Source organism: Heptranchias perlo, unplaced genomic scaffold (genome assembly GCF_035084215.1).
Source record: "Heptranchias perlo isolate sHepPer1 unplaced genomic scaffold, sHepPer1.hap1 HAP1_SCAFFOLD_47, whole genome shotgun sequence".
NCBI lineage: Eukaryota > Metazoa > Chordata > Chondrichthyes > Hexanchiformes > Hexanchidae > Heptranchias > Heptranchias perlo.
The window spans coordinates 3173204-3245292 of record NW_027139484.1 but is presented as its reverse complement, the minus strand read 5'-3'; the positions used below and the strand labels follow the sequence as shown (position 1 = coordinate 3245292).

Here is a 72089-nt window from a genome sequence, read left to right as displayed (position 1 = left end):
GTCTTGCTGCATGCAGGCTCGGACTGCTTCATTATCTGAGGGGTTGCGAATGGAACTGAACACTGTGCAATCATCAGCGAACATCCCCATTTCTGATCTTATGATGGAGGGAAGGTCATTGATGAAGCAGCTGAAGATGGTTGGGCCTAGGACACTGCCCTGAGGAACTCCTGCAGCAATGCACTGTGGCTGAGATGATTGGCCTCCAACAACCACTACCATCTTCTTTTGTGCTAGGTATGACTCTGGCCACTGGAGAGTTCGCCCCCTGATTCCCATTAACTTCAATTTTACTAAGGCTCCTTGGTGCCACACTCGGTCAAATGCTGCCTTGATGTCAAGGGCAGTCACTCTCAACTCACCTCTGGAATTCAGTTCTTTTGTTCATGTTTGAAACAAGGCTGTAATGAGGTCTGGAGCCGAGTGGTCCTGGCGGAACCCAAACTGAGCATCGGTGAGTTGGTTATTGGTGAGTAAGTGCCGCTTGATAGCACTGCCGACGAAACCTTCCATCACTTTGCTGATGATTGAGAGTAGACTGATGGGGCGGTAATTGGCCGGATTGGATTTGTCCTGCTTTTTTTGGCAGGACATACCTGGGCAATTTTCCACATTGTCGGGTAGATGCCAGTGTTGCAGCTGTTCTGGAACAGCTTGGCTAGAGGTGCAGCTCGTTCTGGAGCACAAGTCTTCAGCACTACAGCCCGGATGTTGTCGGGGCCCATAGCCTTTGCTGTATCCAGTGCACTCAGCCGTTTCTTTATATCACGTGGAGTGAATCGAATTGGCTGAAGAGTGGCTTCTGTGATGGTGGTGATATCGGGAGGAGAAAGTTAACATGCAGGTACAGCAAGCAATTCGGAAGGGAAATGGTATTTTGGTCTTTATTGCAAAGCTGTTGGCGTACAAGAGTAAGGAACTCTTGCTGTAGTTGTACAGGGCTTTATGAAACCGCATTTGGAGGACTGTGTGCAGTTTTGGTCTCCTTACCTAAGGACGGATATACTTGCCTTCGAGGCGGTGCAACAAAGGTTTTCTAGATTGATTCCTGAGATAAGACGGTTGTCCTATGAGGAGAGATTGAGTAGAATGTGGCTATCCTCTCTGGACTTTTGAAAATGAAACGTGATCTCATTGAAACATATAAGGTTCTGAGAAGGCTTGAAAGGGTAGATGCTGAGAAGATGTTTCCCATGGCTGGAGAGTCTAGAATTAGGGGCATAGTCTCCATATAAGGATTCGGCCATTTTGGACTGTGCTGATGAGGAATTTCTTCACTCACAGGGTTGTGAATCGTTGGAATTCTCTACCGCAGAGAGCTCTGGATGCTGAGACATTGAATATATTAAAGTCTGAGATCGATCGATTTTTGGAATCTCGGGGAAACAAAGGATATGAGGATCGGGCGGGAAAGTGCGCTTGAGGTCGAGATCAGCCATGACCTGATTGAATGGCGGAGCTGTCTCGAGGGGCCGGATGGCCTACTCCTGCTCTTTAGTTTGATGGGAGTGATTAGTGACATTGTGAGTACTTCAGGTTTTCGTTCAACGCGTGACGTCCACATGCACCGGGCCACCCGATGTTAAACAGCTCCGTTAGTGACACCGCTTCCAATGACGTCACTCTCACCCGTTCTCGTTGAATGAAATGCGCTCTCACTAAACCAACCTCACAGCTCACATTATGTAAAATAGTCAATGCTGTAGATTTATCAAATTCAGCCTCAGAGAAATGGTTATAGCTCCCCGCATGATCTTGCAGTGCCCGTTCATGGGGCAACATATTTGAAGGGGCCCACAAGTCAATTGCTGGGTTGGCCTGGCTTCAGAGTCAAAGCGAGGTGGGAGGCTGCTCACCATGGAGGCCTCACTCCCCCAGCAGACGGGAGTTTGTTGGGAGTTTTTACAGAACATGCTGATAACATTTGACAAGGTTCCAGAAAAGGGATTGTTAAATGAGAGCACATGAATTGGAGGCAACCAATTGGCTTGAATAGGGAATTGATTAGTAGGTAGGAGACAGAGAATATGAAAAATGGATATGTACTCAAATTGTCAGGATGTGACTAGTGGTGTCCCCCAGTGATCTGTACTGGGGCCACGGCTTTTCACTATATTTATAAATGACATGATGAAGGAATAGCTGTATATCTAAGTTTGCTGATGACACTATGTTAGATGGCACGGTAAATAGTGTAGATGGGAGCAGAAAGCTGCAAAGGGACATCGATAGATTAAGTGAGTGGGCAAAACTGTGGCAGATCGAGTTCAATGTGGGAAAGTGTGAGGTCATTCCCTTTGGACCGAAGAAAGATAGATCAGAGAATTCTCCAAATGGTGAGAAGCTCGGAACTGTGGATGAGCAGGGAGATTTAGGAGTCCAATCACTAAAAGCGAGTGGACAGTTACAAAAAATAATTTAAAATGCTAACGGAATGATGGCCCTTATCACGAGGGGGCTGGAATGCAAAGGGGTAGAGGTTATGTTACAGCTGTACAGAGCTCTGGTTAAACAGCATCTGGAGTATTGTGATCATTTCTGGGCACCGCACCTCAGGAAGGATATACTGGTCTTGGAGGGGGTGCTGCACAGATTCACCAGAATGATGCGAGGACTAAAAGGTTTAAATTATAAGGGCAGGTTGCATAAACCAGTCTTGTATTCCCTTGATCATAGGAGATTAAAGGGCGATCTAATTGAGGTGATTAAGATGATTAAAGGATTTGATTAGGGTAGATGGAGAGTCCAGAACAAGGGGCCATGGCCTTAAAACTGGAGCGAAGGCGGTCAGGGGTGATGTCAGGAAACACTTCTTCACACAAAGGGTAGTGGGAATCTGGGACTCACTCCGCCCTAAAAAGCTGTTGAGGCTGTGGGTCAATTGACAATTTCAACACTGAGACTGATAGATTTTTGTTAGGCAAGGGTATTAAAGGGTCTGGAACCAAGGCAGTTCGATAGAGTTGAGATACAGATCAACCATGATCAACACCAACAAAAGCTTGCATTTATATAGCGCCTTTAACGTAGTAAAACGTCCCAAGGTGTTTCATATGATCGATTATCAAACAATATTTGACACCGAGCCACATAAGGAGATATTAGGACAGGTGACCAAAAGCTTGTTCAAAGAGGTAGATTCTAAGGAGTGTCTCAAAGGAGGAGAGAGAGGGAGAGAGGCGGAGAAGTTTAGGGAGGGAATTCCAGACCTTGGGGCCTAGGCAGCTGAATGCACGTCTGCCAATGGTGGAGTGATTAAAACTGGGGAGGCGCAAGAGGCCAGAATTGGAGGAGCACAGAGATCTTGGGAGGTTGTAGGGCTCGAGGAGGTTACATAGATAGGGAGGGGCGAGGCCATGGAGGGATTTGAAAATAAGGATGAGAATTTTAAAATCGAGGCGTTCCCCGACCGGGAGCCAATGTAGCTCGGCGAGCACATGGATGCTGGTTGAACGGGACTTGTTACGAGTTAGGATATGGGCAGCAGGGTTTTGGAAGAGGTCAAGAATATGGAGGGTGGAAGATGGGAGACCGGCAAGGAGAGCATTGGAATAGTCATATCTAGAGGTACCAAGGGCATGAATGAATGTTTAAGGAGCTGATGAGCTGAGGCAGGAGCGGAGCCGGGCGATGTTACGGAGGTGGACGCAAGCGGTCTTGATGATGGAGCAGGAATGTGGTCAGAAACTCATCTCAGGTCGCCAAAGTTGTGAACACTCTGGTTCATCCTCAGACAGTGGCCAGGGAGAAGGATGAAGTCGGTGGCTAGGGAATGGAATTTGCAGCAGGGACCAAAGATAATGGCTTCATTCTTCCCAATATTTATTTGGAGGAAATTGTTTGCTCATCCAGTACTGGATGTCGGACAAGCAATGTAACCCATGAGAGACAGTGGAGGGGTCGAGGGAGGTGGTTGTGAGGTAGAGCTGGGTGTCGTCAGTGTATGTGTGGAATCTGACATTGTGTTTTCGGATGATGTCGCCGAGGGGCAGCACGTAGATGAGAAATAGGAGGGGGCCAAGGATAGATCCTAGGGGGACTTCAGAGGTAACACTGAGGGAGCGAGAAGAGAAGCCATTGCAGGTGATTCTCTGGCTATGGCTGGATAGATAAGAATGGAACCAGGTGAACGCAGTCCTACCCAGCTGGACGACGGAGGAGAGGTGTTGGAGGAGGATGGTGTGGTCAACCGTGTCAAAGGCTGCAGGTAGGTAGGGAAGGATGAGGAGGGATAGTTTCCCACAGTCTCAGTCACATAGGATGTCATTTGTGACTTTGAAAAGGGCCGTTTCATACTGTGGAAGGGGCGGAAAACTGACTGGAGGTAGTCAAACATCGAGTTGCGGGAAAGATAGGCATGGATTTGGGAGGCTACAACACGTTCAAGGAATTTGGAGGGGAAAAGGAGGTTGGAGATAGGGCGGTAGTTTGTAAGGACAGAGGCGTCAAGGTTGTTTTTTTGGAGGAGGTTTTGATGATGGCAGATTTGAAGGGGAGAGGGACAGTACCTGAGGAGAGGGAACCGTTAATAATATCAGCTAATATGGGGGACGGGGGGGGGGGAGTTGGGTGGGCAGCAGTTTAGTGGGAATAGGTTCGAGGGAGCAGGAAGTGGGTCTCATGGTTACGATGAGCTCAGAGAGGATATGAGGTGAGACATGCAAGAAACAAGAGAAAGATGTGAGTTCAGGGCTAGGGCAGGGGGGGAGCCGTAGGGGAAGTTTGGCTTGGTGGGCTAGGGGAAGGGAGGCAGCTGAACGGATGGTCTCAATCTTAGTGACAAAGTATTCCATGAGTTCCTTGCACTTACGGTTAGAGGTGGGGGTGGAGGGGGCAGGGGAGAGGGCTTTAGGAAGATGGTTTTAGTGGGGAAGAGAAGCCGGGGGTTATCTTTGCATTCCAGAATGATCCTGGAATAGTGAGCAGTTTTGGCAGAGGAGAGCAGGACCCGATAGTGCCCGAAAGAAGGCCCAAAAGAAGGTGGTATTAGGAAAGATGACAATAGCTTGAAGCAAGAGATGGGTTTCATGGAAGGTCTGAAAGAAGGAAAGAACTTGCCTTTTTATGGCGCCTTTCAAGGCCTCAGGACATCCCAAAACAGTCAATGAAGAACATTGTTTAGTGCAGTCACTATAGTAATGCAGGAAACGTGTCAGCCAATTTGCACACAGCAAGATCCCACACATTTCATTGAGAGTACTGTGCGGCCTCAGAATTGAACATTCGACAGCACTGCGCTCCTTCAGTAGTGACCCTCCGACAGCACTGTGCTCCCTCAATACTGACCATCCGACAGCACAGTGCTCCCGCAGTACTGACCATCCGACAGCACAGTGCCCCGTCAGTACTGAACATCCGACAGCACTGTGCTCCCGCAGTACTGACCATCCGACAGCACAGTGCCCCCTCAGTACTGACCATCCGACAGCACCCTGCTCCCTCAGAACTGACCATCCGACAGCACTGTGCTCCCTCAGTACTGACCATCCGACAGCACAGTGCTCCCTCAGTACTGACCATCCGAAAGCACAGTGCTCCGTCAGCACAGACCATCCGACAGCACTGTGCTCCCTCTGTACTGACCATGCGATAGAACTGTGCTCCCTCAGTACTGACCATTCGACAGCACAGTGCTCCTTCAGTACTGACCATGGGACAGCACAGTGCTCCCCCAGTACTGACCATCGGACAGCACAGTGCTCCCTCAGTACTGATCATCCGACAGCACAGTGCTCCCTCAGTACTGAACATCCGACAGCACAGTGCTCCCTCAGGACTGACCATCCGACAGCACAGTGCTCCCACACTACAGACCATCCGACAGCGTTGCGCTCCCTCAGTACTGACCATCCGACAACACTGTGCTCCCGCAGTACTGACCATCCGACAATACTGTGCTCCCGCAGTACTGACCATCCGACAGCACAGTGCTCCCTCAGTACTGACCATCCGACAGCACAGTGCTCCCACACTACAGACCATCCGACAGCGTTGCGCTCCCTCAGTACTGACCATCCGACAACACTGTGCTCCCGCAGTACTGACCATCCGACAGCACAGTGCCCCCTCAGTACTGACTATCCGACAGCACAGTGCTCCCTCAGTACTGACCATCCGACAGCACTGTGCTCCCTCAGTACTGACGATCCGACAGCACTGTGCTCCCTCAGTACTGACCATCCGACAGCACTGTGTTCCCTCAGCACTGTCCATCCGACAGCACTGTGCTCCCTCAGTACTGACCATCCGACAGCACTGTGCTCCCTTTGTACTGACCATCCGACAGCACTATGCTCCCTCAGTACTGACCATTCGGCAGCACAGTGCGTCCACGGTACTGACCATCCGACAGCACTGTGCTCCTTTATTACTGACCATCCGACAGCACAGTGCTCCCTCAGTACTGACCATCCGACAGCACTGTGCTCCCTCAGTACTGACGATCCGACAGCACAGTGCTCCCTCAGTACTGACTATCCGACAGCACTGTGCTCCCTCAGCACTGTCCATCCGACAGCACTATGCTCCCTCAGTACTGACCATTCGGCAGCACAGTGCGTCCACGGTACTGACCATCCGACAGCACTGTGCTCCTTTATTACTGACCATCCGACAGCACAGTGCTCCCTCAGTACTGACCATCCGACAGAACTGTGCTCCCCCAGTACTGACCATCCGACAGCACAGTGCTCCCTCAATCCTGACCATCAGACCACATTGTGCTCCCTCAGTACTGCACTGCAGTGTCAGCCTGGATTATGTGTTCACGTGTCCGGAGTGGGACTTGAACTCATGAATTTCTGACTCAGATGTGACAGTGCGAACACTGAGCAACGGCTGAAACCTGAAATGGGGAGAGGGAAATGGAGGGGCTGACGGAGGGCATACTGGAGCGTGAATATGGCTGAAGACACGGCTGTCAAAAGTCGGACAAATGAACTGTGGATGCACAAGTTGCCAAAAGTGGAGGACCGGAGTGGTGAGCGACTCACCAATCAAAAAGCTAGGGATGGGAAGGAATTCGTCACTCCGACTTCCCAATTTTTAACTGGAGGAAATTGTGTCTCATCCAAAACAGAATGTGGGTCTGACGAGCACAAAGACTTTGGAGTCATAGAATCTTAGAACGGTTACTGCATAGAAGGAGGCCATTCGGAGCATCAAATGCGTGCTGGCGCTATGCAAGAGCAATCCAGCTAGTCCCACTCCCCCGCCCGATCCCCGTTGTTCTGCATTTTTTTCCTTTCAAGTACTTATCCAGTTCTCTTTTGAAGGCCATTAATTAATCTGCCTCCACCACCCCCTCGGGCAGTGCATTCCAGATCCGAACCACTCGCTGTGTAAAAAAGTTTTTCCTCATGTCACCTTTAGTTCTTTTGCCAATCTCCTTAAATTGATGTCCTCTGATTCTTGACCCTTCCGCCAATGGGAACAGTTTTGTTCTATCTACTCTAACTGGACCCTTCATGATTTTGACTACCTCTATCAAATCTCCTCTCAACCTTCCCTGTTCCAAGGAGAACAACCTCAGCTACTCCAGTCGATCAACGTCACTAAAGTGCCTCATCCTGGGAATCATTCTAGTAAATCTCTTTTGCACATTCTCTAAGGCCTTCACATTTTTCCTAAAGTGCGGGGCCCAGAACTGGACACAATACTACAATTGTGGTCGAACCAGTGTTTTATTAAGGTTCATCGCGACATCCTTGCTTTTGTGCTCTTTGCCTCTATTTATAAAGTCCAGGATCCTGTATGCTTTTTGACCTGCTTTCTCAATCTGCACTGCCATCTTCAACGATTTGTGCACATATAACCCCAGATCTCTCTGTTCCTGCACGAAGGGTCAAGAGAGGCGGTGGTTTTGTCATCGTCCATATGAAAGCTGGTCCAGTTCTGTGGACTGTGTCACCAAAGGGCAGCATGTAGATGAGGAAGAGGAGGGAGCCAAGGATTGAACCTTTAGAAACATCAGAGATAACGGTGATAGGGTGGGAAGAGAAGCTTCTCCTGGCTCTGATCAGATAGGTGAGTGGAACCAAGTGAGGGGAGTCCCAGCAAAAGAGGCCAGTTTCCGATGAATGAGGAGGTCATTGGTGGGTTTCCTGTAGGTGTACAGATGGGGAGGGGTGGGCCATGGAGAGATTTAAGCCCAATGATGAGAATTTTAAATATAAGTGATATGGAACTGGGAGCCAGTGAGGGTCAGTGAGGCCGAGCAGGACCTGTATGCTGGTTGGACACGGACAAAAGAGTTTTGGACGAGTTCACATTTATTGAAGGTAGAGATTGGGTGGCCGGCCAGGAGTGCATTGGAGGAATGGAGTCTGGAGGGGACAGAGGCATTAATGAGGGTTTCAATGGCAATGGGCTGAGAAAGGAAAGGAGGCGGGTGAGGGAATCACTGGGCCTTTATGATGGAGGTCAAATCGGGTCATGAGCTCAGCTCGGTGTGACACGGGACCAATTTACTGGAGCCGTTAACCAATGTAGAATAAACGGGTAAACATCTGCAGTAAAATAGCGGAGAGAGGAATGTCAATGGGACACCTTCAGTGTCCGTCCCCTAATATCACCCACAGTCATTTCTCGGCTGCAATCCTCAACCTGCCCTTTACCTGTCCCAGTGTCAGAGACTCACAATTCATATGTTAACTGGGAAACTGCAGGAACAGAGTGAAACGGGTCTGCTTGTGCCCCTGGATTCAGTCCACACTGCGGAGAAATCGGTAACATTTATAAATGAATCACCAGGAGTGAACATGGTCAATACAATTATCTAAAAACTGTAAATGGACCCGCTCATTATTATTGGATCAGTCCTGCATGAGAACAGATTTAAACTTTATTCCTGAGAGAGGTCTGATTAAGTAATATCGTGGGCTTTGAGATGTTTGTGTTTTATTCACCACATTATTTACATCGGAGTCAAAGCTGCTGATGTAATATGTTTGTTAAACTGACTGTAATTAACAGCAATGGTCAGGAGTATAACCGTGTCAGTGGAGACTTATCCCCTGTATAAATCAGGACTTGTTGGAATGGATCAGCTCAGAGTGTCTGACGGAGTTGTGGTTTCCAGGCCAACAGAAATCAGTGCTTCTCACAGAAATGGGATATTCAGTAATAATTCATGTACAACGCATGTATTATCCTGTTCTTGCAGCCGTTGGAGTTCCAGGTAAGCCATTATCCCAGCAATTATTTGTAGAAATCAGTGTTAAGTCCAATGCTGCACTTGGCAAATTACTTTTTCTCCCTACACATATTACACAGTGACCTGTTCTGTTCCATTGGTTGAATGATGGAATGTGTTAAGTCTCTGCTCTTTCGGTCTTGTAGGAGGTGCATTATATCCGTAATGAACTTTGTATATCCAACACTGGCATTGTTACTGGATTAATCCCTGTATTAATATATTGTTGACTCATGCTATCTCCTTAACTTGTAAACTCTCGAACTTGTAGGAGTTATATTATGTCTGTAGTGACCTTTGTATATACAACCCTGGCATTATTACTGGATTATTCCCGTACTGAATGTATTGGAATCAGACGCTGTCAGGACTAAGAGCTGGTATCAGACCACCAGGAGCTGTTAATATTTCCATCGTGTGGAACTAACCTGTCCTGGAATATGTTTTCATCAATGTGTTTTCAGTGATTGATAATGAGACAGCTCACGGTCTCAGTGTTACAAGGAGGCAGTGCAGTGTCCTCCCTCCCCAATAACATGCTTCAGTTTAACTGGGATTTCAATGTATGTATTGGTGATCACTGTTATGAAATATTATTTCATTATGTGTGTATCTGACGCCGCTCCAGATGTCTGGTTAATGAACTGAGTTTGCTGCTGACTCTTTCACATCTCCTTCTCCGCTTCACTGTGGATGAATTCATTGACTGTTACTGGACTACATTGTAAAATGAAATGTTTCGATGTTATCTTGTATCAGTTAACACTCTATCTGTTGCAAACAGGAGCCCTTCTATGTATCTGTAGATTATAAGTGTGATTTTGGCGTTTTGTTAATTGAACAATCCCGCCATCTATCACTTTACTTTATAATTACTGCAGCAGGAATCTTAATTATTGTGAGATCTATTTGGGAGAGGAAATTGATTCTGTTTATTCCATGATTTGTAGATGAAGTGAACAGTGTAGGTGAACAAGTGGAGAATCGGATGATCTGTAGAAACATTAAACTATTCCACAGAGGCTTCACTATTTAACAAACTGACACTGAGAATAGGATCGGTTGAACACAGGGCTGGTGAACAGAATGCAGGCACAGGATGATAGGATTTAATCGGATATAAAAATGGACTTGAGAAAGAGAGTAGATTGAGTGATAGAGAGGGCCACTGAGAGGGAAAGCGAGAGGCTGTGGTGTGAATAATTCATCAGAATGAACTGCTGAAACTTCCAGTACAATTAAATATAGAACATGTGACTTATGATATGGTCAGATTGGGTGAGTTTATATTGTGGGACTCGCTCCTTGTGTTTATATCCCTGTCAGGCACTCAGTCTGTTTTTGTGAATGTTCCTTGTTTTCCAACGTGTCACTAAACATGATTAAAAGTTACTTCAAGAAGAGAATCAATAATTTATTGATCGTAATGAATTATCCGGATACTGTACGTTAAAGTTGGGGTGAATTCAATGAACAACGAGGTTGATTTAATTAATACATATCAATTTAATTTGAATTGAATGCACAAAGTGAATTTATTGAACATATTTTATACCCAACACAGGTTCGCTGACAGCTATAACCACAGAAATGAACTGTTGAATGTATTAGTTGGATTGTGTTAGTGGGACCCATAGATTAGATTTCCTCTAACACTCTGCTGCAGTCTCTCCCTGTGAATCCCAGCCTCTCCTCACTGCATTGAATCCTCATCCGTTCCTTCAGTTTATCCACTTTCCCAAATCTTCTGCTCCTGATTCCCCTCCAGCTCCGACATGTTCTTTTCCTTGTCTCCCTCCCAATCTCACTCAATGGCTCGGACTCCAGCTGCCTTTCCCGTTCAGTGCCAGCCCCTGTCGGCTCTCTTAACCAGAGCAACAAAGTGGCTGCACGTCCCCCTATCCCCTCACCTTCCCGACACTTCCCTCTCTTTCCCATCAGTCTGGAACCCAAATCCAGCTTTAATCCGCTGGATTCCCATTGTGTAAAACGTCTTCTCCTTTCCGCACCGGCACTGCGCCCTCACTCACCCCTCCCAGTGGATCCGGTGCTCACTGTATTCGCTTTCTGTATCCATCTCCCAATTCATTATTGATCGTTGTGTTTAAAAACATCTCTCTGCCCGAAAGTGCTGTCCAGGTCAATCAATCACTTCCCACCCATCGATGCTGCAACAAAGCTGGAAATTTCACCCCAGATCCTCTCAAACTGCTGCTTTGGCTCCAGGTCTGATCAGTAATTTCTCTGATTCCTTTTCTCTCTCTTACAGTTAACTTGGTGGCGATTGTGATCCTGTCCCGTGGAAAGTGCGGTCTCTCCAAATGTATCAGTCGCTACCTGGTGGGAATGGCAATGGCCGATCTCATGGTCGTTATAGCGGATCCGATATTGAGAGAGATTCCTTGGATGTATCGCCCATTTTCATTCCTGGACATCACTCCCGTGTGTAGTTTTATTATATTCTTGGGTTCTGCAGCCACGGGGGTTTCTGTCTGGCTCACAGTCACTTTCACCTTTGATCGATTTGTGGCCATTTGTTGTGAGAAGCTGAAAACTAAATATTGCACCGAGAGAACGGCGGCTGTGGTTCTGGGAACAGTGAGTGTGCTGGGCTGTTTGGTGAATGTCCCCTGGTACTTTACAAATGAACCTGGCTTTATAATTGACAATGTTCCCTGGTTTTGTGAGACTAAATTGATCTTCCGTACTTCCCCCGCATGGGCCGCATTTGAGATGTTTCACCTCATTTTAACCCCATGTGTCCCGTTCTGTCTGATTTTCCTGTTCAATGTTCTGACGGTCAGGCGTATTTTGGTGTCCAGTCGAGTCCGCAGGGGACTCCGGGGCCGCAGCAATGGAGAGAATCAGAGTGATCCAGAGATGGAGAACCGAAAGAAATCCATCATTTTACTCTTCAGTATATCGGGCAGTTTTATACTGTTGTGGCTGACACAGGTTGAATTTTACATTCATGTGCGAATTGCAGACATTCAGTCTTATTACTCCTATACTGACCCTGTTTATCTCACAGAACACGCAGCAAAGATGCTGCAGCTTCTCAGTTCCTGCACAAACACGTGTATTTATGTCCTGACCCAGACTAAATTCAGAGAGGAGCTTAAGAACGCAGCGAAATATCCATTCAATCTAATTGTTAAATTAGTGAAATCATAGAAAGAGCTGAAGGGTTTCAAGCACTAGAATTAAATCGCATTTCATTCTCCATCCCGTACACTTCCCAGGGCATGGAAAGTACATTTTATATTAGCAGCACAGAGTCCTGAAATGATCTGAAATCTGATTCTGATATATTTTATTGACAATCTTTCCTATTGAGGCAGGATTTACTCTGCAGACGACACATGAATTGTTGCTCGAAATGGCGGCTCTAAAGAGCTCAGCTGGACTTCAACCAATTGGCCACCGGGCAAAATTTGAAAAGCTGGTCATAAAAGTAGCTGCTGTGGGCCTGATCAGAATGGATACAGTCCACATAAATGGAAAAGGAGAGAGCGAGGGAGAGAAAGGGAGAGAGGGAGAAAAAAAATGACAGAGAGTTAGAGAAAGAGGGAGTAAGAGACAGAGGTGTGGGAGAGAAATAGAGGGAGAGGGAGAGCGAGACAGGGGAGGGAGAGAGAGACACACAAACAGCGGGAGAGTGAAACAGAGAGAAGGGGAAAAAAGAGAGAGATTTAGACAGATGGGGAGAGAATACAGGGAAAAAGAAATATAATGATTAAAAAAGCGCAGAAAAATTTCAGACAGATTCACATAAAAGCGAGGGGGTGTGTGTGTGAAAGAGAGAGAGTGAGACACAGAGAGAGAGAGAAACGAAGAGGGAGAAAGACAGAGCTACTCGGAAAAGGAGAGATATAAATACAGTTTGTTAGAAAGGAGAGAAAAATAAAGAGAGAAAGAAAGAGTGAAAGAAATCATCGATATAATGAAAGAGAGCAAACAGGCATGGATGGAACGACAGAGAGAGACTGACAAAAAGTTACAAAGTGATGGAAGTAGAAGTTGAAATAATAAGATAGAAAAACAGGCAGAAAATAAAAAGAGACAAACGATATAAACAGAGAACAGACACAATGAAAGACGGACAAACATATATAGTGACAGGAGGGTAGAGACAGGAGTGAGAATAGAACACAGAAAGCATTAAATAACCAAACAAACTGTGTAATCAGCCTGGAGTGTGTGAGAATGCTGACCAGCAGAACAACAGCAGATGAAGCAGGACAGACAGTTCATGTTTGTTCTGGGGTAACACTCTTGTGGATTAAATTTTTACATTTCTAAAGGTGATGCCTGTAGGCTGCACAATAAAGTCACTCAGTCTCGTGTACCTGACCCTGACCATCACTTACTGCAGGAGTTTCCCAGCTGCTCTGTGCAGTGAAAGATCATCGGATAAACGAAAGCCTGAGAATAAATCAGCTTCAGCATGTCTGAAGGAAAAGGATTGTTAAAAGGTGGAAGGGTTGTTAAAATGATTGATAATAACACATTATGAAAGATCACACAGCAGAGGATAGATCACTATAGCAACAAGAACGATTCCAGGAGGGCTAGAGGTGGTTTGAAAATCTACGGAATTAACTTGGTTACGTTGTGGACACTGAGAGAAAACAAGTGAAGTGTCAATCAATCATGGGTTTTATTTGTAGGAACCTTTTGTTGATAAGCCATCGTCCCAGAGATGTGATTCTCTGTTAAAATGGGTCTTTAAAAGCTGGGCAGAAGTTGAGTGGGGAGAGACACAGATCCACCACTCGGGCTCCAACCTCACCTTTCGCTTCCTGTCAGCACCACCTCACCTCGAATTTTCCTGACTGCTCGCTACCTCCCAGCTTGATGCCTCGATGCTGGTTTACCGATTGCCTGTGAAGCAAATGACCTGGATACAAGAGAAAGCCACGCTACACTGCAACATTATCCATCAAAATACCTGGAGACTTGCTCCAAGTTTGAGCCAACCACAAGGAAATAAATTTCGTTACGGACTTAGCCTAAGATCGACATTGGATTTCCAAACGGTTACGTATTTTTGGAATTCAGAATGTGTTGTTTTATTGGTGTTAAAGCAATTTTAATTCGGGCATAAACCCAAGGTGTTGTTTAAATTCTAATCTCAATTTTTCTGGTATATTAACATTAATAAATTATTGTTTTCTTCATAAAACCATAGTTTGTGCCTGAAGTTTCTTCAGGATAAAGAGCCCGTTATTTAAATATGAAACTAAACCTTGTGGAGATAAACAGTCATTGCCGCAAATTAAAGTGTGAAATCACTTTGCACCTTTTTGCTCCTCCATCTGTACCATGTGTAACTTTCCCAGTGAGCTGCTGGATTCTGTAATAAATCACAATGTACTCTTACCCCTTCTGCTGTGTCACTAAAGTGCTCTGTTACTGTTACAAATACTGTTATTGTTTCAGATTAAAGAAAAATATGAATAATGGAGAAATTAACCAAATCCCAGATCAGAACGACATTCAGATTGAGTCCAATTTTACTCTGATTTATTTAGTAGAAGCTACAATTGCAAACTCTATTCAAAATGGCTCATTGGACCTTTCCTCTGAATGTCTGGTCTCTCCTTCTCTGTAAGAATTAAGTCCAAATAACCAAATGTTAATCCTTTTTTGCAGAAGTTCACATTTTGGTCTTTATTTCCCTCACTGCACCGCTGTCTTTGTGTTAAACACCAGCTCGTGCCAGTCTCACACAGTTTGTATCTTTAACTATAGTGCAACAATGATTTAACAGGAACACCAAATGAACCCTCTCCGTGTGTCTCACCGTGACAAGCTGCTCCTCAGTGAGATGGATGCCTTATTAACGGCAATTATGTTTCAGGATCAGGACGGCCATTTTGTTTAAGCTTCATTGCGGTCAATTTGTTCCTGATCACCATATTGCCCCCATTAAGTTCGCCACCTTGCGCCTCAGTTAAATGGCAGCCTTGCCCCTCAGTAAGATGTCCAGCTTGCCCCTCAGTACGATGGCTGCCTCACTGGTGTCCATTTTGTTTCAGTTTCATGGCATTGAATTTGTTGTTCACAGATTCATGGTTTCATGGTGACTATGGCAGAAGAGGAGGCCATTCGGCCCACTGTGCGTGTGCCGACTCTTCAAAAGGGCTGTCGAATTTGTCCAATTTCCCCCTCTGCTCTTTCCCCACATGCTTTGTGGAGGCTTTATAATAGTAGTTGTATAATCGAAATACATGTGTATGTATAGATGCAAATTGATGTTGTAATAGTTGCTGTAATATATAAATAAAAGTTGTTGTTGTCGATAAAGATTGTCTCTCAATCTTTTACTCTTTGGATTCTTCTCCTTTATAAACTGGGCTTTGTTTCTGTGTCAATGAATGTTGCTGAGAGATTGTCCCTGTAACTGAGTGAGGGATCATGCTGTTTATTAGGTTTCTAAAAAAACTATTTTGCTTTCGCTGTTTTAAACGTCATGAATTTGTTGGAACTATTTGGCTAATTGGAAAAATCAACAAACTGTAAGTTGCCCACAAACTGCAGGCTTTATGTCCACTGCTAATTAAAGTAAGAGAAAAGAGCAAAGGCAAAGTTCGTTCACCTTTGCAAACTACAACAAAACGGGTGAAGCAGCAAAAAATGCCCAGGCTTTTTTCGGCTGCTCCAGGAACAGAAGATCAAATGAGCACAGGGGTAATTTGGACCCTGCAGCAAACACTAACCAGGACAGACAGACAGACCAGCACCTTTCAGGGGACGGTTGGGGGATGGTGCTTGAGGGAGTGAGGGAATGAGTGCCAAAGCAGGAGAGAACACGCAGCAAACTTGTATTAGAGAGAGAGAAGCAACTTGTGCTCTTCAGTCTGCCCTGAGTGTCTTTCTCTCTCTGTCTCTCTCTCTCTCTCCCAGCATTTCTCTCTTTTCTTCAGATTCTCTGCTTTTTAACTGGGGAGTTTGTTTGTCAGTGGTGTTTGCTGAGAGATTGCCTGCCTGTGTAATGGAATGAGTGAATGACTGTGTGTGAATATGTGTGAGTGAGTGAGTGTGGGGGAGCTCTGGGCTCTTGCTGTGCCTTTTTAATCACTTGCTTTGTTTACAATCAATTCCTTTTCACAATCTCTCTCTCCAGAGGAATTTGTTTGTGGAAATGCTGTAACATAAAGATGTGGAATGAGAATGTTTTGGAGGAGGAGTATTCCTTGTACAAGAAGCTTTCTCTCCACAGGGGACTGACCGAGGCCTTCACCAGAGGCTGCACGCAATGGGGCTCACGTGAATTTTGTCTGGATCACTATGGGATCAATGGGTCACGGTGGGATCACTCGGAACACCGTGGGATCACGGGCTGCTGGTGGATCACTGGGACACTGTAGGCTCACTGGGACATTGTGGGATCACTGGGACACTGTGGGATTATTGGGACAATGTGTGATCATTGGGTTGCAGTGGGATCACTGGGACACTGCAGGTTCACTGGGACATTGTGGGATCACTGGGGACACTGTGGGACCAGTGGGACAATGTGTGATAATTGGGTGACTGTGAGATCACTGGGACACTGGCGGCCATTTTGCTTAAGATGGCCGCCTTGCTGGCCGCCATTAAGTTTCAGCTTCGTGGTATTAAAGGAGAGATGTCTTTACTCATTCTATGTAATATATAAATAATATAACACACGTTATTTTATATACACAAGTTGTTGAATACAAAGAAAGTCTCTCAAACTTTTACACAAATGCAGTTTGGATACTGGGACCTCTGGGTGTACCGTGAAATCACTGGGTGCGCTTTGGGATCATTGGGATCATTTTGAGAGCACTGGGACACTCTGGGATTACTGGGGCACTTTGGATCACTGGGTCACTTTGGATCACTGGGAGCACTGCAGGATCAGTGGGTCCCTCTGCGATCACTGTGGGATCACTGGGACACTGTGCATGACTGGGGAACTATCACTGGGTGCAATGTGGGATCACTCGGTGCACTGTGGATCACTGGGACACTGTGGATCAATGGGGCACTATCACTGGGTGCACTGTGGGAATTTATTTCATAGTTGGGCCGAAAGGCACTGTTTACCTGCTGTACATTCGATGTAATTCTATGTAGCACACGAGTCGTTGTTGTTGTTGTTGTCGTTGTTGTTGTTGTTGTTGTTGCTGCTGCTGCTGCTGCTGCTGTTGCACAAGAGACTGTTGACAAAAATGAAAGCGCATGGAACTTGAGGCAACATATCGACATGGGTAGAGAATTGGTTGGGAGATAGGAGACAGAGAGTAGGGATAATGGGTCCATACTCCAATTGGCAGCATGTGACTAGTGGTGTCCCCCAGGGATCTGTAACTGGGGTCTCAGCTTGTCGCCATATTTATCAATGACTTCGATGAAGGAACAGGGAGTAGTATATCCAAGTTTGCTGATGACACTAAGTTAAGTGGTAGAGTCAGTAGTGTGGAATGCGCATGGAAAATTGGAAAGGGACATTAATAGATTCAGTTAGTGGGCAGAACGATGGCAGATGGAGTGCAATGTGGGGTAATCCACTTTGGACCGATGGTCAGGGTATTTTCCAAATGGGAAGAAGCTCGGAACTGTGGAGAAGCAGAGAGAATTAACGGTTCATTTACATAAATCAGTAAAAGCTAACGGACAGGTCCAAAAATAATTTAAAAGGCTAACGGAATGATAGCCTTTATCTCAGGGGGCTGGAATATAAAGAAGTGGAAGTTATGTTCCAGTTATATAAAGCTCTGGATAGACTGCGTCTGGAGTAACTGCGTTCAGTTTTGGACACTGCACCTCAGGAAGGATAGATTGGCCTTGGAGGGGGTGCAGAGCAGATTCACCAGAATGTTACCGGGGCTGAAATGGTCAAATTATGAGGACAGGCTGCATGGACTCGGCTCGGATTCCCTCGAGAAGAAAACATTGAGGGGCGGTCTGAGCGAGGTGTTTAACATGTTTAAATGATTCGATAGAATAGAGAGAGAGAACGAATTTCCTCTGGGGAATCAAGAACGAGGGGGACATAATCTTAAAATTAGAACCATGCCATTCAGGTTCGAAATCAGGAAGCACTTTTTTACACAAAGCGCAGTAGAAGTCTGGAACTCTGTCCCCCAAAAGACTGTGGATTCTGGGGGTCAATTGAAGCTTTCAGGACTGAGATCGATAGATTATTGTTGGTTTAGGGTATCGAGGGATGGGGAGCAAAGGCGGGTAAATCGATTTGAGGTACAGATCATCTCTGATCTAATTGAAGGGCGGAACAGGTTCAAGGGTCTGAATGGCCTCCTCCTGTTCCCAATGGAAATGTTGAGAATATGCTTTGTTGAGGCTGTGACGTCTGGGTCAACCCCTGTCCAAACAAGGCAGGCCACATTTGGGAGTTTAATAACTTTGAAATGAACATTTTTCTTTTGTGACTTGTGCAACTTCGATCAATTGAATAGTTATGAAAGAGAATCAATGCAGTCATTCTAACTTCTGGCTGATGATCAGAACAGAGGTTTCTGCAGTGTTGTGGTTATCATGTTCGCCTCACACGCGAAAGTTTCCCGGGTGGAAACATTATGTTGGGGCAATTTTTTTTTCACTGTGAAATACCAGGTCCTGTTAAATTGAACACAAATTCGTGGTCTCACGAGCACTGAACATTTTAAACCGAGCCCTTAAAAATACAGTGTGTAAAATGAGAAGGGATAAAAAGTTCATCGCACAAAAGAAATTATTAAAGTTTTCCAACTTCCCTCAGCAGCCTTTCATTCTGCAAAATAACGATATCGGTTAATTCATGGTGATTAAAACAATGATTGTTTTAATGAGTAAGTTCGTGCGATTAATGTGTTCAAAAGTTGCTTTCCTAATCGGGAATCGAACCCGGGCTGCGGCGATAAAGGCGCCAAATTCTAACCACTAGACCACCAGGGAGCACTATTTCCAGTATTATCAGATGTAACATGGATTTTCCTTTCTCTGTGATTGAGCTTTTAATTCTGTTTAGCTCCTTATTGCGAATATTCCCGTGATTAAATAAGAATAATGCACAATAGGCTCATGAAAACCCAGGGAGGTAGCATCCCGCTCACCGAGCCTTTATGGCAGCATTTATCTTACCAAGCACTGGAGTGAGTGAAACTGTCTCCGGGGCGGTCTCAGTGTGGAAAGGAATGCGAGTGAGCGAGTTATTTGTCGGTCAGGATGGCCGAGCGGAGTAAGGCGTTGCGTGCAGGTTGCGGTCTCCGCTGGAGGCGTGGGTTCAAATCCCACTTATGACAGTGGTTATTTTGACTCCTATTTCATTTGTTGCTTGAGCTGCAGTTGAATTATCGGCCCAGTTGATTTGCTCTTCCCGCAACAACCAATCCGGTCTCCATCCACGGCACGTTTTGACGCCCACCGTCTCATCCCCAAACCGAGCTTTAAACGAAAATATGCTAGAAACACAAGGCGATAATTCAACAACTATGGAGAGAACAGACACTTGGGGAAATGTACCATCGGTGGAGGAGTAGGCCATTAAGCCCCTCCAGCCCGCTCCGCCATTTGATAAGATCATGGCTAATCTGTGGTCTAACTCCATATACCTGCCTTTGGTCCACATCCCTTCATACCTTCGGTTGGCAAAAAGCTATCTATCTCAGATTTAAAATTCGCAATTAAGCTAGCATCCATCCCCGTTTGGGGAAGAGAGTTCCAAACTTCTATCACCTTTGGTGTGCAGAAGTGTTTTCTAATCTCACTCCTGAAAGATCTGGCTCTAATTTTTAGACTGTGCCCCCTGGACCGAGAATCCCCAACCAGCGGAAATGGTTTCTCTCTATCCGGAAAATGTCAATGACACAGTCAATGAAAGGTGCAGTTCACGAAGGCGGCTCACCAGCACCTTCTCAAGAACAGTTAGGGATGTGCAATAAATGCTGACCTTGCCATTGACACCCACATCCCATGAATGAAGACAAAAAAAGTCGCCTGCATGGCCGAGTAATTTCGTGCTGCTAAGCGACGGGAAGAATGAAACCATCGGCTTCAGTCCTTTGAACGAACTGTATACACTTGCCGTCGAGCTCAATCCACACTTGGTCCTCTGCCCTGAATATCCACTGCATCAGGAAATACTCCGTAACATAGAATCACAGCATAGAAACATCATAGAAGAAGGCCATTCGGCCCATTGTGCCTGTGCGAACTTTTTGAAAGAGCTACCCAATGAGACCCACTCCCCTTCCCTTTCCCCAAAGCCCTGCAAAATTTTCCCCTTCAAGGATTTACCCAGTTCCCCTTTGAATGTTATTATTCAATCTGTTTCCACCACCCTTTCAGGCAGTGCATTCCAGATCATGACAACTCGCTGCGTAAAAACATTCTCCTCATCTCACCTCTGTTGCCAATTACCTTAAACCTGTGTCCTCCGGTTACCATCATTTCTGGCACTGGAAACAGTTTCTCCTTATTTATTCCATCAAAACCATTCATGATTTTGAACACCTCTGTTAAATCTCCCGTTAACCGTCTCTGTTCAAAGTAGAACAACCCCAGCTTCTCCAGTCTCTCCACCTCACTGAAGTCCCTCATCACTGGCACCATTCTAGTAAATCAACTCTGCTCCCTCTCCAAGGCCTTGACATCCTTCCTAAAGTGTGGTGGGCAGAATTGTGTGGTGGCCAGCTGGGGCGTAACCAGTGATTTATAAATGTTTAGCATAAGTTCCTTGCTTTAGTACTCTAGGCCTCTATTAATAAAGTCAACGATTCCGGGTATTTTTTTTTACAATCTATTCAACTTGTCCTGCCACCTTCAAAGATTTGTGTGCTTATGCCCCCAGGTCTCTCTGTTCCTGCACCTCCTTTAAAATTGCACCATTTAGTTTAAAGAGCTGGCACAGGCACGATGGGCCGAATGGCCTCCTGTGTTTCAATTATTCTATGTTTTTGATTACACCTCTATGAAGCGCTTTGGGATATCCCCCAGAAGTGGGAGTCAGCAGTTCACTTTCTCCCTTAACACTTCCATCTGACCTGGGCTGGACTAAATAGATATTTTCGTGGTGTAATGTTTATCATGTTGGCGTCACACACTAAAAACTCCCGGTTTAATCCCGGGTCAGAAACAATTTGATGGAACTTGCTCCTCACAAACTTCCAGGCGCGAGCTTTCTCTCGTGTAAACTGGGCTGCAATCCTTTCACATTCAACAACGGCTGCTCCAGATTCCTGGTCTCATTACCACTGAACACTTTTAAGCAGTGCGTAAAATGAGAAGGGATGAAAGTTACAAAAGTTAGCGTAGTTTCGACAGTCACTCGACAAACTTGTTCGCATTTCATTCAGTGCGAAACAGAAAGTTGTGCGTTTATTAATGGTGATTAAAAGATTCACCTTTTTTAAAATTCGTTCACGGGATGTGGGCGTCGCTGGCGAGGCCAGCATTTATTGCCGATCCCTAATTGCCCTTGAGAAGGTGGTGGTGAGCCGCCTTCTTGAACCGCTGCAGTCCGTGTGGTGACGGTTCTCCCACAGTGTTGTTAGGAAGGGAGTTCCAGGATTTTGACCCAGCGACAATGAAGGAACGGCGATATATTTCCAAGTCGGGATGGTGTGTGACTTGGAGGGTAACGTGCATGTGGTGTTGTTCCCATGTACCTGCTGCTCTTGTCCTTCTTGGTGGTAGAGGTCGCGGGTTTGGGAGGTGCTGTCGAAGAAGCCTTGGCGAGTTGCTGCAGTGCATCCTGTGGATGGTGCACACTGCAGCCACAGTGCGCCGGTGGTGAAGGGAGTGAATGTTTAGGGTGGTGGATGGGGTGCCAATCAAGCTGGCTGCTTTATCTTGGATGGTATTATTTGTTGCTTGAGCTGCAGTTGATTTTTCGGCCCAGTTGATTTGCTCTTCCCGCAATCAGCAACCCGGTCTCTGTCCACGGCAGGTTTTGACGCCCACCGGCTCATCCCTAAGCCATTGGAAGTAAATGCCTTCCATGACTGCTGCTTACAAATGTATTTACATGTATCTGTATTATTTATTCACTTATTGGGGTGTATATAATGTCAATGTATTTTCTGGATATTTATTTCTCTATGTCTTATTTCTTATTACACACAAATACATAACACAGATACACAGAGATATAATGATAACCACCACACAGTTACACCCAAATGTATTTATAAGTGTCACAGATGCAATCATATATATTTATAACAAGATATATCATATTGTAAAAATAATTAAAATAAATTTATAAATGGCACCCATAACATAAACACTCACTTTGTAAAGAAGCATGACATCCATTTGTACACATCCATTGTTTAAATTTTCACACCGTCCTGTTCGCAGTCCTGAACAAATTCCACACACAGAAACTCTCAGAGTTTTTTCAGATGCTGCCCGCCCGATTGTGCATTTTGAGCAGTTCCTTTCCTGTGATGTGATGATTCTGGGTGCCGGGTGTGTGTAATTGGATTTGCTGCAGTCGTGCTGCCGCGGACAGGTGAAGGCAGCTTCTGAGGCTGCCTGACACCCGGTGGGAGTGGGAGGGGATTTAGTAATCTGAAATAAATGAAACGGTGTGTGAGAAACTTTCATAAAGGTAAACATCCAAATCTTTGCTGTCAGACCTTGTAGCGCAACGATAGCGCGTCTGACTCCAGATTAGAAAGTTGTGTGTTTAAATCACGTCGGGGTCACAGTTGTCCTTAGTGTTGTTAGGAGGCTGGATAATTCCCGCTTCCTTATTACAATCCCGTTTTCACAACAAACAGAATCCTGCTCTGAATTCCGCCTCACGAATTCCCCACTGTCAGGGAGAGAAGCGTCTGATTCCCTCATTTATTTATTGCAAGAAACATACACAAACACACTTATTAATTCAAAATCAGCCTGCAGCTCCACACGCACAGAGATAAACACAGCCAGAGAGACAGGCAAACACCGGGAAATAGACAATCCGGTTTCTCAGAGAATTGCCTGTACCTCCACGGTCGAATGTAAGGTATTTTGTTGTTCGCTTTCGTTCCACACCTTGGAATTCAGGAGAATCTGGTACATGGTTTGTCGGACAAGGCACGGGCGCGATGGCCCGAATGGCCTGCTTCTGAGCTGTCTCCTTCTCCGATTCTGAACTCAGCCCCTCACGGGGAGCCAACAGCTGCCTCGCTGCAATAACAGACCAAATTGATCCATTTCAGCAGGCCCGGCTTGTTCAGTCGGTAGACCATGAGACTTTTAATCTCAGGGTCGTGGGTTCGAGCCCCATGTTGGGCGAATTCTGTTTTAAACTTTCACGCTGCTTTCCCGAGTGAACCCTCCGCTTGCTTCACTGTCAGTGCAAGAGACGATTCTGTCAGTGCCGCCTCGTGTGCAATGGTCAAAACTTTAAAAGGAGCAGAAGGTTATTCGGGGTTCAGATACACAAACCTCTCTGATGACCCTGAGGTTTTGTCAGAGGTTGCTGCCTCACCTACATCTCTTGCCCTCTGACGAGGCACTTGCTCCGGTTTCAATTTACAAACTGGGTGAGTTGGTGATCGGGTGTAGGAGAGCTGGTTTGTGATCTGAGTTGGAGACTCAGCGGCCCCGGGTGAGACAGAGAAAAGAAAATCAGTCCAGGCCCGACCCCAATCTGCGGATGTGGAACAAAACACGGGAGGAGGGTGCGGTGTGAGGTCCCTGTCAAACCAACTGCCCGAACAAAGCTGGCCACAGTCACAGAATCAGAATGGCTACTTCCTGAGGGGGGAGGCCGATTCATGTGGAAAAGGATCCGGACGAGAATGATCTGATTCATAAGGTTAGGGAAGGGAAATTAAGGAGCTCCTTCGGAACGTTAATTACTTGAAAATGAAGACTTTTTCCTGTGTTGCTTGTGTGGTTTTGATGAATGAAATGTTTGCAAAAAAGGCATCCGTGGAGAAGGATTGAGAGCTTTTAGGACTAGAGGGGAAATGAGGAGATTTTTTTTTCACACAGAGGGTTGTTCCGATCTGGTAGCCACTCCCTGAAAGGGTGGTGGAAGAAGCTTTCATAGGAACTTTCAAAAGGCAATTGGACAGGCACTTGAAGAGAACTGATTTGCAAGTTTACGGGGAAAAGGCTGGGTTTTTTGGACTAAATTGGACAGATCTTTCAAAGAGTAGGCAGGGCAACACGGCCGAATGGCCTCCTTCTGTGCTGTAATATTCTATGATTCTATTCCATGATTTTAGTGTGGGACAGGAGAGATGTTGTTTAAAGAGAAGTAAAACTGTCCCAATCAGAGCAGAGAGAGATGACTGGTCAGTTCCCCTCTGTCCGGTATAAGTCACCAGCGGTTTTTTTGTGGTGTAGTGGTTAACAGTTCGCTTTACACGCGAACGGCCCTGCTTTCGATCCTGGGCGGACAATTTATATTGCAGTTGCTGTTCAAATTCTATATTAATGACTTAGATGAGGGGACCGAGTTTAATGGATCCAAGTTTGCTGATGATAAAGAGATAGATGGGAAAGTAAGCCGTGAGGAGGACGCAAAGGGAGGTGGACAGGTTAAGTGATTGGGTAAGAAAGTGGCAGTTGGAGTATAAGGTGGGAAAATGTGAAATTGTCCACTTTGGTAGGAAGAATAGAAAAGCAGAATATTTTTCAAAAGGTGAGAGTCCAATAAATGTTGGTATTCAGAGGGAGTTGGGTTTACTTGTAAATAAATCACATAAATTTAACATGCAGGTACAGCAAGCTATTAGGAAGAAAAATGGTATGTTGGCCTTATTGCAAGGAGGTTGGAGTATAAGGAAGTCTTGCTGCAATTAAATAGGGCTTTGGTGAGAACACACCTGGAGTACTTTGATGTAGTCCGCATAGATTTTAGCAAGGCTTTTGACAAGGTCCCAATTGGCAGACTGGTCAAAAAAGATGGAAATGCACGAGAGAGGGGACAAAGGAGATTTACGAGGAGGTTGCCATGGCTGGAGAATGTTGGCTGTGAGGAAAGATTGGATAGGCTGGGGTTGATTTCTTTGCAACGGAGGAGGCTGAGGGGTGATTTAATTGAGGTGTACAAAATTATGAAGGGCCTTGATAGAGGCGATTGGAAGGACCTATTTACCTTTGCAGGGAGGTCAATAACCAGGGAGCATAGATTTAAAGTGATTGGTGGAAGGATTAGAGGGGAGCTGAGGGGAATTTTTTTCACCCAGAGGGTGGTGGGTGTATGGAACGCACTGCCTGAAAGGGTGGGAGAGGCAGAATTCCTCGTTACATTTAAATAATACTTGGATATGCACCTGAAGTGGCGTAACGTAAAATGCTACGGACCGAGTGCTGGAAAGTGGGATTAGACTGGGTGGCTTATTTTCGGCCGGCGCGGACGCGATGGGCAGAATGGCCTCCTTCTGTGCGGTAAATTTGCCATGATTCGACAAAATTTGCGTTTGTTTTTTGTAAAAGCAAAATTCCCGAACCGAGAATCGAACCCAGGCCACAGCTGTGAAAGTCCCGAATTCTAACTACAAGACCACCAGGGAAGCCATGGCAGATTTTCAAATACATCTGGGAGTGTTTACATTAGGTACCAATAACATTTCTGGTTTCGTGACTCTGTTATTTACAAATGTATTATTGTATTATTTGTATAATTTATTTATTTATTTATTGGGGGGTATATATTGTGAAGCTACTTTTGGCGCTGATATGAGTCTGTATAATTCCGCAATTAATGCTTCATTTGCGTTTTCACAATAACAAGTCTGTCTCACTTGTTCCCCAGTGTCAGGGAGGGAAGTGTCTGATGCCCTCTTTTATTTAATGTTAAAAACAGAAGACAAACACTCGGATTCGTTCAATATCAACCTGCAGGTCGACAGAGACACAGAGATAATCACAGCCAATGATATGGACAGCCAGGGTCGAGTTCACTGAGACGACAGACAAGAGTGATTGCAACTTCCAGGCCCGGCCAACTCATTCGGCAGCACATGAGCCTCTTAAACTCAGGGTCGTGGGTTCGAGCCCCACGTTGGGCGAATGCTCTTTTAAACTGTTTCTGTTGCTTTCAGAGGCAAACCCCAGCTCTGACTTCCCCCTGACCTCCCGTGCAGTGTCACCGCGCACATTGTGGCCGCGCCCGGGCTGATTTCTCTCTCTCTCACCCGGGACCGCTGAGTCTGCTATACCGTGATCACCAACTCATCCAGTTTGTAAATTTAAACCGGAACAGGTGCCTCACAAAGGGCAAGAGAAGTAGGGAAGGCTGCAACCTCTGACAAAATCTCATTCCCATTCGAGGTTTGTGTATCTGAACCCCGAACACTTACTGCAACTTTTAAAAGTTTTGACATTCACTGTACAGGACGCGGCACCTTGAGACTCGTCTCTGACACTCACAGTGATGCGTATGGCCGTTTTCACTCGTTAAACAGAGATTGTGACATTGTGATATTGTCTTAGACACCCTCACCAGCGGAAAGGTTTTGTCCATCTACCTTTCAAAATCCTAAAAAGCCTTCTATATTCCAGGGAATACAAGTGTGTAACCGCTGCTCATAATTTAACCCTTCGAGCCCTGCTAACGTTCTGGTAAATCTGGGTTGCGCTCCTTCCAAGACCAATATACCCTTTTGGAATAAAAGGGAATAAAACTTGAAATGAGCATCACTGAGGATCAGTTTTCTCTCACTCAAAGTTTCGTGAAGTAAAAGATACAGCTTTTCAATAATAAGGGAGCAGCCACTGTCGCCTTTTTTGGCAGGAGAAAAAAACTCCTCCCTGGATTTTTATGGAGAGCAAGTTTCAACATAATATTTATGCTCTGGAACCTTTCGTGTGTTAAAGCAAACGCGATAACCGCTGCACTACGGAAACTGCTACTATTTCATTAACAACAATGGTGAACTGATTTACTCTCCTGTCTCTGTTCTGATTTGGAATGTGTTGCTTCTCCGTCCAACAACACTTAACATGTTACAAAACAGAAGGAGATCATTCGGCCCATCGTGCCTGTGCTAGCTCTTTGAAAGTGCTATCCAATGGTCTCACCACCCATAAGCTCTTTCCTCAGAAGCCCTGCAATTTATTTTCCTTTTCAAGTATTTATCCAATCCACTTTTGAAAGTTACTATTGAATCTGCTTCCACCGTCCTTTCAGGCAGCGCATTCCAGATCATAACAACTCGCTGTGTAAATTATGTTCCCTCATGTCGCCTCTGGCTCTTTTGCCAATTACCTGAAATCTGTGTCCTCTGGTTACCGACCCGTCTGCCACTGAAAACAGTTTCTCCTTATTTGCTCTATCAAAACCTTTCATTATTTTGAACACTTCTGTCAAATCTCCCCTTAACCTTCTCTGCTCCAAGGGGATAATCCCAGCTTCTCCATTCTCGCCATATAACTGAAGTCCCTCATCCCTGTTACCATTCTAGTAAATCTCCTCTGCACCCTCTCCAAGGCCTTGACATCTTTCCTAAAGTGCGGTGCCCAGAATTGAACACAATACTCCAGCTGCAGCTTAATCAGTGTTTTGTAAACGTTTGTCATAACTTTGTTGCTTTTTTACTCTATGCCCCTATTAATAAAGTCCATTTCACAAGGCTGTCTATGTCCTCCTGAAGTCTGATAGTATCCATCACATTGTTTGATCGATTTCCGAGTTTCATGCCATCTGCAAACTTTGAAATTATACCCTGTACACCCAAGTGCAGGTCATTAATGTATGTAAGAAAAATGAAAACTTTTTGCAGTGTGACTTGTGTGACTTTAAGCCGAGTTTATAGAACATCTTCTCATAATTTAAGGCATCGCACCCTGGTAACAATCTGGTGAATCTGTGCTGCACTCCTTCCAAGGCCAATATATCCTTTCAGATTCAAAGGGTATAAACTTGAAATAAGCGTCACTGTGGATCAGTTTTCGCTCACTCAAAGTTATCTGTTGAGTGAAATAAAAGAAAGCGCTTTTAAAGAATAAGGAAGCAGCCACTATCGCCCCTTTTGACAAGCCTATTTTGTGGCACTTTATCAAACGCCTTTTGAAAGGCCATATACAAAACATCAACCACATTGCCCTCATCAGCCGTCTCTGTTAACTAATCAGAAAACTCAATCACGATTTGCCTTTAACAAATCCACAGTGGCTTTCTTGTCCAAATGACAATTGATTTTGTCCCGGATTATCATTTCTAAAAGCTTCCCACTACCGTGGTTAAACTGACTGGCCTGTAATTGCTGCGTTTATCCTTTCACTCTTTTTTGAGCAAGGGTGTAAAATCTGCAATTCTCCAGTTCTCTGGCACCAAACCCTGTATCGAAGGAGGATTGAAAGGTTATGGCCAGGACCTCTATAATTTACACCCTTACTTCCCTCAGCAACCAAGGATGCATTCTATTCGGACCAGGTGACTTATCTACTTTAAGTACAGCCAGCCTTTCTAGTATCTCCTCTTTATCAATTTTCACCCCATCCAGTATCCCAACGACCTCCCCTTTTACTGTCATTTAGGCAGCATTTTCTTCCTCGGTAAAGACAGATGCAGAATACTCATTTAGTACCTAAGCAATGCCCTATGCCTTCATGTGTAGATCTCCTTTTTGGTCCCTAATCGGTCTTACCCCTCCTCTTACTACCCGTTTACTATGTATATGCCTATAGAAGACTTTTAATGACTTGATGAAGGGATCGAGTTTAACGTATCCAAGTTTGCTGATGATACAAAGCTAGGTGGGAAAGTAAGCTGTGAGGAGGACACAAAGAGTCTGCAAAGGGATATGGACAGTTTTAGTGTGTGGGCAAGAAGGTGGCAGATGGAGTATAATGTGGGGAAATGTGAGGTTATTCACTTTGGTAGGAAGAACAGAAAAACAGTATATTTTTGAAATGGTGAGAAACTATTAAATGTTGATGTCCACAGAAACTTGGGTGTCCTGGACACCTGATCTCCAGGTTGTACTAACCTAGTATAAGCATATAAAACGTGATGACGGAGAAAGGCTAAATAAACACGAAGACATGAAACAATCCTTGGTGGTTTCTGAGAGTCAGCAAAGTCGGATGGTTTACGATCATGAGTTAAGATCAGTGGTGTTAACGTACAGAACAATGTAGCCGAATCGTATAAAGATAGGGCATGCTCCCTTCTCAAATGTTAGAGCTCTCAATAGGGGTCAGTCAGAAGTCCATTGCCACAGGCAGTCCGCAAAGGTCAGGTCTGATATATCTGGATTCGCAGACAGGTCAAGTTGTGTTGATTGCTTGACATTAATGTAATCTGTAGACAGTTATATTATAATAATAATCCTGTTTAATGTAATGTTGAAGACAGCTGTGGTACAACTCTGTTGTAAGTCAATCTACTAAACTTGCTATTTTGTAACCACTCGGGCTAAAATCTAGCGGAAGTTATTGTTGATGAATTAACAACCCATAGTTGCGACAGTAACGGGAGAAATCCGCTAACATTCACTTTATATATAAACATCACACCCATAGTTTATATTTTCACACGTTCTCTTTTGCAGTTCTAACCAAAGTCCAAACATCGAATGTCCACGTGTTTTTCAGAAGTTTCCCGTCCTGTTATGTATTTTGAGCAGTTTCCGACAGACAGAAACATCACACCCACAGTTTATATTTTCACACGTTCTTTTTTGCAGTTCTAATCGAAGTCTAAACACCGAAAGTCTAAGTGTTTTTTAGAAGTTTCCCCTCCTGTTCTGTAACTTGAGCAGTTCCCCACATCCTTTTCCTGTGATGTGATAATTCTGGGTGCAGGATGAATGTAATTGGATTTGCTGCAGTCCGCTGACAGCAGGCGATGGAAGCGAGCGCCATGCTGCCCCTGACAGGTGAAGGATGCTTCTGATGCTGCCTGACATCCGGTGGGAGTGGGCGGGGATTTGAAAGCCAACCCATTCGACCAATCTCGGAGCTCAAAAGCGGTGCTTGACAAACATTGATAGAAACAATCACCTTTGAAACACCCAAGCATCGTAGAGCAACGGTAGCGTGTCTGACTCCAGATCAGAAGGTTGCGTGTTCAAATCACGTCGGGGTCACAGTTTTTTCCCTGAGAGCCGGTTTGAACAATTCTGCAATTCAATTTTTCTTTGCATCTTCACAATTAACAGAACCCTGCTCGAAAGTCTGCCTCGAGCCGGGAGGGAAGCACCTGATGACCTCATTTATTTAATGCAAATAACAGAAGACAAACACACATCTTCGTTCAAAAACCACCCTGCAGGTGGACACATAGTGAGAGAAACACAGGGCAGAGATGCAGACAGTATCCGGAAACATAGGGAAATAGACAAGAGAAATAGATTGAGCGCTTTGTTATCAGAAAATTGTCTGAACCTCCACGGTCAATGAAAGGGCTTTTGTTGGCCGGTTTCCCATTGAACCGGAGAATTCGGGAGAACTTGGTGGATGGTTGGTTCGTATTCCCTTGTCCCCCACCATTGGAAAAGGTTTGTCCATCCCACCGGACGAACTCCTTTCAAAAGCCACTCTGTCCAAAGCCAATATATCCTTCCAGATGAGAAGGGAATAAAACTTGAAAAGAGCGTCACTGTGGATCAGTTTTCTCTCACTCAAAATTTTCTGTTTAATGAAGTAAAATATGCAGGTGACAAAGAATACGGCAACAGCCACTGTCTCCCTTTTTGGCAGGAGAAGAAAATCGATCTGTCTGTTTGTGGAGACCAAGTTCAAACATAATGTTTCCGCCCGGGATCGAACTGGGGACCTTTCGCGTGTAAAGCGAACGTGATAACCGCTACACTACGGAAACCGATGGCATGGCATGTAACACAATGGGTAGCTGAATGGTGTGCTCTCTCTGCTCGGACTTGGAATGTGTTCTTTCCATTGCAGCTGGAGACACAGACAGTGGCTGCTCCCCCTTAACTTTAAAAACTCTCAGGGTAGTGGGTTTGAGCCCCACGTTGGGAGAGTACCGTTTTAAACTTTTATGCTGCTTCCACCCGCCCTCCTCCGTCTCACCGCACACGACGGGGCCGCGCCCGGGCTGAATCGCTCCAATCAGGTTTCCGCCCCTGTCGCAGCATGAAATGGTCCTGATCAAAGTCACAAATGATACCCGATGTGACTCCAACCATGATAAACTATCCCTCCTCATCCTTCTCAAATACAATATCTCACCGTGCTGTTATCCTGTTAGACTAGTTTCCTCTCTCTGCCCTTATTTGGAATGTGTTGCTTTTCCATCTGACAACACTTAGTATCATGGTATTATGTTAGTCCACAAGAGGAGATCATTCGGCCCATCGTGCCTGTGCCGGGTCAAACACACGTATTCGTTCAAAATAAGTTCAGAGACAGATTGAGTGTTTTTTTTATCAGAAAATTGCCTGAACCCCCACAGTCCACAGCTTTCCTCCTCGCTATCAACCACACGGCCTACTTTTATGTCAACCGCAAATTTCTCAATCATGCCCCCTACGCTTAAGTCCAAATCGTTAATGTATACCACAAAAAGCAAAGGACCAAGTACCGAGCCCTGCGACACCCCACTGGAAACAGCCTTCCAGCCGCAAAAACACCCGTTGACCATTACACATTGCTTTCTACCACTCAGCTAATTTTGGATCCAATAAGCCACATTCCCTTGGAGCCCATGGGCCTTAACTTTTTCGACCAATCTGCCATGTGGGAATTTTTCAAAAGCCTTGCTACAATCCATGTAGACTACATCAATTGCGCTACTCTCATCGATCCTCCTTGTCACCTCCTCGAAAAATTCAATCAGGTTCGTTGGACACGACCTCCCCTCAACAAATCCATGCTGACTGCCCTTGATTGGTCCGTGCCTTTCGAAGTGACAGTGGATCCTGTCCCTCATTTGAAATGGAGTCTTTCTCCTGCTTGCTGCAATAACAGATAAGGCGGTTGTTAGTACTCAGGCCTGGCTAGCTCAGTTGGTAGAACATGAGACTATTAATCTCAGGATCGTGGGTTCGAGCCCCACATTAGGCGAGGACCATTTTTAAGTTTCATGCTGCTATCACTGGCCAACAGTGCAGAAATAATGCAGAATAAAACATGGTATTGGTAGTCAGAATGGCCGAGCGGTCTAAGGCGCTGCGTTCAGGTCGCAGTCTCTGCTGGAGGCGTGGGTTCGAATCCCACTTCTGACATTGTTCATTTTTACCAAGACGTGGAAATATTTTATTTGTGGATTGGGCTGCAGCTGATGATTCTGCCAAGTTGATTTGCTCCTCCCACAAAAGCAACTGGCTTTGTCATGCATATGTGACTTGAGAAGTTTTGAATGGTGAAATGTTTGACATATTAATGACCGGGACAAAGAAATAGAACAGCAGTGGGAAACATTTAAAACGATGATCGATAGAGTCCAGGAGAAATATATCCCACGAAAAAGCAAGAAAAAACTAGCCAGAAATGATACAACAGGGATGAATAAAGAAATAAGGACAAAATTGAAACTAAAGAAAAAGGCACACACGAGACAATAAAGGAGAGAGGGGAATGTGAAAAGACTGGGAAAGAAGTCTAAAGAACTATTGGAAAGGCAAAAAGGAATATCAAAAAAGCGAAGTATTCTGGACACATCAACAGCCAAAGAAAATTTAGGATTGGAATAGGGCCACTAAGGGATACACACGACAAACTCACAGGCAATGACAGCGAAATGGCAGAAATATTAAATAATCACTTTGCTTCAGTATTTAACAGGGAGACTAATATTGTGGACATGACAGGAGAAGAAGAGATAAAAAAATATATAAAGACATTTAAGATCGAAAGGGGGGAGATAATTCATAAACTAATCAAAGCTCGATAGGAAATTTCCTGTTAGGAGCCGAACCAAAGTTTCAAACCGCTCAGCCACGCTAATTTCCGTATTACTGTTCAGGAGCACAGTTCACAGGGACACGATTACTGCGCTCCATTTAGGGAGGCTTAGTGACAGGTGGAAATTGACCTATTAATAGAATCATAGAATAGGACAGCGCCATTCGGATGCCATTCGGCCCATCGTGCCTGTGCCAGCTCTCTGAAAGAGCTTTCCAGTTAGTCCCACTCGCCTGCTGTTTCCCCATACCCCAGAAAATGTTTCCATCCAAGCGTTTATCCAATTCCCTTTTGAAAACTGTGAGTTAAGAAAAACAATATTGAAAGGGGTGCTGGGGCCTCTGCAGCGTCGATGTAGAGTGTGTGATGATTGAAGTTATCAAGATGGTTGCTTTACACATGGTATGTTGTGCAATCATCCTGAAATATCTTCAATATCCAACACAAATTGAATTGCAAACCTGGCGGACAAACACTGGAAAACAAGTCACGAGTGAACGCAAATCATCTGGGACCCGTTTTCAGCCTCACCGCACTTTAAATAAAGTGAAATAACTTTGCATTGAAAAGATTTGGAACTTGCATCTGTGCCTTTATCTGTTCCATTTCTTAAAGTTGCTGGCGTCTGATGATGAACACGCCTCTACTCCCTCCATTGAACAATAAAGGAGGTGTTTGACGTTGACGGGACCTGTTGGTTCTGAGCTCATTCTTTACATTGAGTGGGTTCGCGTCCTTCAACTTTAGCCCAGCGGTGAACTTCGCAGCAAACAAGTTCGACACCGTCTCACCGCGGACGCTGACTGCCATGTTTATTGTAAACAATTTTACAACACCAAGTTATAGTCCAGCAAATTTATTTTAAATTCACAAGCTTTCGGAGGCTTCCTCCTTCCTCAGGTGAACGTTTGTTGGAAATGACAAACGTTTCCAACAAACGTTCACCTGAGGAAGGAGGAAGCCTCCGAAAGCTTGTGAATTTAAAATAAAATTGCTGGACTATAACTTGGTGTTGTAAAATTGTTTACAATTGTCAACCCCAGTCCATCACCGGCATCTCCACATCATGCCTTGTTTATTGTTATTTCTTTCAGACCTAAATAAATAGTGACCGTGATTTTAAATTTGCACTCAGTGATTTTTAGGTAGTCTCCTTTCAGTGTTTCAAAGGCGACCCCTAATTTATGATAGTCCGGCCATTTCACCAGCCGTGTTGAAAACAAAACATGTCTCTGCTTTTCGCGTCTTTTTTCGAAAGGCAAAAAATATATTTCCCGTGACCTCTGAAGGATGGACAAGTACAGTTCAGAAACCAGAAGCAAGTTCACCGAGCTTAAATCGTCTGACCACGTTAAAGGCGATATATACATATATATATATATATAATATATATATATATGTACAAGTAGTTGCTGCCTGTTTCTGTGGTTGTCTTTTTTCTGTGTGTGTCCATCTGCAGGTCGATTTTGAATCAATACCAGTGTTCGTGTCAGTTTGTTGCATGAAATAAATGAGGGTATCAGGCGCTCCCCTCCCTGCCACTGGGTAGGTACTGAGTCAGGGTTCAGACCAAACTTCTGTTTTGTTTTGTGTGAAAAAGCAATTGAAACCTTCATTCGGGAATTATCCAGTCTCATGTGAGCGGTGAAAGAAACAGTGACCCCGATGTGATGTGAACACGCAGCCTTTTGATCTGGAGTCAGACCTTTGCGCCACGCACTCTGAAGACAGGATCCTGGATGTTATTATAAACATGAATGTTTCTCAAACACCGTTTCATATATTGGTTAAATGGATCGGGCTTATCAAATCTCCGCCAGATCCCACCGGGTGTGAGACAGTCTTGGAAGCAGCCTTCACCCCCAATATCACGCTGGCATTCATCGCCTGCTCCCAGCGGACTGCATGAACAGGGCTGGGAGATATGGACTTTGTTCACATCATTCAGCAATGTGAATCGTTAAATATTTAATCATTTTTAATGGGGACAAGGTTTACAAAATGCTCCCGCCTGTTTCCGAACCGGGGACCTTTCGCCTGCTCGGCAAACGTGATAACCACTATACTACGGAAAACTGATGCTTTAAGCTCTGTGATATGGATATAACCCCTCAGCGAAACTAATTTCCGTATTACTGTCCAGGAGCTCATTTCACAGGGATACATTTACTGCGCTGTATTTCGGAAGGCTGCAGAGAAGGACAGGTAGCGATGGTCAGGGAGGGAATCCTAGAGCATCGCGCCCACACAAACATTTCACTGTTTTTTTCATGTACCTGTTATCCGACCGCAGTTTAAACTATTGCGAATGGCATGCTCAGATGATATTGTTCATTGAGTGTTTTCTTGCTCGAAACATCAGCCTTTACGGTTAACAGCCGAACGCGCTAACCGATTGCGCCACAGAGACCAATCGGTGTGGGTTCTTGCAAGATACACGAAAGCAGCGTGTCACCTGGCCAAAGTTTCATGTTGCAGCCACAGAAATGCAGTTGTCCACTATCAGTGTTACTTTTCCAGAAATAAAGGAAGGAACATTGTTTGTGGAAACATGGAAACGGTCTGATCTCGCTCACAGCATCGATATCACCGCCAACCAGCTCTCCTGCAACCGGCGCGATCATCGCTGCTTTGTCTGTTACTTATTCGCACTGCGGGAGAGCCTTCGTCACACGGATTGCAGCGGTTCAACAAGGCGGCTCACCACCACCTTCTCCAGGGTAATTAGGGATGGGCAATAAATACCGGCATCGCCAGCGACACCCACATCCCATTAACGAATAAAAAAAAATATTAATTTCAGATTCTGCATCAGTTTGAGGTGCTGTATTGGATTAAGCTGTTGTATTTGTTTGAGGTACTTTATTGCTTTGAGATACTGTATTAGATTGAGATGCTGTATTAGGTTGAGGTAGTAATTTATGTTTCAGGTTCTCTATCGGTTTGAGGTACTGTATTAGTTTAAGGTGTTGTATTTGATTGAGGTACTGTATTAGTTTGAGGTACTTTATTAGTCTGAGATGATGTATTAGCTTGAGGTATTATATTAGTTTTAGATTCTCTATCCGTTTCAGGTATTGTATTAGCTTGAGGTACCGTATTAGTTTGAGACACTGTTTTAATTTGAGAAGCTCTATCAGTTTGAGGTGTTATATTAGTTTGGGGTATCTGTATTGTAAGGAAAGAGTTAGTCTTTATATTGAATTAATATTAACCTTTACCATTTGCCTCTTAAGTAAGGAAGTATAAATCTCTGTTGGGAGAATGAAACTACAATCATAAGTCAGATTTGCTTCATTTTATATGCATGCATATGTTTAATATAGAGACGAGTAGATTCTGAAGTCCAGAAACTCTTGGATCGGAGCTGATATCATAATACTCATAAGTTTAATTATCCTTTTGATATAAACAATTCTCTGACAATCATAACAAGGCCTTTAAATCATTCAGAGCTGGTGTGTATGTGTGTCAGACAGCATTGTGTGCTATTCGTCTTACCAGCTTCACAGGGAAGCAGGAGAGGTGTGAGATATGTATGAATGCTCCGTATCATTCCAAGCTGACGAAGCGGGAAAGGGCTGTACTGGTGAGAGATAAACACCATTCTGCTCTCTGGTCAATGGGCAAGGCCATATGTTTTAACTGTCAAGTTCAAAAGTTATAGTTATAATTAATGCCTAAAGCAGAACACCTGGCTGTGTGGAAGGAGCCTGTTTGCACCACAAGGCGACATCCAGTGGAGGAGTGTCGTTAGGTGATGAGGGAAGTGATACTCTGATGACATAGAAAATTCTGGAAACCCTCAGCAGGTCAGGCAGAATCTGTGGAGAGAGTAACAGAGTTAATGTTTCAGGTCAATGACCTTTCATCAGAACCACGTTGGGCAGTTGTGTTTGGTAATAGTATGAAACATCGGAATTGTTTCACTCATGTGGGGTGATTTGGGGACTTTTCTGTCTTTGGAAGTTGAAGAGTAAAATAAGGGCTCGTCCGGGATTTGAACCCGGGACCTCTCACATATTTGGATCGACAACCCCGAAGCGAGAATCATACCCCTAGACCAACGAGCCCGTTGACAAAAACCAATGCATTCAAGAGCCAGCCGTCGTAAAACCCTTTTTGTTGGCTATCCTTGATAAGCAATTATGAGGACAGGTTGCAAAGACCAGACTTGCATTCCCTTGAGTTTAGAATATTAAGGGGTGATCTAATTGAGGTGTTTGGATTATTAAAGGATTTGACAGGGCAGATAGAGACTATTTCCTCTGGTGGGGAGAGTCCAGAACAAGGGGGCATAACCTTAAAATTAGAGCTGGGCCGTTCAGGGTTGATGTCAGGAAGCACTTCTTCACACAAAGGGGAGTGGAATTCTGGAACTCTCTCCCTCAAAAAGCAGTTGAGGCTGGGGGTCAATTGAAAATTTAAAAACTGAGATTGATAGATTTTGGGGCTAATTCGGGAGTTTAATGACTTTGACATTTTTTCCCTGTGACTTAGACAGTTTCGATCGATGAAATATTCGTGAAAAGAGTCAGTGCAAAGAGAGTCAACAGTTCATGTTTTCCCGAGACACTTCCTTCAGAGCTAAGAACGAAAAGTTTCTCATTTCCATAGTGCAGCTGTTATCATGTTCACCAGTTACACTCAGAAAGTCCCCGATTTAACCTCGGAGGGAAGCATGTTGTTGGGACTTGCTCCCCATAAACCTCCAGGGTCGAGTTTGTTCATGCATGAAAGGGGCTACAAACCTTTTTAAATTTAACAACGGCTACACCAGATTCCTGGTATAATAAGCACTAAACACTTTTAAGCAGACTCCTAAAATACAGTATGTAAAACGGGAAGGGATAAAAGTTCATGACATACAAAACACAAAGATTTATTGACGTTTTAATTGTCACTTGGCAAACAAGTTAGCATTTCCTTCAGTGTGCAACAGAACGTATTAATGGCGATTAAAAAAACATTAAATGTCTCACAGACTTGAATTATTTTGTGCAATGAACCACAAGGGAACACTGCATCAAACATATATATTTAAGTATATATAATATATATATATATATATATATATATATATATATATATATCTATATATATATATATAATCTATGCCATCAGTAGACCTCGTGGTGAAACGGTAGCGCGTCTGACTCTGGATTCTGAAGGCTGCGTATTTAAATCATGTCGAAATCACTACTTCTTATAGCATTCATATCAGCCTGGATAATTTCGGAATCACTGCTTTTTAATAATAAACGAAACTTTGCTCACTAGTTCATTGTTCATTGCTCTCTGTCATTGATAATTGAAATGAAATATTAATCTAGCTAAGCCGGAGAACAAAATATTAAACAAGCGAAACAAATACTGAGCAAAATTATTTGCAATGTTTGGGGGGAAGTGCAGCTGAAAAGCAGAAGATCTGAATGGAATGATCAATGATTGAGCGGAATACATTGCTCGACTTGTTACTCGATTGCCTTCTTGCACAGCACCTCACAAACCCGTGACCTCAACCACCTAGAAGGACAAAGGCAGCAAGTACATAGGAATAACACCACCTGCACGTTCCCCTCCAAGTCACACACCATCCCGACTTGGAAATATATCGGCCGTTCCTTCATCGCCGTTGGATCCTGGAACTCCCTACCTAACAACACTGAGGGAGAACCTTCACCACACGGACTGCAGCGGTTCAAGAAGACGGCTCAACACCACCTTCTCAAGGGCAATTAGGTTTGGGCAATAAATTCTGGCCTTGCCAGCGACACCCACATCCCATGAACGAATGTAAAAAATCTCTGTGCTCCTCCAATTCTGGCCTCTTGCGCATCCCCGATTTAAATCGCTCCACCATTGGCGGCTGTGCCTTCAGCTACCTACGCTCCGGAAATGCCTCCTTAAACCTCTCCGCCTCTCTCTCCTTTAACACATACCTTAAAACCTACCTCTTCGACTAAGCTTTTGGTCACCTGTCCCAATATCTCCTAATGTGGCTTAGTGTCAAATTTTGTTTAATAACGCTCCCGTGAAGCACCTTGTGACGTTTTACTACGTTAAAGGCGCTCGACAAATGCAGGCTGTGTCCTCTGGTTATCGACCCTCCTGCCAATGGAAACAGCTTCTCCCCATCCATTCTATCAAAATCCCCTCATAATTTTGAATACCTCTATTAAATCTCCCCTTAACCTTTTTTTGCTCTCAGGAGAACAAACCCAGATTGTCCAGTCTCTCCACAAAACCCATCCCTGGACACGATGCAAGGCGGAGGTTTGCAACCAGGTTTGCAAATTATTGCCAGTTGGGAGCTGGACAAATCGAAAGGAACCGAAATGACAAACAGCTTTGTGAATCTGTCGATACGCTTTGGGAAACGGAATTGGAGGCGAATAAAAGACTGACCAGACAGGCGGCCAAGACGCAGCTGAGTCGGCATGTCCCCCTGGAACAGTTACTCTGATGAAATTAAGAGGTCGGAGCCATTTAAAGCGCTCCCAGTTACTGCAGATCAGGGATCAAAACCTGACATCAGCATCAGGACGCTTAGAATACTTTTTCTTTATTTGTTCATGGGATGTGGGCGTCGCTGGCGAGGCCGGCATTTATTGCCCATCCCGAATTGCCCTTGAGAAGGTGGTGGTGAGCCGCCTCCTTGAACCGCTGCAGTCAGTGTGGCGAAGGTTTTCCCACAGTGCTACTGAGTGACAGACAAAACACCGGTGGGCGCGCCGGTTGCAGGAGAGCTGGTTGGCGGTGATATCGATGCTGTGAGTGAGACCAGACCGTTTCCATGTTTCCACAAACAATGTCCCATCCTTTGTTTCTGGAAAAGTAACACTGATAGTGGACAATTGCATTTCTGTGGCTGCAACTTGTAACTTTGGCTAGGTGACACGCTGCTTTAGTGTATCTTGCAAACACATGCATTGGGTGGTCTCTGTGTCGCAATCGGTTAGCGCATTCGGTTGTTAATCAAAAGCTTTGGTGGTTTGAGCCCACCCATGGACGAAAGTTGCACCTTTCTCTTCCCACTTTCGGATTCATTGCCTCATTCTGATCGTCCTGAAGCCGGTGCCAGGTTTTAATTCCTGATCTGTAGTAACTGGGAGCACTTTGAATGACTCCGATCTCGTAATCTCATTTCAAGTTTTCGAATGTGTGATTTGGCTACAAGAAAACACTCTGTGAACAATGTCATCTGAGCATGCCTGATTCGCTATAGTTCAAACTGCGGTCGGATATCAGGCACATGAAAAACAGTGAAATGTTTGTGTCCGCGCGATGCTCTGGGATTCCCTGCCTGACCATCACCACCGATCCTTCTCTGCATCCTTCCGAAATACAGCGCAGTAAATGTATCCCTGTGAAATCAGCTTGGCTGAGGCGTTATGTCCCGAACACGGGACTGCAAGCTTCAGGTTTCCGTAGTGTCGTGGTTATCACGTTCGCCGAACACGCGAAAAGTCCCCAGTTCGAAACCGGGCGGAAACCTTGTTCCCATTAAAAATTAGTAAATATTTAACGATTCACACTGCTGATTAAATGTGAACAAAGTCCACAACTTGCAGCCCGCTGAGAGGAGGCGATGAAAGACCCGTGATATTGGGGGTGAAGGCTGCTTCCAATACTGTCCCAAACCCGGTGGGACCTGGTGGAAATTTGGTAAGTCCTGTCTATTCAACCAAGGTGGGATAAATGAAACGGTGTTTGAGAAACATTCAAAAATATATATATATAATAACATCCAGGATCCTGTCGTCAGAGTGCGTGGCGCAAAGGTCTGACTCCAGATCAAAAGTCTGCGTGTTCACATCACATCGGGGTCACTGTTTCTTTCACCGCTCACATGAGACTGGATAATTCTCGAATGAAGGTTTTAATTGCTTTTTCACAGAAAAGAAACAGGTGTTTGGCCTAAAACCTGACTCAGTACCGACCCAGTGGCAGGGAGGGGAGCGCCTGATACCCTCATTTATTTCATGCAACAAACTGACACGAACACTGGTATTGATTCAAAATCGACCTGCAGATGGACACACAGAAGAAAGAGAACCACAGAAACAGGCAGCAACTACTTGCATATATATCTGTATACATTGCCTTTAACGTGGTCAGACGATTTAAGCTCGGTGAACTTGCTTCAGCTTTCTGAAATGTACTTGTCCATCCTTCAGAGGCCAGGGGAAATATATGTTTTGCCTTTCGAAAAAAGACGCGAAAAGCAGAGACATGTTTTGTTTTCAACACGGCTGGTGAAATGGCCGGACTATCATAAATTAGGAGTCGCCTTTGAAACATTTAAAGGCGACTATCTAAAAATCACTTAGTGCAAATTTAAAATCACGGTCACTATTCATTTTGGTCTGAAAGAAATAACAATAAACATGTCAGTCAGTGCCCGCGGTGAGACGGTGATGAACTTGTTTGTTGTGAAGTTCACCGCTGGGCTAAAGCTGACGCCGTTTAAAAAACGCGAACCCACTCAATGTAAAGGATGAGCTCATAACCAACAGGTCCCGTCATCGTCAAACACCTCCTTTCTTGTTCAATGGAGGGAGCAGAGGCGTGTTCATCATCAGACACCAGCAACTTTTACAAATGGAACAGATAAAGGCACAGATGCAAGTTCCAAATATTTTCAATGCAAAGTTATTTCACTTTATTTAAAGTGCCGTGAGGCTAAAAACGGGTCCCAGATGATTTGCGTTCACTCGTGACTTGTTTTCCAGTGTTTGTCCATCAGGTTTGCAATTCAATTTGTATTGGATGTTGAAGATATTTCAGGATGATTGCACAACATACCATGTGTAAAGCAACCATCTTGATAACTTCAATCATCACACACTCTACATCGACGGTGCAGAGACCCCATCACCCCTTTCAATATTGTTTTTCATAACTCACAGTTTTCAAAAGGGAATTGGATAAACGCTTGGACGGAAACATTTTCAGGGCAATGGAGAAACAGCAGGCGAGTGGTACTAACTGGACAGCTCGTTCAGAGAGCAGGCACAGGCACGATGGGCCGAATGGTATCCGAATAGCGCTGTCTTATTCTATGATTCGATTAATAGATCAATTTCCGCCTTTCACTGAGCCTCCCTAAATGGAGCGCAGTAATCGTGTCCCTGTGAAATGAGCTCCTGAACAGTAATACGGAAATTAGCGTGGCTGAGCGGTTTGAAACTCTGGTTAGCCTCCGAACAGGAAATTTCCTCTCTGAGTTTGATTAGTTTATCAATTATCTCCCCGCTTTCCATCTTAAATGTCTTTACATATTTTTTGATCTCTTCTTCTACTGCCATGCCCACAATACCAGTCTCCCTGGTAAATACTGAAGCAAAGTGATTATTTAATATTTCTGCCATTTCGCTGTCATTGCCTGTGAGTTTGTCGTGTGTATCGCTAAGTGACCCTATTCCTGTCCTAAATTTTCTTTGGCTGTTGTTGTGTCTCGAATACTTTGCTTTTTTTTATATTCCTTTTTGCCTTTCCAATAGTTCTTTAGACTTCTTTCCCAGTCTTTTCACATTCCCCTCTCTCTTTTATTGTCCAGTGTGTGCCTTTTTCTTCAGTTTCAATTTTACCCTTATTTCTTTATTCATCCCTGGTGTGTCATTTCTGGCTAGTTTGTTCTTGCTTTTCAGTGGGATATATTTCTCCTGGACTCTATTGATCACCGTTTTAAATGTTTCCCACTGCTGTTCTATTTCTTTGTCCAGGTCATTAATATGTCAAACATTTCACCGTTTGAAACTTCTCAAGTCACATTTCCATCACAAAGCCAGTTGCTTTTGTGGGAGGAGCAACTCAACTTGGTAGAAAATTCAGCTGCAGCCCAATCCACCAATAAAATATTTTCACGTCTTAGTAAAAGTAAGGAATGTCAGAAGTGGGATTCGAACCCACGCCTCCAGAAGAGACTGCGACCTGAACGCAGCGCCTTAGACCGCTCGGCCATCCTGACTACCGAATGCATATTCCATTCTGCATTATTTCTGCACTGTTGGTCAGTGAACTGAGCATAAAATTTGAAAATCGCACTCGCCCAAAGTGGGGTTCGAACCCACGACCCTGAGATTAAGAATCTCATGCTCTACCGACTGAGCTAGCCGGGCATGGTTACTTTAATCGCCTTGTCTGTTATTGCAGCAACCAGGAGAAAGACTCCATTTCAAATTATTGGAATCATTTCTGAGGGCTCGGATAAACTGTCACTTCGAAAGGCACGGACTCATCAAGGACAGTCAGCATGGATTTGTTCAGGGGAGGTCGTGTCTGACTAACCTGATTGAATTTTTCGAGGAGGTGACAAGGAGGATCGATGAGGGTAGCGCAATTGATGTAGTCGACATGGATTTTAGCAAGGCTTTTGAAAAATTCCCAAATGGCAGATTGGTCGAAAAATTAAAGGCCCATGGGATCCAAGGGAATGTGGCTTGTTGGATCCAAAATTAGCTCAGTGGCAGGAAGCAAAGGGTAATGGTCGATGGGTGTTTTTGCGGCTGGAAGGCTGTTTCCAGTGGGGTGCCGCAGGGCTCGGTACTTGGTCCTTTGCTTTTTGTGGTACACATTAACGATTCGGACTTAAACGGAGGGGGCATGATGAAGAAATTTGCGGGTGACACAAAAATAGGCCGTGTGGTTGATATTGAGGTGGAAAGCTGTAGACTGTCGGGGTTCAGGCAATTTTCTGATAACAAAGCACTCAATCTATTCCTGAACGAATTTTGAACGAAAATGTGCGTTTGACCCGGCACAGGCACGACGGGCCGAATGATCTCCTCTTGTGGACTAACATCATACGATGATACTAAGTGTTATCAGACGGAAAAGCAACACATTCCAAATAAGAGCAGAGAGAGGAAACTAGTCTAACAGGATAACAGCACGGTGAGATATTGTATTTGGGAAGGATGAGGAGGGATAGTTTATCATGGTGGTAGTCACATACGGTATCATTTGTGACTTTGATAAGGACCATTTCATGCTGCGACAGGGGCGGAAACCGAATTGGAGAGATTCAGCCCGGGCGCGGCCCCATCGTGAGCGGTGAGATGGAGGGGGGGTGGGGGAAGTGTCAGAGCTGGGGCTCACCGGTGGAAGCAGCATATAAGTTTAAAACGGTACTCGCCCAACGTGGGCTGAAACCCACCACCCTGAGAGTTTTTAAAGCAAAGGGGGAACAGCCACTGTCTGTATCTCTTGCTGCACTTGAAACAACACATTCCAACTGCGAGCAGAGAGAGAACACCATTCAGTTGCCCATTGTTTAGTGAAATATTATCCATTTCCGTAGTGCAGCGGTTATCATGTCTGCTTTGTATGCAAAAAGTCCCCAGTTCGATTCCGGGCAGGAACATTATGTTGGAACTTGGTCTCCAGAAACATCCACATCGATTTTCTTCTCCTGCCAAAAAGGGAGACAGTGGCTGTTCCCTGATTCTTTGGAAGGTGCATCTTTTACTTCATTGAACAGTTTACTTTGAGTGAGAGAAAACTGATCCACAGTGACACTCTTTTCAAGTTTTATTCCCTTTTAATCTGGAAGGATACATTTGCTTTGGACAGAGTGGCTTTTGAAACGAGTTGTCGGGTGGAATCGACAAACCTTTTCCGCTGGTGGGGTCAAGGGAACCGAACCAAACATCTGCCAAGTTCTCCCGAATTATCCGGTTCAATGGGAAACCGACCAACAAAAGCCCTTTCATTGACCGTGGAGGTTCAGACATTTTTCTGATAAAAAAGCGCTCAATCTATTTCTCTTGTCTACTTCCCGATGTTTCCGGATACTGTCTGCATCTCTGCCCTGTGTTTATCTCACTCCGTGTCCACCTGCAGGGTGGTTTTTGAACGAAGACGTGTGTTTGTCTTCTGTTCGTAATAAAGTCAGTGCGGTTTGACGTGTTGTTACTCAAAGGTGCACTTGCCCTGCTGGTGAGCAGAGGCAAGTGCTCGAGCAAAACAGACGTTTCCGGGCAGACACACAAAGCTTTCAGGTTGAAGAAAGGAACGGAGGTCTCCTGTGCCTCAGCTGTAGGCTGTCTGTAAAGTAAAGAAAACGGCTTTGAGCTCATTTCTGCTTACTCCAAAAGCACGTTCGCTGGTTCCAACCAGAATCCTAAGAATGACTTTTATCTGTTAATTGTATTGCAGTCCTCCGCTGTACCAGCTGAACGATCGAAGGGAAGCAGCAAAGATTGCTCTCTTTGGTAAATGTTCACTGTGCGCCTTTTGACACTTCCGGACTCGTGGAGTCACATGTGCATGACCGAGACTGACTCGGTTCCTGCTCATAGCGCATCGTTGTGGCAGTGTGAGCTGTTACTTTCTCTGCACACCCGAGAGGCGAATGCAGCAGTGGATACCGTGTCTTATGACAAATCAGAAGATTGTCTGGTCAACTCCAACCTGACTGGATTGTTTTTGCAAACTGTCCATTAATTTATGACTTTTAATAGCTTGCAAATTGACCTAATTGGTAGTGCTGCCTGGAAGTCTCCACCGTTCGTGCACTCTTAACAGAGCAGGAAATGCATTAGTTTTATTCACTTTGTAAATCCTGAGTTCAATCCAAAGAAAAGATACCAGGACCCGTGAAGCTTTTTTCCATGTCTCACTTTATCTTTCCATCTTTGCGAAACACCAAAATCAAAAACTTTTGCTGACTGCAGCACACCAAAAGATTTACTGCCCCTTGACCTCGATTTATCGAAGCTCAGGATTCACGTGGGTTATGGATTTGCTGAAAACTGGAACCATTTTTGTTTCGGGACAATTCCCCAAGGTAAAAAAGTGAGTGGAAAATGCGGACATCGATCCCAGTACTTCTCGCATGCTAAGCGAGCACTCCACCATTTGAGCTAATTCCCCAGTTGCGGTGGTGAATTTGCCCTTCACAATAATCGCTTAACATTCGTCTCCAGGCAGTGCCACGAATTGCCACCTCCCTGAATTTTTTCAATACTTTGCTCCAATCCGCGGTATCGAGTGTTCGCAATTGAGCAACAGCAGAACGGGAAGGCACAGTAATCGTGAATGATGCCGAGAAGAGCCCGAGCCTGCGGAACGCAGACGAGGTCATCGGAAAAGAACAGCAGCCCGAGCTTGAGGAAACAGCGAGAGCTCTGTCTGTCTGTCGGTCTGAATGATGGAAGGCTTATTTGCCTGAAAGTCAGTGCGGTTTGACGTGTTGTTACTCAAAGGTACGTCCTGCTGGTGAGCAGAGGAAAGTGCTGGAGCAAAACAGCCGTTTTCGGACAGACACAAAAAGCTTTTGGTTTCAGAAAGGAAAGGAGGTCTCATGTGCCTCAGCGCCAACATGTTAAGCTTTTGGCTGTCTGTAAAGTAAAGAAAACGGCCTTGAGCTAATTTCTGCTTACTCCAAAAGCACGTTCGCTAGTTCCAACCAGAAACCTAAGGATGACTTTTCTCTGTTAATTGTATTGCAGTCCTCTGCTGTACTTGCTGAACGATCGAAGGGTAGCAGCCAAGATTGCTCTCTTTGGTCAATATTCACTGTGCGCCTTTTGACACTCCCGGACTCGTGGAGTCACGTGTGCATGACCGAGACTGACTCATTTCCTGCTCAAACCGCAGCGCTGTGGCAGTGTGAGCTGGTACTTTCTCTGCACACCCGAGACCAGTGGAGCAGTGGATTTCGTGTCTAATGACAAATCAGAAGATTGTCTGGACAACTCCTACCTGACTGGATTGTTTTTGCCAACTGTCCATTACTTTATGACTACAGATAGCTTGCAAACTTACATTATTGGTAATGCTGCCTGGCAGTCTCCACCGTTCGTGCGCTTTTCGCACAGCAGGGAGTGCATTAGTTTTATTAACTTTGTAAATCCTGAGTTCAATCCACAGAAAAGATATCAGGACTTGTGAAGCTTTTTTCCATGTCTCACTTCATCTTTCCATCTTTGCTAAACACCAAAATCAAAAACATTTGCTGACTGCAGCACACCGAAAGATTTGCTGCTCATTGATCTCGATTTATCGAAGCTGAGGATTGACGTGGGTTCTGGATTTGCTGAAAACTGACACCATTTTTGTTTCGGGACAATTCCCCAAGGTAAAAAAGTGAGTGGAAAATGCGGGCATCGATCCCGCTACTTCTCGCATGCAAAGCGAGCGCTCTACCATTTGAGCTAATTCCCCTACTTGGCAAGCCCACTTGCCCTTCACAATAGTCGCTTAACACTCGCCTCCAAACAGCGCCACGGATTGCCACCTCCCTGAATTTTTTCAATACTTTGTTCCAATCCGCGGTATCGAGTATTCGCAAGTGAGCAACCGCAGAACGGGAAGGCACAGTAATCGTGAATGATGCCGAGAAGAGCCCGAGCCTGCGGAAGGCAGACGAGGTCATCGGAAAACAACAGCAGCCCGAGCTTGAGGAAACAGCGAGAGCTCTGTCTGTCTGTCTGTCTGACTGACCGGTCGAAGGCTGATTTGCCTGAAAGTGAGTGCGGTTTGACGTGTTGTTACTCAAAGGCACTCCCTGCTGGTGAGCAGAGGCAAATGCTAGAGCAAAACAGCCGTTTTCGGGCAGACACAAAAAGCTTTCAGGTTTAAGAAAGGAAAGGAGGTCTCCTGTGCCTCAGCGCCAACATGTTAAGCTGTAGGCTGTCTGTAAAGTAAAGAAAACGGCCTTGAGCTAATTTCTGCTTACTCCAAAAGCACGTTCGCTAGTTCCAACCAAAAACCTAAGGATGACTTTTATCTGATAATTGTATTGCAGTCCTCCGCTGTACGAAGGGAAGCAGCCAGGTTTGCTCTCTTTGGTAAATATTCACTGTGCGCCTTTTGACACTCCCGGACTCGTGGAGTCACGTGTGCATGACCGAGACTGACTCATTTCCTGCTCAGACCGCAGCGCTGTGGCAGTGTTAGCTGTTACTTTCTCTGCACACCGTGCAGCAGTGGATATCGTGTCTAATGACAAATCAGAAGATTGTCTGGACAACTCCTGGCTGACTGGATTGTTTTTTGCCAACTGTCCATCACTTTATGACTTTAGATAGCTTGCAAACTAACCTAATTGGCAGTGCTGCCTGGCAGTTTCCACCGTTCGTGCGTTTTTCACACAGCAGGGAGTATATTAGTTTTATTAACTTTGTAAATCCTGAGTTCAATCCACAGAAAAGATATCAGGGCCTGTGAAGCTTTTTTCCATGTCTCACTTCATCTTTCCATCTTTGCTAAACACTAAAATCAAAAACTTTTGCTTACTGCAGCACACCAAAAGATTTACTACTCCTTGACCTCTATTCATCGAAGCTGAGGATTGACGTGGGTTCTGGATTTGCTGAAAACTGACACCATTTTTGTTGCGGGACAATTCCCCAAGGTAAAAAAGTGAGTGGAGAATGCGGGCATCGATCCCGATACTTCTCGCATGCTAAGCGAGCGCTCTACCATTTGAGCTAATTCCCCTGCTTAGCGAGACCAATTGCCCTTCACAATAGTCGCTTCACAGTCGCCTCCAAACAGCGCCACGAATTGCCACCTCTCTGAATTTTTTCAATACTTTGTTCCAATCCGCGGTATCGAGTATTCGCAAGTGAGCAACCGCAGAACGGGAAGGCACAGTAATCGTGAATGATGCCGAGAAGAGCCCGAGCCTGCGGAAGGCAGACGAGGTCATCGGAAAACAACAGCAGCCCGAGCTTGAGGAAACAGCGAGAGCTCTGTCTGTCTGTCGGTCTGTCTGACTGATGGAAGGCTGATTTGCCTGAAAGTGAGTGCGGTTTGACGTGTTGTTATTCAAAGGTACGCCCTGCTGGTGAGCAGAGGCGAGTGCTCGAGCAAAACAGCCGTTTTCGGGCAGACACAAAAAGCTTTCAGGTTTCAGAAAGGAAAGGAGGTCTCCTGTGCCTCAGCGCCAACATGTTAAGCTTTTGGCTGTCTGTAAAGTAAAGAAAACGGCCTTGAGCTAATTTCTGCTTACTCCAAAAGCACGTTCGCTAGTTCCAACCAGAAACCTAAGGATGACTTTTCTCTGTTAATTGTATTGCAGTCCTCCGCTGTACTAGCTGAACGATCGAAGGGAAGCAGCCAAGATTGCTCTCTTTGGTCAATATTCACTGTGCGCCTTTTGACACTCCCGGACTCGTGGAGTCACGTGTGCATGACCGAGACTGACTCATTTCCTGCTCATACCGCAGCGCTGTGGCAGTATGAGCTGCTACTTTCTCTGCACACCCGAACCAGTGGAGCAGTGGATTTCGTGTCTAATGACAAATCAGAAGATTGTCTGGACAACTCCTACCTGACTGGATTGTTTTTGCCAACTGTCCATTACTTTATGACTATAGATGGCTTGCAAACTTACCTTGTTGGTAATGCTGCCTGGCAGTCTCCACCGTTCGTGCGCTTTTCACACAGCAGGGAGTGCATTAGTTTTATTAACTTTGTAAATCCTGAGTTCAATCCACAGAAAAGATATCAGGACCTGTGAAGCTTTTTTCCATGTCTCACTTCATCTTTCCATCTTTGCTAAACACCAAAATCAAAAACTTTTGCTGACTGCAGCAAACCTAAAGATTTGCTGCTCATTGATCTCGATTTATCGAAGCTGAGGATTGACGTGGGTTCTGGATTTGCTGAAAACTGACACCATTTTTGTTTCGGGACAATTCCCCAAGGTAAAAAAGTGAGTGGAGAATGCGGGCATCGATCCCGCTACTTCTCGCATGCTAAGCGAGCGCTCTACCATTTGAGCTAATTCCCCTGCTTAGCGAGACCAATTGTCCTTCACAATAGTCGCTTCACACTCGCCTCCAAACAGCGCCACGAATTGCCACCTCCCTGAATTTTTTCAATACTTTGTTCCAATCCGCGGTATCGAGTATTCGCAAGTGAGCAACCGCAGAACGGGAAGGCACAGTAATCGTGAATGATGCCGAGAAGAGCCCGAGCCTGCGGAAGGCAGACGAGGTCATCGGAAAACAACAGCAGCCCGAGCTTGAGGAAACAGCGAGAGCTCTGTCTGTCTGTCTGACTGACCGATCGAAGGCTGATTTGCCTGAAAGTGAGTGCGGTTTGACGTGTTGTTACTCAAAGGCACTCCCTGCTGGTGAGCAGAGGCAAATGCTAGAGCAAAACAGCCGTTTTCGGGCAGACACAAAAAGCTTTCAGGTTTAAGAAAGGAAAGGAGGTCTCCTGTGCCTCAGCGCCAACATGTTAAGCTGTAGGCTGTCTGTAAAGTAAAGAAAACGGCCTTGAGCTAATTTCTGCTTACTCCAAAAGCACGTTCGCTAGTTCCAACCAAAAACCTAAGGATGACTTTTATCTGATAATTGTATTGCAGTCCTCCGCTGTACGAAGGGAAGCAGCCAGGATTGCTCTCTTTGGTAAATATTCACTGTGCGCCTTTTGACACTCCCGGACTCGTGGAGTCACGTGTGCATGACCGAGACTGACTCATTTCCTGCTCAGACCGCAGCGCTGTGGCAGTGTGAGCTGCTACTTTCTCTGCACACCGTGGAGCAGTGGATATCGTGTCGAATGACAAATCAGAAGATTGTCTGGACAACTCCTGGCTGACTGGATTGTTTTTTGCCAACTGTCCATCACTTTATGACTTTAGATAGCTTGCAAACTAACCTAATTGGCAGTGCTGCCTGGCAGTTTCCACCGTTCGTGCGTTTTTCACACAGCAGGGAGTATATTAGTTTTATTAACTTTGTAAATCCTGAGTTCAATCCACAGAAAAGATATCAGGGCCTGTGAAGCTTTTTTCCATGTCTCACTTCATCTTTCCATCTTTGCTAAACACCAAAATCAAAAACTTTTGCTGACTGCAGCAAACCTAAAGATTTGCTGCTCATTGATCTCGATTTATCGAAGCTGGGGATTGACGTGGGTTCTGGATTTGCTGAAAACTGACACCATTTTTGTTTCGGGACAATTCCCCAAGGTAAAAAAGTGAGTGGAGAATGCGGGCATCGATCCCGATACTTCTCGCATGCTAAGGGAGCGCTCTACCATTTGAGCTAATTCCCCTACTTAGCGAGACCAATTGTCCTTCACAATAGTCGCTTCACACTCGCCTCCAAACAGCGCCACGAATTGCCACCTCCCTGAATTTTTTCAATACTTTGTTCCAATCCGCGGTATCGAGTATTCGCAAGTGAGCAACCGCAGAACGGGAAGGCACAGTAATCGTGAATGATGCCGAGAAGAGCCCGAGCCTGCGGAAGGCAGACGAGGTCATCGGAAAAGAACAGCAGCCCGAGCTTGAGGAAACAGCGAGAGCTCTGTCTGTCTGTCTGACTGACCGATCGAAGGCTGATTTGCCTGAAAGTGAGTGCGGTTTGACGTGTTGTTACTCAAAGGCACTCCCTGCTGGTGAGCAGAGGCAAATGCTAGAGCAAAACAGCCGTTTTCGGGCAGACACAAAAAGCTTTCAGGTTTCAGAAAGGAAAGGAGGTCTCCTGTGCCTCAGCGCCAACATGTTAAGCTGTAGGCTGTCTGTAAAGTAAAGAAAACGGCCTTGAGCTAATTTCTGCTTACTCCAAAAGCACGTTCGCTAGTTCCAACCAAAAACCTCAGGATGACTTTTATCTGATAATTGTATTGCAGTCCTCCGCTGTACGAAGGGAAGCAGCCAGGATTGCTCTCTTTGGTAAATATTCACTGTGCGCCTTTTGACACTCCCGGACTCGTGGAGTCACATGTGCATGACCGAGACTGACTCATTTCCTGCTCAGACCGCAGCGCTGTGGCAGTGTGAGCTGCTACTTTCTCTGCACACCGTGGAGCAGTGGATATCGTGTCTAATGACAAATCAGAAGATTGTCTGGACAACTCCTGGCTGACTGGATTGTTTTTTGCCAACTGTCCATCACTTTATGACTTTAGATAGCTTGCAAACTAACCTAATTGGCAGTGCTGCCTGGCAGTTTCCACCGTTCGTGCGTTTTTCACACAGCAGGGAGTATATTAGTTTTATTAACTTTGTAAATCCTGAGTTCAATCCACAGAAAAGATATCAGGGCCTGTGAAGCTTTTTTCCATGTCTCACTTCATCTTTCCATCTTTGCTAAACACTAAAATCAAAAACTTTTGCTTACTGCAGCACACCAAAAGATTGACTGCTCCTTGACCTCTATTCATCGAAGCTGAGGATTGACGTGGGTTCTTGATTTGCTGAAAACTGACACCATTTTTGTTTCGGGACAATTCCCCAAGGTAAAAAAGTGAGTGCAGAATGCGGGCATCGATCCCGCTACTTCTCGCATGCTAAGCGAGCGCTCTACCATTTCAGCTAATTCCCCTGCTTAGCGAGACCAATTGCCCTTCACAATAGTCGCTTCACACTCGCCTCCAAACAGCGCCACGAATTGCCACCTCCCTGAATTTTTTCAATACTTTGTTCCAATCCCCGGTATCGAGTATTCGCAAGTGAGCAACCGCAGAACGGGAAGGCACAGTAATCGTGAATGATGCCGAGAAGAGCCCGAGCCTGCGGAAGGCAGACGAGGTCATCGGAAAACAACAGCAGCCCGAGCTTGAGGAAACAGCGAGAGCTCTGTCTGTCTGTCGGTCTGTCTGACTGATGGAAGGCTGATTTGCCTGAAAGTGAGTGCGGTTTGACGTGTTGTTATTCAAAGGTACGCCCTGCTGGTGAGCAGAGGCGAGTGCTCGAGCAAAACAGCCGTTTTCGGGCAGACACAAAAAGCTTTCAGGTTTCAGAAAGGAAAGGAGGTCTCCTGTGCCTCAGCGCCAACATGTTAAGCTTTTGGCTGTCTGTAAAGTAAAGAAAACGGCCTTGAGCTAATTTCTGCTTACTCCAAAAGCACGTTCGCTAGTTCCAACCAGAAACCTAAGGATGACTTTTCTCTGTTAATTGTATTGCAGTCCTCCGCTGTACTAGCTGAACGATCGAAGGGAAGCAGCCAAGATTGCTCTCTTTGGTCAATATTCACTGTGCGCCTTTTGACACTCCCGGACTCGTGGAGTCACGTGTGCATGACCGAGACTGACTCATTTCCTGCTCATACCGCAGCGCTGTGGCAGTATGAGCTGCTACTTTCTCTGCACACCCGAACCAGTGGAGCAGTGGATTTCGTGTCTAATGACAAATCAGAAGATTGTCTGGACAACTCCTACCTGACTGGATTGTTTTTGCCAACTGTCCATTACTTTATGACTATAGATAGCTTGCAAACTTACCTTATTGGTAATGCTGCCTGGCAGTCTCCACCGTTCGTGCGCTTTTCACACAGCAGGGAGTGCATTAGTTTCATTAACTTTGTAAATCCTGAGTTCAATCCACAGAAAAGATATCAGGACCTGTGAAGCTTTTTTCCATGTCTCACATCATATTTCCATCTTTGCTAAACACCAAAATCAAAAACTTTTGCTGACTGCAGCAAACCTAAAGATTTGCTGCTCATTGATCTCGATTTATCGAAGCTGAGGATTGACGTGGGTTGTGGATTTGCTGAAAACTGACACCATTTTTGTTTCGGGACAATTCCCCAAGGTAAAAAAGTGAGTGGAGAATGCGGGCATCGATCCCGCTACTTCTCGCATGCAAAGCGAGCGCTCTACCATTTGAGCTAATTCCCCTGCTTAGCGAGACCAATTGTCCTTCACAATAGTCGCTTCACACTCGCCTCCAAACAGCGCCACGAATTGCCACCTCCCTGAATTTTTTCAATACTTTGTTCCAATCCGCGGTATCGAGTATTCGCAAGTGAGCAACCGCAGAACGGGAAGGCACAGTAATCGTGAATGATGCCGAGAAGAGCCCGAGCCTGCGGAAGGCAGACGAGGTCATCGGAAAAGAACAGCAGCCCGAGCTTGAGGAAACAGCGAGAGCTCTGTCTGTCTGTCTGACTGACCGATCGAAGGCTGATTTGCCTGAAAGTGAGTGCGGTTTGACGTGTTGTTACTCAAAGGCACTCCCTGCTGGTGAGCAGAGGCAAATGCTAGAGCAAAACAGCCGTTTTCGGGCAGACACAAAAAGCTTTCAGGTTTAAGAAAGGAAAGGAGGTCTCCTGTGCCTCAGCGCCAACATGTTAAGCTGTAGGCTGTCTGTAAAGTAAAGAAAACGGCCTTGAGCTAATTTCTGCTTACTCCAAAAGCACGTTCGCTCGTTCCAACCAAAAACCTCAGGATGACTTTTATCTGATAATTGTATTGCAGTCCTCCGCTGTACGAAGGGAAGCAGCCAGGATTGCTCTCTTTGGTAAATATTCACTGTGCGCCTTTTGACACTCCCGGACTCGTGGAGTCACGTGTGCATGACCGAGACTGACTCATTTCCTGCTCAGACCGCAGCGCTGTGGCAGTGTGAGCTGCTACTTTCTCTGCACACCGTGGAGCAGTGGATATCGTGTCTAATGACAAATCAGAAGATTGTCTGGACAACTCCTGGCTGACTGGATTGTTTTTTGCCAACTGTCCATCACTTTATGACTTTAGATAGCTTGCAAACTAACCTAATTGGCAGTGCTGCCTGGCAGTTTCCACCGTTCGTGCGTTTTTCACACAGCAGGGAGTATATTAGTTTTATTAACTTTGTAAATCCTGAGTTCAATCCACAGAAAAGATATCAGGGCCTGTGAAGCTTTTTTCCATGTCTCACTTCATCTTTCCATCTTTGCTAAACACTAAAATCAAAAACTTTTGCTTACTGCAGCACACCAAAAGATTGACTGCTCCTTGACCTCTATTCATCGAAGCTGAGGATTGACGTGGGTTCTTGATTTGCTGAAAACTGACACCATTTTTGTTTCGGGACAATTCCCCAAGGTAAAAAAGTGAGTGAAGAATGCGGGCATCGATCCCGCTACTTCTCGCATGCTAAGCGAGCGCTCTACCATTTGAGCTAATTCCCCTACTTAGCGAGACCAATTGTCCTTCACAATAGTCGCTTCACACTCGCCTCCAAACAGCGCCACGAATTGCCACCTCCCTGAATTTTTTCAATACTTTGTTCCAATCCGCGGTATCGAGTATTCGCAAGTGAGCAACCGCAGAACGGGAAGGCACAGTAATCGTGAATGATGCCGAGAAGAGCCCGAGCCTGCGGAAGGCAGACGAGGTCATCGGAAAAGAACAGCAGCCCGAGCTTGAGGAAACAGCGAGAGCTCTGTCTGTCTGTCTGACTGACCGATCGAAGGCTGATTTGCCTGAAAGTGAGTGCGGTTTGACGTGTTGTTACTCAAAGGCACTCCCTGCTGGTGAGCAGAGGCAAATGCTAGAGCAAAACAGCCGTTTTCGGGCAGACACAAAAAGCTTTCAGGTTTCAGAAAGGAAATGAGGTCTCCTGTGCCTCAGCGCCAACATGTTAAGCTGTAGGCTGTCTGTAAAGTAAAGAAAACGGCCTTGAGCTAATTTCTGCTTACTCCAAAAGCACGTTCGCTCGTTCCAACCAAAAACCTCAGGATGACTTTTATCTGATAATTGTATTGCAGTCCTCCGCTGTACGAAGGGAAGCAGCCAGGATTGCTCTCTTTGGTAAATATTCACTGTGCGCCTTTTGACACTCCCGGACTCGTGGAGTCACGTGTGCATGACCGAGACTGACTCATTTCCTGCTCAGACCGCAGCGCTGTGGCAGTGTGAGCTGCTACTTTCTCTGCACACCGTGCAGCAGTGGATATCGTGTCTAATGACAAATCAGAAGATTGTCTGGACAACTCCTGGCTGACTGGATTGTTTTTTGCCAACTGTCCATCACTTTATGACTTTAGATAGCTTGCAAACTAACCTAATTGGCAGTGCTGCCTGGCAGTTTCCACCGTTCGTGCGTTTTTCACACAGCAGGGAGTATATTAGTTTTATTAACTTTGTAAATCCTGAGTTCAATCCACAGAAAAGATATCAGGGCCTGTGAAGCTTTTTTCCATGTCTCACTTCATCTTTCCATCTTTGCTAAACACTAAAATCAAAAACTTTTGCTTACTGCAGCACACCAAAAGATTGACTGCTCCTTGACCTCTATTCATCGAAGCTGAGGATTGACGTGGGTTCTTGATTTGCTGAAAACTGACACCATTTTTGTTTCGGGACAATTCCCCAAGGTAAAAAAGTGAGTGGAGAATGCGGGCATCGATCCCTCTACTTCTCGCATGCTAAGCGAGCGCTCTACCATTTCAGCTAATTCCCCTGCTTAGCGAGACCAATTGCCCTTCACAATAGTCGCTTCACACTCGCCTCCAAACAGCGCCACGAATTGCCACCTCCCTGAATTTTTTCAATACTTTGTTCCAATCCGCGGTATCGAGTATTCGCAAGTGAGCAACCGCAGAACGGGAAGGCACAGTAATCGTGAATGATGCCGAGAAGAGCCCGAGCCTGCGGAAGGCAGACGAGGTCATCGGAAAACAACAGCAGCCCGAGCTTGAGGAAACAGCGAGAGCTCTGTCTGTCTGTCGGTCTGTCTGACTGATGGAAGGCTGATTTGCCTGAAAGTGAGTGCGGTTTGACGTGTTGTTATTCAAAGGTACGCCCTGCTGGTGAGCAGAGGCGAGTGCTCGAGCAAAACAGCCGTTTTCGGGCAGACACAAAAAGCTTTCAGGTTTCAGAAAGGAAAGGAGGTCTCCTGTGCCTCAGCGCCAACATGTTAAGCTTTTGGCTGTCTGTAAAGTAAAGAAAACGGCCTTGAGCTAATTTCTGCTTACTCCAAAAGCACGTTCGCTAGTTCCAACCAGAAACCTAAGGATGACTTTTCTCTGTTAATTGTATTGCAGTCCTCCGCTGTACTAGCTGAACGATCGAAGGGAAGCAGCCAAGATTGCTCTCTTTGGTCAATATTCACTGTGCGCCTTTTGACACTCCCGGACTCGTGGAGTCACGTGTGCATGACCGAGACTGACTCATTTCCTGCTCATACCGCAGCGCTGTGGCAGTATGAGCTGCTACTTTCTCTGCACACCCGAACCAGTGGAGCAGTGGATTTCGTGTCTAATGACAAATCAGAAGATTGTCTGGACAACTCCTACCTGACTGGATTGTTTTTGCCAACTGTCCATTACTTTATGACTATAGATAGCTTGCAAACTTACCTTATTGGTAATGCTGCCTGGCAGTCTCCACCGTTCGTGCGCTTTTCACACAGCAGGGAGTGCATTAGTTTTATTAACTTTGTAAATCCTGAGTTCAATCCACAGAAAAGATATCAGGACCTGTGAAGCTTTTTTCCATGTCTCACTTCATCTTTCCATCTTTGCTAAACACCAAAATCAAAAACTTTTGCTGACTGCAGCAAACCTAAAGATTTGCTGCTCATTGATCTCGATTTATCGAAGCTGAGGATTGACGTGGGTTCTGGATTTGCTGAAAACTGACACCATTTTTGTTTCGGGACAATTCCCCAAGGTAAAAAAGTGAGTGGAGAATGCGGGCATCGATCCCGCTACTTCTCGCATGCTAAGCGAGCGCTCTACCATTTGAGCTAATTCCCCTACTGAACGAGTCCACTTGCCCTTCACAATAGTCGCTTAACACTCGCCTCCAAACAGCGCCACGAATTGCCACCTCGCTGAATTTTTTCAATACTTTGTTCCAATCCGCGGTATCGAGTATTCGCAAGTGAGCAACCGCAGAACGGGAAGGCACAGTAATCGTGAATGATGCCGAGAAGAGCCCGAGCCTGCGATACGCAGACGAGGTCATCGGAAAACAACAGCAGCCCGAGCTTGAGGAAACAGCGAGAGCTCTGTCTGTCTGTCTGACTGACCGATCGAAGGCTGATTTGCCTGAAAGTGAGTGCGGTTTGACGTGTTGTTACTCAAAGGCACTCCCTGCTGGTGAGCAGAGGCAAATGCTAGAGCAAAACAGCCGTTTTCGGGCAGACACAAAAAGCTTTCAGGTTTCAGAAAGGAAAGGAGGTCTCCTGTGCCTCAGCGCCAACATGTTAAGCTGTAGGCTGTCTGTAAAGTAAAGAAAACGGCCTTGAGCTAATTTCTGCTTACTCCAAAAGCACGTTCGCTAGTTCCAACCAAAAACCTAAGGATGACTTTTATCTGATAATTGTATTGCAGTCCTCCGCTGTACGAAGGGAAGCAGCCAGGATTGCTCTCTTTGGTAAATATTCACTGTGCGCCTTTTGACACTCCCGGACTCGTGGAGTCACGTGTGCATGACCGAGACTGACTCATTTCCTGCTCAGACCACAGCGCTGTGGCAGTGTGAGCTGCTACTTTCTCTGCACACCGTGCAGCAGTGGATATCGTGTCTAATGACAAATCAGAAGATTGTCTGGACAACTCCTGGCTGACTGGATTGTTTTTTGCCAACTGTCCATCACTTTATGACTTTAGATAGCTTGCAAACTAACCTAATTGGCAGTGCTGCCTGGCAGTTTCCACCGTTCGTGCGTTTTTCACACAGCAGGGAGTATATTAGTTTTATTAACTTTGTAAATCCTGAGTTCAATCCACAGAAAAGATATCAGGGCCTGTGAAGCTTTTTTCCATGTCTCACTTCATCTTTCCATCTTTGCTAAACACCAAAATCAAAAACTTTTGCTTACTGCAGCACACCAAAAGATTGACTGCTCCTTGACCTCTATTCATCGAAGCTGAGGATTGACGTGGGTTCTTGATTTGCTGAAAACTGACACCATTTTTGTTTCGGGACAATTCCCCAAGGTAAAGAAGTGAGTGCAGAATGCGGGCATCGATACCGCTACTTCTCGCATGCTAAGCGAGCGCTCTACCATTTCAGCTAATTCCGCTGCTTAGCGAGACCAATTGCCCTTCACAATAGTCGCTTCACACTCGCCTCCAAACAGCGCCACGAATTGCCACCTCCCTGAATTTTTTCAATACTTTGTTCCAATCCGCGGTATCGAGTATTCGCAAGTGAGCAACCGCAGAACGGGAAGGCACAGTAATCGTGAATGATGCCGAGAAGAGCCCGAGCCTGCGGAACGCAGACGAGGTCATCGGAAAACAACAGCAGCCCGAGCTTGAGGAAACAGCGAGAGCTCTGTCTGTCTGTCGGTCTGTCTGACTGATGGAAGGCTGATTTGCCTGAAAGTGAGTGCGGTTTGACGTGTTGTTATTCAAAGGTACGCCCTGCTGGTGAGCAGAGGCGAGTGCTCGAGCAAAACAGCCGTTTTCGGGCAGACACAAAAAGCTTTCAGGTTTCAGAAAGGAAAGGAGGTCTCCTGTGCCTCAGCGCCAACATGTTAAGCTTTTGGCTGTCTGTGAAGTAAAGAAAACGGCCTTGAGCTAATTTCTGCTTACTCCAAAAGCACGTTCGCTAGTTCCAACCAGAAACCTAAGGATGACTTTTCTCTGTTAATTGTATTGCAGTCCTCCGCTGTACTAGCTGAACGATCGAAGGGAAGCAGCCAAGATTGCTCTCTTTGGTCAATATTCACTGTGCGCCTTTTGACACTCCCGGACTCGTGGAGTCACGTGTGCATGACCGAGACTGACTCATTTCCTGCTCATACCGCAGCGCTGTGGCAGTATGAGCTGCTACTTGCTCTGCACACCCGAACCAGTGGAGCAGTGGATTTCGTGTCTAATGACAAATCAGAAGATTGTCTGGACAACTCCTACCTGACTGGATTGTTTTTGCCAACTGTCCATTACTTTATGACTATAGATAGCTTGCAAAGTTACCTTATTGGTAATGCTGCCTGGCAGTCTCCACCGTTCGTGCGCTTTTCACACAGCAGGGAGTGCATTAGTTTTATTAACTTTGTAAATCCTGAGTTCAATCCACAGAAAAGATATCAGGACCTGTGAAGCTTTTTTCCATGTCTCACTTCATCTTTCCATCTTTGCTAAACACCAAAATCAAAAACTTTTGCTGACTGCAGCAAACCTAAAGATTTGCTGCTCATTGATCTCGATTTATCGAAGCTGAGGATTGACGTGGGTTCTGGATTTGCTGAAAACTGACACCATTTTTGTTTCGGGACAATTCCCCAAGGTAAAAAAGTGAGTGGAGAATGCGGCCATCGATCCCGCTACTTCTCGCATGCTAAGCGAGCGCTCTACCATTTGAGCTAATTCCCCTACTTAATGAGTCCACTTGCCCTTCACAATAGTCGCTTAACACTCGCCTCCAAACAGCGCCACGAATTGCCACCTCGCTGAATTTTTTCAATACTTTGTTCCAATCCGCGGTATCGAGTATTCGCAAGTGAGCAACCGCAGAACGGGAAGGCACAGTAATCGTGAATGATGCCGAGAAGAGCCCGAGCCTGCGATACGCAGACGAGGTCATCGGAAAACAACAGCAGCCCGAGCTTGAGGAAACAGCGAGAGCTCTGTCTGTCTGTCTGACTGACCGATCGAAGGCTGATTTGCCTGAAAGTGAGTGCGGTTTGACGTGTTGTTACTCAAAGGCACTCCCTGCTGGTGAGCAGAGGCAAATGCTAGAGCAAAACAGCCGTTTTCGGGCAGACACAAAAAGTTTTCAGGTTTAAGAAAGGAAAGGAGGTCTCCTGTGCCTCAGCGCCAACATGTTAAGCTGTCGGCTGTCTGTAAAGTGAAGAAAACGGCCTTGAGCTAATTTCTGCTTACTCCAAAAGCACGTTCGCTAGTTCCAACCAAAAAACTAAGGATGACTTTTATCTGATAATTGTATTGCAGTCCTCCGCTGTACGAAGGGAAGCAGCCAGGATTGCTCTCTTTGGTAAATATTCACTGTGCGCCTTTTGACACTCCCGGACTCGTGGAGTCACGTGTGCATGACCGAGACTGACTCATTTCCTGCTCAGACCGCAGCGCTGTGGCAGTGTGAGCTGCTACTTTCTCTGCACACCGTGCAGCAGTGGATATCGTGTCTAATGACAAATCAGAAGATTGTCTGGACAACTCCTGGCTGACTGGATTGTTTTTTGCCAACTGTCCATCACTTTATGACTTTAGATAGCTTGCAAACTAACCTAATTGGCAGTGCTGCCTGGCAGTTTCCACCGTTCGTGCGTTTTTCACACAGCAGGGAGTATATTAGTTTTATTAACTTTGTAAATCCTGAGTTCAATCCACAGAAAAGATATCAGGGCCTGTGAAGCTTTTTTCCATGTCTCACTTCATCTTTCCATCTTTGCTAAACACTAAAATCAAAAACTTTTGCTTACTGCAGCACACCAAAAGATTGACTGCTCCTTGACCTCTATTCATCGAAGCTGAGGATTGACGTGGGTTCTTGATTTGCTGAAAACTGACACCATTTTTGTTTCGGGACAATTCCCCAAGGTAAAAAAGTGAGTGCAGAATGCGGGCATCGATCCCGCTACTTCTCGAATGCTAAGCGAGCGCTCTACCATTTCAGCTAATTCCGCTGCTTAGCGAGACCAATTGCCCTTCACAATAGTCGCTTCACACTCGCCTCCAAACAGCGCCACGAATTGCCACCTCCCTGAATTTTTTTAATACTTTGTTCTAATCCGCGGTATCGAGTATTCGCAAGTGAGCAACCGCAGAATGGGAAGGCACAGTAATCGTGAATGATGCCGAGAAGAGCCCGAGCCTGCGATACGCAGACGAGGTCATCGGAAAACAACAGCAGCCCGAGCTTGAGGAAACAGCGAGAGCTCTGTCTGTCTGTCGGTCTGTCTGACTGATGGAAGGCTGATTTGCCTGAAAGTGAGTGCGGTTTGACGTGTTGTTATTCAAAGGTGCGCCCTGCTGGTGAGCAGAGGCAAGTGCTCGAGCAAAACAGCCGTTTTCGGGCAGACACAAAAAGCTTTCAGGTTTCAGAAAGGAAAGGAGGTCTCCTGTGCCTCAGCGCCAACATGTTAAGCTTTTGGCTGTCTGTAAAGTAAAGAAAACGGCCTTGAGCTAATTTCTGCTCACTCCAAAAGCACGTTCGCTAGTTCCAACCAGAAACCTAAGGATGACTTTTCTCTGTTAATTGTATTGCAGTCCTCCGCTGTACTAGCTGAACGATCGAAGGGAAGCAGCCAAGATTGCTCTCTTTGGTCAATATTCACTGTGCGCCTTTTGACACTCCCGGACTCGTGGAGTCACGTGTGCATGACCGAGACTGACTCATTTCCTGCTCATACCGCAGCGCTGTGGCAGTGTGAGATGCTACTTTCTCTGCACACCCGAGACCAGTGGAGCAGTGGATTTCGTGTCTAATGACAAATCAGAAGATTGTCTGGACAACTCCTACCTGACTGGATTGTTTTTGCCAACTGTCCATTACTTTATGACTATAGATAGCTTGCAAACTTACCTTATTGGTAATGCTGCCTGGCAGTCTCTACCGTTCGTGCGCTTTTCACACAGCAGGGAGTGCATTAGTTTTATTAACTTTGTAAATCCTGAGTTCAATCCACAGAAAAGATATCAGGACCTGTGAAGCTTTTTTCCATGTCTCACTTCATCTTTCCATCTTTGCTAAACACCAAAATCAAAAACTTTTGCTGACTGCAGCAAACCTAAAGATTTGCTGCTCATTGATCTCGATTTATCGAAGCTGAGGATTGACGTGGGTTCTGGATTTGCTGAAAACTGACACCATTTTTGTTTCGGGACAATTCCCCAAGGTAAAAAAGTGAGTGGAGAATGCGGGCATCGATCCCGCTACTTCTCGCATGCTAAGCGAGCGCTCTACCATTTGAGCTAATTCCCCTACTTAACGAGTCCACTTGCCTTTCACAATAGTCGCTTAACACTCGCCTCCAAACAGCGCCACGAATTGCCACCTCGCTGAATTTTTTCAATACTTTGTTCCAATCCGCGGTATCGAGTATTCGCAAGTGAGCAACCGCAGAACGGGAAGGCACAGTAATCGTGAATGATGCCGAGAAGAGCCCGAGCCTGCGATACGCAGACGAGGTCATCGGAAAACAACAGCAGCCCGAGCTTGAGGAAACAGCGAGAGCTCTGTCTGTCTGTCTGACTGACCGATCGAAGGCTGATTTGCCTGAAAGTGAGTGCGGTTTGACGTGTTGTTACTCAAAGGCACTCCCTGCTGGTGAGCAGAGGCAAATGCTAGAGCAAAACAGCCGTTTTCGGGCAGACACAAAAAGCTTTCAGGTTTAAGAAAGGAAAGGAGGTCTCCTGTGCCTCAGCGCCAACATGTTAAGCTGTAGGCTGTCTGTAAAGTAAAGAAAACGGCCTTGAGCTAATTTCTGCTTACTCCAAAAGCACGTTCGCTAGTTCCAACCAAAAAACTAAGGATGACTTTTATCTGATAATTGTATTGCAGTCCTCCGCTGTACGAAGGGAAGCAGCCAGGATTGCTCTCTTTGGTAAATATTCACTGTGCGCCTTTTGACACTCCCGGACTCGTGGAGTCACGTGTGCATGACCGAGACTGACTCATTTCCTGCTCAGACCGCAGCGCTGTGGCAGTGTGAGCTGCTACTTTCTCTGCACACCGTGCAGCAGTGGATATCGTGTCTAATGACAAATCAGAAGATTGTCTGGACAACTCCTGGCTGACTGGATAGTTTTTTGCCAACTGTCCATCACTTTATGACTTTAGATAGCTTGCAAACTAACCTAATTGGCAGTGCTGCCTGGCAGTTTCCACCGTTCGTGCGTTTTTCACACAGCAGGGAGTATATTAGTTTTATTAACTTTGTAAATCCTGAGTTCAATCCACAGAAAAGATATCAGGGCCTGTGAAGCTTTTTTCCATGTCTCACTTCATCTTTCCATCTTTGCTAAACACCAAAATCAAAAACTTTTGCTTACTGCAGCACACCAAAAGATTGACTGCTCCTTGACCTCTATTCATCGAAGCTGAGGATTGACGTGGGTTCTTGATTTGCTGAAAACTGACACCATTTTTGTTTCGGGACAATTCCCCAAGGTAAAAAAGTGAGTGCAGAATGCGGGCATCGATCCCGCTACTTCTCGCATGCTAAGCGAGCGCTCTACCATTTCAGCTAATTCCCCTGCTTAGCGAGACCAATTGCCCTTCACAATAGTCGCTTCACACTCGCCTCCAAACAGCGCCACGAATTGCCACCTCCCTGAATTTTTTCAATACTTTGTTCCAATCCGCGGTATCGAGTATTCGCAAGTGAGCAACCGCAGAACGGGAAGGCACAGTAATCGTGAATGATGCCGAGAAGAGCCCGAGCCTGCGGAACGCAGACGAGGTCATCGGAAAACAACAGCAGCCCGAGCTTGAGGAAACAGCGAGAGCTCTGTCTGTCTGTCGGTCTGTCTGACTGATGGAAGGCTGATTTGCCTGAAAGTGAGTGCGGTTTGACGTGTTGTTATTCAAAGGTACGCCCTGCTGGTGAGCAGAGGCGAGTGCTCGAGCAAAACAGCCGTTTTCGGGCAGACACAAAAAGCTTTCAGGTTTCAGAAAGGAAAGGAGGTCTCCTGTGCCTCAGCGCCAACATGTTAAGCTTTTGGCTGTCTGTGAAGTAAAGAAAACGGCCTTGAGCTAATTTCTGCTTACTCCAAAAGCACGTTCGCTAGTTCCAACCAGAAACCTAAGGATGACTTTTCTCTGTTAATTGTATTGCAGTCCTCCGCTGTACTAGCTGAACGATCGAAGGGAAGCAGCCAAGATTGCTCTCTTTGGTCAATATTCACTGTGCGCCTTTTGACACTCCCGGACTCGTGGAGTCACGTGTGCATGACCGAGACTGACTCATTTCCTGCTCATACCGCAGCGCTGTGGCAGTATGAGCTGCTACTTGCTCTGCACACCCGAACCAGTGGAGCAGTGGATTTCGTGTCTAATGACAAATCAGAAGATTGTCTGGACAACTCCTACCTGACTGGATTGTTTTTGCCAACTGTCCATTACTTTATGACTATAGATAGCTTGCAAACTTACCTTATTGGTAATGCTGCCTGGCAGTCTCCACCGTTCGTGCGCTTTTCACACAGCAGGGAGTGCATTAGTTTTATTAACTTTGTAAATCCTGAGTTCAATCCACAGAAAAGATATCAGGACCTGTGAAGCTTTTTTCCATGTCTCACTTCATCTTTCCATCTTTGCTAAACACCAAAATCAAAAACTTTTGCTGACTGCAGCAAACCTAAAGATTTGCTGCTCATTGATCTCGATTTATCGAAGCTGAGGATTGACGTGGGTTCTGGATTTGCTGAAAACTGACACCATTTTTGTTTCGGGACAATTCCCCAAGGTAAAAAAGTGAGTGGAGAATGCGGGCATCGATCCCGCTACTTCTCGCATGCTAAGCGAGCGCTCTACCATTTGAGCTAATTCCCCTACTTAACGAGTCCACTTGCCCTTCACAATAGTCGCTTAACACTCGCCTCCAAACAGCGCCACGAATTGCCACCTCTCTGAATTTTTTCAATACTTTGTTCCAATCCGCGGTATCGAGTATTCGCAAGTGAGCAACCGCAGAACGGGAAGGCACAGTAATCGTGAATGATGCCGAGAAGAGCCCGAGCCTGCGATACGCAGACGAGGTCATCGGAAAACAACAGCAGCCCGAGCTTGAGGAAACAGCGAGAGCTCTGTCTGTCTGTCTGACTGACCGATCGAAGGCTGATTTGCCTGAAAGTGAGTGCGGTTTGACGTGTTGTTACTCAAAGGCACTCCCTGCTGGTGAGCAGAGGCAAATGCTAGAGCAAAACAGCCGTTTTCGGGCAGACACAAAAAGCTTTCAGGTTTAAGAAAGGAAAGGAGGTCTCCTGTGCCTCAGCGCCAACATGTTAAGCTGTCGGCTGTCTGTAAAGTGAAGAAAACGGCCTTGAGCTAATTTCTGCTTACTCCAAAAGCACGTTCGCTAGTTCCAACCAAAAAACTAAGGATGACTTTTATCTGATAATTGTATTGCAGTCCTCCGCTGTACGAAGGGAAGCAGCCAGGATTGCTCTCTTTGGTAAATATTCACTGTGCGCCTTTTGACACTCCCGGACTCGTGGAGTCACGTGTGCATGATCGAGACTGACTCATTTCCTGCTCAGACCGCAGCGCTGTGGCAGTGTGAGCTGCTACTTTCTCTGCACACCGTGCAGCAGTGGATATCGTGTCTAATGACAAATCAGAAGATTGTCTGGACAACTCCTGGCTGACTGGATTGTTTTTTGCCAACTGTCCATCACTTTATGACTTTAGATAGCTTGCAAACTAACCTAATTGGCAGTGCTGCCTGGCAGTTTCCACCGTTCGTGCGTTTTTCACACAGCAGGGAGTATATTAGTTTTATTAACTTTGTAAATCCTGAGTTCAATCCACAGAAAAGATATCAGGGCCTGTGAAGCTTTTTTCCATGTCTCACTTCATCTTTCCATCTTTGCTAAACACTAAAATCAAAAACTTTTGCTTACTGCAGCACACCAAAAGATTGACTGCTCCTTGACCTCTATTCATCGAAGCTGAGGATTGACGTGGGTTCTTGATTTGCTGAAAACTGACACCATTTTTGTTTCGGGACAATTCCCCAAGGTAAAAAAGTGAGTGCAGAATGCGGGCATCGATCCCGCTACTTCTCGAATGCTAAGCGAGCGCTCTACCATTTCAGCTAATTCCGCTGCTTAGCGAGACCAATTGCCCTTCACAATAGTCGCTTCACACTCGCCTCCAAACAGCGCCACGAATTGCCACCTCCCTGAATTTTTTTAATACTTTGTTCTAATCCGCGGTATCGAGTATTCGCAAGTGAGCAACCGCAGAATGGGAAGGCACAGTAATCGTGAATGATGTAGAGAAGCGCCCGAGCCTGCGGAACGCAGACGAGGTCATCGGAAAACAACAGCAGCCCGAGCTTGAGGAAACAGCGAGAGCTCTGTCTGTCTGTCGGTCTGTCTGACTGATGGAAGGCTGATTTGCCTGAAAGTGAGTGCGGTTTGACGTGTTGTTATTCAAAGGTACGCCCTGCTGGTGAGCAGAGGCGAGTGCTCGAGCAAAACAGCCGTTTTCGGGCAGACACAAAAAGCTTTCAGGTTTCAGAAAGGAAAGGAGGTCTCCTGTGCCTCAGCGCCAACATGTTAAGCTTTTGGCTGTCTGTGAAGTAAAGAAAACGGCCTTGAGCTAATTTCTGCTTACTCCAAAAGCACGTTCGCTAGTTCCAACCAGAAACCTAAGGATGACTTTTCTCTGTTAATTGTATTGCAGTCCTCCGCTGTACTAGCTGAACGATCGAAGGGAAGCAGCCAAGATTGCTCTCTTTGGTCAATATTCACTGTGCGCCTTTTGACACTCCCGGACTCGTGGAGTCACGTGTGCATGACCGAGACTGACTCATTTCCTGCTCATACCGCAGCGCTGTGGCAGTATGAGCTGCTACTTGCTCTGCACACCCGAACCAGTGGAGCAGTGGATTTCGTGTCTAATGACAAATCAGAAGATTGTCTGGACAACTCCTACCTGACTGGATTGTTTTTGCCAACTGTCCATTACTTTATGACTATAGATAGCTTGCAAACTTACCTTATTGGTAATGCTGCCTGGCAGTCTCCACCGTTCGTGCGCTTTTCACACAGCAGGGAGTGCATTAGTTTTATTAACTTTGTAAATCCTGAGTTCAATCCACAGAAAAGATATCAGGACCTGTGAAGCTTTTTTCCATGTCTCACTTCATCTTTCCATCTTTGCTAAACACCAAAATCAAAAACTTTTGCTGACTGCAGCAAACCTAAAGATTTGCTGCTCATTGATCTCGATTTATCGAAGCTGAGGATTGACGTGGGTTCTGGATTTGCTGAAAACTGACACCATTTTTGTTTCGGGACAATTCCCCAAGGTAAAAAAGTGAGTGGAGAATGCGGGCATCGATCCCGCTACTTCTCGCATGCTAAGCGAGCGCTCTACCATTTGAGCTAATTCCCCTACTTAACGAGTCCACTTGCCCTTCACAATAGTCGCTTAACACTCGCCTCCAAACAGCGCCACGAATTGCCACCTCGCTGAATTTTTTCAATACTTTGTTCCAATCCGCGGTATCGAGTATTCGCAAGTGAGCAACCGCAGAACGGGAAGGCACAGTAATCGTGAATGATGCCGAGAAGAGCCCGAGCCTGCGATACGCAGACGAGGTCATCGGAAAACAACAGCAGCCCGAGCTTGAGGAAACAGCGAGAGCTCTGTCTGTCTGTCTGACTGACCGATCGAAGGCTGATTTGCCTGAAAGTGAGTGCGGTTTGACGTGTTGTTACTCAAAGGCACTCCCTGCTGGTGAGCAGAGGCAAATGCTAGAGCAAAACAGCCGTTTTCGGGCAGACACAAAAAGCTTTCAGGTTTAAGAAAGGAAAGGAGGTCTCCTGTGCCTCAGCGCCAACATGTTAAGCTGTAGGCTGTCTGTAAAGTAAAGAAAACGGCCTTGAGCTAATTTCTGCTTACTCCAAAAGCACGTTCGCTAGTTCCAACCAAAAAACTAAGGATGACTTTTATCTGATAATTGTATTGCAGTCCTCCGCTGTACGAAGGGAAGCAGCCAGGATTGCTCTCTTTGGTAAATATTCACTGTGCGCCTTTTGACACTCCCGGACTCGTGGAGTCACGTGTGCATGACCGAGACTGACTCATTTCCTGCTCAGACCGCAGCGCTGTGGCAGTGTGAGCTGCTACTTTCTCTGCACACCGTGCAGCAGTGGATATCGTGTCTAATGACAAATCAGAAGATTGTCTGGACAACTCCTGGCTGACTGGATTGTTTTTTGCCAACTGTCCATCACTTTATGACTTTAGATAGCTTGCAAACTAACCTAATTGGCAGTGCTGCCTGGCAGTTTCCACCGTTCGTGCGTTTTTCACACAGCAGGGAGTATATTAGTTTTATTAACTTTGTAAATCCTGAGTTCAATCCACAGAAAAGATATCAGGGCCTGTGAAGCTTTTTTCCATGTCTCACTTCATCTTTCCATCTTTGCTAAACACTAAAATCAAAAACTTTTGCTTACTGCAGCACACCAAAAGATTGACTGCTCCTTGACCTCTATTCATCGAAGCTGAGGATTGACGTGGGTTCTTGATTTGCTGAAAACTGACACCATTTTTGTTTCGGGACAATTCCCCAAGGTAAAAAAGTGAGTGCAGAATGCGGGCATCGATCCCGCTACTTCTCGAATGCTAAGCGAGCGCTCTACCATTTCAGCTAATTCCGCTGCTTAGCGAGACCACTTGCCCTTCACAATAGTCGCTTCACACTCGCCTCCAAACAGCGCCACGAATTGCCACCTCCCTGAATTTTTTTAATACTTTGTTCCAATCCGCGGTATCGAGTATTCGCAAGTGAGCAACCGCAGAATGGGAAGGCACAGTAATCGTGAATGATGCCGAGAAGAGCCCGAGCCTGCGATACGCAGACGAGGTCATCGGAAAACAACAGCAGTCCGAGCTTGAGGAAACAGCGAGAGCTCTGTCTGTCTGTCGGTCTGTCTGACTGATGGAAGGCTGATTTGCCTGAAAGTGAGTGCGGTTTGACGTGTTGTTATTCAAAGGTGCGCCCTGCTGGTGAGCAGAGGCAAGTGCTCGAGCAAAACAGCCGTTTTCGGGCAGACACAAAAAGCTTTCAGGTTTCAGAAAGGAAAGGAGGTCTCCTGTGCCTCAGCGCCAACATGTTAAGCTTTTGGCTGTCTGTAAAGTAAAGAAAACGGCCTTGAGCTAATTTCTGCTCACTCCAAAAGCACGTTCGCTAGTTCCAACCAGAAACCTAAGGATGACTTTTCTCTGTTAATTGTATTGCAGTCCTCCGCTGTACTTGCTGAACGATCGAAGGGAAGCAGCCAAGATTGCTCTCTTTGGTCAATATTCACTGTGCGCCTTTTGACACTCCCGGACTCGTGGAGTCACGTGTGCATGACCGAGACTGACTCATTTCCTGCTCATACCGCAGCGCTGTGGCAGTATGAGCTGCGACTTTCTCTGCACAACCGAGACCAGTGGAGCAGTGGATTTCGTGTCTAATGACAAATCAGAAGATTGTCTGGACAACTCCTACCTGACTGGATTGTTTTTGCCAACTGTCCATTACTTTATGACTATAGATAGCTTGCAAACTTACCTTATTGGTAATGCTGCCTGGCAGTCTCCACCGTTCGTGCGCTTTTCACACAGCAGGGAGTGCATTAGTTTTATTAACTTTGTAAATCCTGAGTTCAATCCACAGAAAAGATATCAGGAAATGTGAAGCTTTTTTCCATGTCTCACTTCATCTTTCCATCTTTGCTAAACACCAAAATCAAAAACTTTTGCTGACTGCAGCACACCTAAAGATTTGCTGCTCATTGATCTCGTTTTATCGAAGCTGAGGATTGACGTGGGTTCTGGATTTGCTGAAAACTGACACCATTTTTGTTTCGGGACAATTCCCCAAGGTAAAAAAGTGAGTGGAGAATGCGGGCATCGATCCCGCTACTTCTCGCATGCAAAGCGAGCGCTCTATCATTTGAGCTAATTCCCCTACTTAGCGAGTCCACTTGCCCTTCACGATAGTCGCTTAACACTCGCCTCCAAACAGCGCCACGAATTGCCACCTCCCTGAATTTTTTCAATACTTGGTTCCAATCCGCGGTATCGAGTATTCGCAAGTGAGCAACCGCAGAACGGGAAGGCACAGTAATCGTGAATGATGCCGAGAAGAGCCCGAGCCTGCGGAAGGCAGACGAGGTAATCGGAATAGAACAGCAGCCCGAGCTTGAGGAAACAGCGAGAGCTCTGTCTGTCTGTCTGACTGACCGATCGAAGGCTGATTTGCCTGAAAGTGAGTGCGGTTTGACGTGTTGTTACTCAAAGGCACTCCCTGCTGGTGAGCAGAGGCAAATGCTAGAGCAAAACAGCCGTTTTCGGGCAGACACAAAAAGCTTTCAGGTTTAAGAAAGGAAAGGAGGTCTCCCGTGCCTTAGCGCCAACATGTTAAGCTTTTGGCTGTCTGTAAAGTAAAGAAAACGGCCTTGAGCTTATTTCTGCTTACCCCAAAAGCACGTTCGCTCGTTCCAACCAAAAACCTAAGGATGACTTTTCTCTGTTAATTGTATTGCAGTCCTCCGCTGTACTAGCTGAACGATCGAAGGGAAGCAGCCAAGATTGCTCTCTTTGGTAAATGTTCACTGTGCGCCTTTTGACACTCCCGGACTCGTGGAGTCACATGTGCATGACCGAGACTGACTCGTTTCCTGCTCATACCGCAGCGCTGTGGGAGTGTGAGCTGTTACTTTCTCTGCACACCCTAGACCAGTGGAGCAGTGGATATCGTGTCTGTTGACAAACCAGAAGATTGTCTGGTCAACTCCTCCCTGACTGGATTGTTTTTGCAAACTGTCCATTACTTTATGACTTTAGATAGCTTGCAAACTGAACTAATTGGCAGTGCTGCCTGGCAGTCTCCACCATTCGTGCGCTCTTCACACAGCAGGGAGTGCATTAGTTTTATTAACTTTGTAAATCCTGAGTTCAATCCACAGAAAAGATATCAGGACCTGTGAAGCTTTTTTCCATGTCTCACTTCATCTTTCCATCTTTGCGAAACAACAAAATCAAAAACTTTTGCTCACTGCAGCACACCGAAAGGTTTCCTGCCGATTGACCTCTCTTTATCGAAGCTGAGGATTCATGTGGGTTCTGGATTTGCTGAAAACTGGCACCATTTTTGTTTCGGGACAATTACCTGAGGTAAATAATTGAGTGGAGAATACGAGGATCGATTCCATTGCTTCTCACATGCTAAGTGAGCGTTCTACCATTTCAGCTAACTCCGGGCGCCTAATTACGCTTCACAATAATCACTTCACACTCGCCTCCAGGCAGCGCCACGAATTGCCCCCTCCCTGAATATATTCAATACTTTGCTCCAATCCACGGTATTGAGCAACAGCAGAACGGGAAGCCACAGGAAGCGGCCTTGATCAAAATGCTGCTTATTCCAAAATCACATTCGCTACTTGGAGACGGAATTCAACCTGCAACCTAAGGGTGATTCTCCATTGTTTTCCACTATAGTCCTCTGTTCTACCAGCTGAGCGATCGAAGGGAAGCAGCAAAGATCCTTCTGTTTCTTGATTGTTCACCGTTTTAAACACCCCGACTCGTGCAGTCACGTGGGCCTGACGGAGATTTACTCGGTCCCTGCCCTTCACAGCAGCTGCTTTGAACTCGCCTCCAAGCAGCTCCATGACCAGCAGAGAAATCTTGCCTTGGGTTAGCCCCTCCCTGAATACAATCAATACTTTGCTCCAATCGGCGTATCGTACATCATCAAGTGAGCAACAGC

General features: G+C 45.7%; 7 non-coding genes across 7 annotated transcripts; 3 read left to right on the top strand and 4 right to left on the bottom strand.

The window, feature by feature from the left end:
* Positions 1–23382: 23382 nt before the first annotated feature.
* Positions 23383–23455, top strand: trnak-uuu (transfer RNA lysine (anticodon UUU)). The gene has a single exon. It is a non-coding gene; the product is annotated as a tRNA-Lys (tRNA).
* A 7416-nt stretch (positions 23456–30871) lies between these two features.
* On the bottom strand, positions 30872–30944 carry trnav-uac (transfer RNA valine (anticodon UAC)). Its single transcript has one exon. It is a non-coding gene; the product is annotated as a tRNA-Val (tRNA).
* A 1132-nt stretch (positions 30945–32076) lies between these two features.
* On the top strand, positions 32077–32149 carry trnan-auu (transfer RNA asparagine (anticodon AUU)). The gene has a single exon. It is a non-coding gene; the product is annotated as a tRNA-Asn (tRNA).
* Positions 32150–32227: 78 nt separating this feature from the next.
* trnal-cag (transfer RNA leucine (anticodon CAG)) lies at positions 32228–32310 on the top strand. Its single transcript has one exon. It is a non-coding gene; the product is annotated as a tRNA-Leu (tRNA).
* A 4664-nt stretch (positions 32311–36974) lies between these two features.
* Positions 36975–37062, bottom strand: trnap-cgg (transfer RNA proline (anticodon CGG)). Its single transcript is given in 2 exon segments — positions 36975–37010; positions 37027–37062. It is a non-coding gene; the product is annotated as a tRNA-Pro (tRNA).
* Positions 37063–42879: 5817 nt separating this feature from the next.
* On the bottom strand, positions 42880–42962 carry trnal-cag (transfer RNA leucine (anticodon CAG)). The gene has a single exon. It is a non-coding gene; the product is annotated as a tRNA-Leu (tRNA).
* A 78-nt stretch (positions 42963–43040) lies between these two features.
* Positions 43041–43113, bottom strand: trnak-cuu (transfer RNA lysine (anticodon CUU)). The gene has a single exon. It is a non-coding gene; the product is annotated as a tRNA-Lys (tRNA).
* Between the last annotated feature and the right edge of the window lie 28976 nt (positions 43114–72089).